The sequence below is a fragment of the Ascidiella aspersa genome, chromosome 5, assembly GCF_963924565.1.
Source record: "Ascidiella aspersa chromosome 5, kaAscAspe10.2, whole genome shotgun sequence".
Classification (NCBI taxonomy): Eukaryota; Metazoa; Chordata; class Ascidiacea; order Phlebobranchia; family Ascidiidae; genus Ascidiella; species Ascidiella aspersa.
In genome coordinates, this window is record NC_139451.1 from 32674391 (window position 1) to 32742259 (window position 67869).

Consider the following 67869-nt stretch of genomic DNA (forward strand, 5'->3'; position numbering starts at 1 on the left):
TGTCTTTAAAATCCACAAATCGTTTATTACATTTCTGTTATGTTTGCGTTTTGAGGGAAACTCCCCAACACAAAGGCGCCAGTCATACCGTGGAGCCCTCAATAATATAGGTTTCGTTAACGCACAGGCCATAGGGCCTATAACTGTAATGTATGGCGTCACTTAAATATGACATATACCCGAGAGTCTACCGGCCCTGTTTGAATAACAAGGAAAACTAGATAAACAGTTAGTGTAGGTCTATGTCGCTGTCTGTAAGCTTCTATGTCTTTATAACCTTAATTTCTGCACAAAAAAATAATTTAATGCCATTTTAAGTTTTTAACTATTTACCCGTATGACCATTATAACTTAAGTAACACCTTTCCAACTATCTTAAAGGCACTGTTTAAATGCCTAACGTCAACATTTACTGGGTTTCCGTGCTGCCATGGATCTGTGGGGACATTTCACTTCAAATGTTTTGCCTAAATCGTCCTGATAAATGCTGTTTTATCAAGTAAAAAGCGTCTGATTTCAGCTCAATGTGTCACGCCTCCTTTCAAATTAAAGGTTTTTCTAATTAAATGTAAAAAATACATATCAGTGGTCCCACGAACACTTTGCCCCTGCTTCTTAATTAGAATAACTTTTCAACCCGTCCCTGATAAAATAATTTAATTAATTGCTTAAAAAGCACATTGTTATAAAAACATTGTAAGTGGAAAGGTATGTATCATTGCTAAAACATAAGGTGAACTATTTCACTCTGAAATGTTTACAGCCAGTTGAGAACGACCACCAGTTGATAACGCGGTTGTAAACGTTTTGTGTTTGCTGGCGGTCTTAACAAACTGCTTGCTGAGTCAATCCAATTTTTTCAGGGAACAAGCAGCCCTCAAACAAACCAATACCCGGACACGATTTAAAAAAAAAATGCAACAGGAGCTATTTGTTATGGTAATTGTAATTTGTAATCTAGCAATCTTATTGTTAGTAATGATTTGGAATAATAAAAAATAACTACTTAAAAAAGTTTATTATTTTAATATTTTACAACTTTATATTTGATAGGTTCCATTATTATCGCTAATTTAACTCCAATAATTTTACAGTATGCATGTTTTCTTATGTATTACTACAAAATAAAAATTAACTACAATTCATATTTTTTAGTTTATATTATTAACTTGTCAGCAGGTAACGCGGAAACATCAAGTAAGAACTGTTATATGGTTCATGTACTCCTGTTATTTATTTTTTGTCAATTTAATCCAATACAACAGTGATACTCGATAGTAGTAAGCTCCACAAAGACGATTTAGTGTTTAGGGCTCGTGGGAGAACCTGTCCCTTCTTCATTTCTCCGAAAACTTCACCTAATCGAAACAAGAAGTAGTTAATCATTTGTTAGTAAACTAGAGGCATTTGTTGAGCTCCACATTCAGCTCTTTCAAGGTCCGCGGCAGTTGAGCAAACCTGCAATAATCGCCATCTCTTAGAATGTTTTTAACCTATAAGATTTCAGTTGCGTATTTGCTCATGGAATCGACCGTATTCGTAAACGCACCAAGCACCGTTTCGATCATCACTGCTCCGTATTACGAAAAGATCTTGCTTTGCAACAACTTCTTGTGCGTTACAGTTTTACAATATAACCACGGGCGTTTAGTTTTGACAGGAGTCAGAATGAAAAATGTTTTTAAGTCGAAATAAAGACCCGAAACACCTATAACATGAATTGTGACATTGTTGTAGTTGTACTTTAAATAACAATGCGTCGACAAGCTGAAAAGACGCGACAAAAATAAGGTTGTAATATTAGTCCATACGTTTAACTTATTGAAGTTTATATTGTAAAATCAGCACGAAAAACGTAAAAATATCTTTTGACCTGAAAAAATATTTATAAAAAAATAAGCGCAGGCTGGATTAAATTGTTTGGCGTTTGTATACTGGAAACCGATTGTTAAAACTCATGTTTACTAGTTTACACAACTACTGTTAAGTTTAACGAGGCCTTTACCATGGCAGGCAATGGAAAATGTCAAAGGATTGCACCAATCTGCGTCTTATTTCCAAAACGCCTTATAGTCAAATATTTAAACAGCGCTTTTTACACCACTTTCACGTCACAGGGATTCTTGCGCCATCGTTAAAATTAAAAGGGAAGTCCCAATGGGTCCTCGCTGCGAAAGTTATTTTTTCTGTACTGTATAAAAAGGCAATAGGCCTACTTTGTTCATCCAAAATTAGGTGCTTTACAAATTAACTTAAGTCGACGTCTTTGTGTCACGTTATAGTTTTACACTCTTGTGTTAATTTAGTATTTTTTGTTATTAAATCTGCAATAAAATAAGCTAGTGTGTTTGTTTATACAGTATCATTATATTCTAACCGCTAAATTAGTGCAGCTTCTCAACTAGTTGGCTGTCCACCTTCTTCTGGACTATTTCATTGTTGGTTGGCCGTAAATAGAAGCCACAATCTGTTGGAATATATTGTTTAATCGCCGATTTAATCATACCAGAAATACTGTTAGTGTAAATCAAGTACTAGTTTCGTATACTTGAGGCATTTTTTTGTTTTTTTTAGTTTTATTTTCTGTTTTGATGCTTTAGCAGGGAAAGTTGTTACGAATTAATTTTGTTGCAAACCAATTTCCAAACAATTAGCGCGTCAAATCTATAGAGGCTACTTGGTTTTAAACATTTAAACTAACGCCATAAACATCATTATCTTTGTGATTGCTGGGGTTTAACCAACATGCTAAATGGCCGTGGACATACAAAACAAAACTTAAAGGGATAGAAAATGTCAATTATCTGGGACCATTTAACAATGAGATAGGTTTAGTCTCTCGCAATTGTTTTGACCTAAATAGTGTGCCGCGGAGCACTGCCTTAAACTACATCACCTCAAAAAAATAAAACACACTTCGGAAAAAAATTAGTGTGCAATTTATAGATTTAAATTTTTCTCTAGCTCTCATTACAAAAATGTGTTTTCTAGTTTTAGATATAAGTTTTTTAAAAAACTTTTTTTTGACGTTTTAACCTGAAGCGGATCTCGCGTACAATGGCAAAGGTCAGTAAATCTTTTCTATCACTTTTTAAGTCATACTAAATTAAACTTTACATTTAGATCAATCTGTTCTGTCTCTGGTTTCATTAAAAGTAAAACCCACACTTGACCATATCTTGGGTATTATTAACCGCTCCTTTTAACTATCGCTTTGATAAATTATTGGATTTTACGAAACAAACGGTAGACCTATGTGGCGAAATCACCTCTAACCGAGCTTTTCGTTGTATAACTCCTGAGTATGACAAAAACTGAATCGGCTGAAAAGCCTTTTTCGACAAAACAAAGGTTGCATATTTTTTCGCCAAAGCCTTTGTAAAATTAATTGCTTGTACTGATTATTGTAATTTTCCAACTTGCGGGAATTTTAATAAATTCACATGACGACATTTTAGGATTTTTTTACAGAATTATACAAGTTTACCTATTTGACTTTGCCGATTCCGAATTTGCAGTCAGAATTTACTCAAAACACACCTTTTTGCAAAATTCGATATAAATTTAGTCAAAAACGCCTTTATTAAGCTTAATAATCACATGTCTATGTTTGCTCAACAAAATCGTGGACAAACTTTTTTTGTCACGCCAGTGCTATTACAGTCGCGTTTTGGGCATCAATAGTAGTCCGCCATCTTGGTTGCACCCCATCGCCCCTTGGTGTCTTTCATTATTCTTATGTTTTGGTTAAAGCGTTCACCATGCTCTTCCCAATCGCCCGAATTTAAACAATGGACGTAATCGTTGGTCATAAAGCAGCGTCCGGGGGGCTAAATCAGTGATCCGCAACCGGTGTGCCGCGAATTAACACGAAAACCGTTTTACATCAAGGCAGGCATTTTGACCTTATGCAATATTCCATCATATCTGAAGCAGAATAATCTAAAGTGCCATAGATTTAAGACAACCAAACTTCGGAAACCAAATGCGCTGTAATATCATCGACAGAATAATATAAGATCTAATGAAAATCGAAAATAAGTCATACATGGACAAAATAACGCCTGAAACTGAAGGAAAAAAGTGATGGACGATCGAGGGCAATCGGATGTTTTAGTGGCCACGTTTCGGCACTTTAGTTTGAACACCGGTTATGGCGCCGTTGAGCCCGCTGTTTTTTACATTTGGTTGTTTGCCCCTGTTAGGGCGTAGTGGCGAGTAATATGTAGGATTAAAACAGATATTAGTGGTATAATTATTAGGGGAGTTAGTGATAAACTTAGGTTGGGACGACGGGTAAGTACTTTTGATTAAGACGTTATTACGACTAAGTGGTATTCGTGCTGTTTTGGTCTTATTCCGAACAGTGTTTTATTTCTACTTTGATGTTATTCTAATTTCGGTCTTATGGCTGTAGTCCCTTTGGCTGTCTTAATTTAGGGAAACCTAAAACCGCAAAATCTGAAGATAAAAGAATGTAAAACGTCAAATTTTCGGTTGGCGCGTTTTTTACAATTCGAACTTTGGCGCGTTTTTTACAATTCGAACCTTTGTGTTCTGGGCAGCCCAGGACATTTGCTTTTGTTGTTTATTGTCAAACGACAGATATTTCGTAGGGGTGTCGCCAAATATTTTTATCTCGGTTGGTGTGCCGCAAGTGAAAAAATGTTGCGGAGCACTGGGCTAGATCACAGTTGTTATTAGAACACATATATGTGTGTGTGTCTTTCATTGTAAACAATGGAATTTCAAACTCATTTGACATCCCAGGGCTTGGAAACAAACAATCAAGTTTTCACAATGTTTTGATAGTAAGGATCTTTAACATTGCCTAGAACAGTGGTTCTCAAACTTTTTTTTTTAAATTACGCAACGGTCCCCCAAGAACTGTTATATGGTTCATGTACTCCTGTTATTTATTTTTTGTCAATTTAATCCAATACAACAGTGATACTCGATAGTAGTAAGCTCCACAAAGACGATTTAGTGTTTAGGGCTCGTGGGAGAACCTGTCCCTTCTTCATTTCTCCGAAAACTTCACCTAAACGAAACAAGAAGTAGTTAATCATTTGTTAGTAAACTAGAGGCATTTGTTGAGCTCCACATTCAGCTCTTTCAAGGTCCGCGGCAGTTGAGCAAACCTGCAATAATCGCCATCTCTTAGAATGTTTTTAACCTATAAGATTTCAGTTGCGTATTTGCTCATGGAATCGACCGTATTCGTAAACGCACCAAGCACCGTTTCGATCATCACTGCTCCGTATTACGAAAAGATCTTGCTTTGCAACAACTTCTTGTGCGTTACAGTTTTACAATATAACCACGGGCGTTTAGTTTTGACAGGAGTCAGAATGAAAAATGTTTTTAAGTCGAAATAAAGACCCGAAACACCTATAACATGAATTGTGAATTGTGTTTTATTTCTACTTTGATGTTATTCTAATTTCGGTCTTATGGCTGTAGTCCCTTTGGCTGTCTTAATTTAGGGAAACCTAAAACCGCAAAATCTGAAGATAAAAGAATGTAAAACGTCAAATAAGGAAACTTCTCCCGAGTGCACTTAAAACAGGCGCCTTAGTTATTGAGAGCCTTCAAAAACTGTTTTTATGAGACCCAGATTAATATGTAGTGATGAAATGGAAGTCGAATGAGCTAAATGGATAGATGTATACTATTTCGGTTATACAATAAACAGCTTATGAGTTCGGTTTCAATGCATAAATAAAAAGGCGCCAGTCACTAGGTTCATAAAACATTTAAATTTTCTCGTAAGACCTTGGACGTTTACACAGCACACTAATACTAAACCACGAACCACAGTGAAAATAATAATATTCAAAAGTAATCCTGGTAAATAATGCTATCTATAACTGCCCACTATCACTTTAAATAAAACTAGACAGGGTGTGCGGTTTTTGTATATTTTGCTAGGGGGATATAGCGCGGTTCTACTATATTATACCAGGGGGGGTATAGCGCTGTTCCACTATACTTTACCAGGGTGTTATTCCTTAGTTGTTCTATATTCTTTCAACGGGTCTTATTTGTCAGCAGTGTCCATATACTCCCAATGTTGTGCTTCCAGTTTCGGTGCTTTAGCAGGCAAAAGCGGATGTGGCCCGAAGTTGCGTGTTATAGGTTGGACATGGTGCACTTTTACAAGATTGATTACCAGTGGTCTTTATATAAATTTTGCTGCGAAGCAAACCTGTAACTTGTCTTTATAATTAAACAATATTTGACATTTTTGTCTTGCACCCCTATACGTCTCTAATTGGGGACAAAAGTCAATGGTGTGACGTAATCGATTTAGTTCTTAACAGCTATCTACTCCAATCTAGCGGCAGAAAATCTTTAATACAGAATTTGTTCACATCGCTTGCTTTATTCTGGCCGCGCGCGGCTGGCTCCCTGCTGTGCTTATTTTGTCCAGCGCGTGCAACATTCATCGTGCAAAGTGTCTCGTCTGAGTGAAACTAAGCGCGTGCGACTTGCCTTTTAGAAAGAGGCTTCTCTTAGTAAATTAACTTATTGCTTTTACAAAACAACATATTTTACCGACGCAAGTTTAAATGAAAAATCTACCAGGCACTGTACACCACTTTGTTTGCAATTTTTATTCCATCAAAAAATCACTTTAATTTCTATATTTTTGGTTAAATATTTTCCTCCATGGGTTAATTATTTAGAGTTGAAGGTCAAAATTTTGCTGTGAAGCAACATATAATTTGTCTTTATAATTGAAAACTGTTTTACAATGTTTTCTTTAGTTTTTTAGACACCTCTAAACACAAAAACGGCCGAATTTTAATTTTACCCCCCTAAATTACTCCCCCTTTTTCAAGAGGTAAAATAGTTATTTTAACATCAGCTTTAAATGGTTCTCTAACATTTGTGAAATTTTCAGATTTTAATTTCATTTCCTTCTAGTGTAAATATATCATTGAAATTTCCTAAAGTGTTGTGCATTTTGACCCCCCGGATAAACAGTTCAGGGGTAAGGTTTAAAATTTTGTTACTTAGCATTGTATATGTCATGTATCCATCATCCATAAATATATCAGATTTTTTTACATTTTTTTATCTCTGAAAAGTGCCTAAAACCAAAATTAACAAAAAATGACAGTTTTGCCCCCCTAAAAACCACCCCTTGGAACCTAGGTAAATTTTTTTTATATTAGAAACAACTTTGGGAGGGTATTTAACAGTTGTGAAAATTTCATGTTCCAACTATGTTTTTTTCCTTGTCAAAAGTGAGCCACAAAAAAATTGACTGAAAAAAAAAAAAAAAACTAGACAGGGTGTGCGGTTTTTGTATATTTTGCTAGGGGGTTATAGCGCGGTTCTACTATATTATACCAGGGGGGTATAGCGCAGTTCCACTATACTTTACCAGGGTGTTATACCTTAGTTATTCTATATTCTTTCAACGGGTCTTATTTGTCAGTGTCCATATACTCCCAATGTTGTGCTTCCAGTTTCGGTGCTTTAGCAGGCAAAAGCGGATGTGGCCCGAAGTTGCGTGTTATAGGTTGGACATGGTGCACTTTTACAAGATTGATTGCCAGTGGTCTTTATATAAATTTTGGTGCGAAGCAAACCTATAACTTGTCTTTATAATTAAAAAATATTTGACAATTTTTCCTTGCACCCCTGTACGCCTCTCATTGGGAACAAAAGTCAATAGTGTGACGATTCGATTTAGTTCTTTACAGCTATCTACTCCAATCTAGCGGCAGAAAACCTTCAATACAGAATTCGTTCATATCTGGCTGCCTACTGTGCTTTTTTTGTCCAGCGCGTGCAACATTCATTGTGCGAAGTGGCTTGTCTCAGTGAAACTAAGCGCGTGCGACTTGCCTTTTAAAAAAGGCTTGTAGCCCCTGCAGCATGTTAAGCGAAGCGTGTCTTATGCCTTTTTATGTACGTGTTCGCATTTGCCTTTTTCGTGTGTTTTGTGTTTGCGTGTCGCGCACGTGGCAACTACTTACATTCATCAGAACACGCTGACCGAATACAAGCTTGCCACTACATTTGGTGACCCCGGTCCAAGAAACGAAATTTCTTGGCTATAGACGAGTTTAATGGTTGAAAATCAAGATTCAAGCATGCAAAGCGCCGTTTCTCTGAAGCTTCCGACGTTTTGGGTCGAGCAACCTCGAGTATGGTTTCAACAGTCTGAAGCGCAATTTCACTTAAGAAAAATTACGTGCGATGAAACTAAGTACTTCCACGTCATATCTGCCTTGGACCAGCATACCGCAAGTAGACTGATCGATTTATTGGAAGATCCACCAGAAAGGAACAAGTACAACGCAATAAAGGAGCGATTACTGAGCACATTCAGCCTCTCCGAGTATGAACGAGCAGCAAAGCTTTTGCACATAACTGAGCTTGGAGATCGCAAGCCGTCGCAGCTTATGGACGAAATGCTCTCGCTTATGGCTGGACATGTGCCATGCTTTCTTTTCCGATACCTCTTTCTGCAAACTATGCCAGAAGACATTCGTGTTGTTTTGGTAAAAGAAAGTTTCGAAGATCCTCGCTTTCTGGCTCAACGTGCTGACATGTTGTGGCAAGCGCGAAATGATGATCAGCAGTTTACTATCGCAAAAATCAAGAAGAAGACAAAAATACAAAGGAACGAATCCGTTGGTTTGTGTTTCTTCCACGAAAGGTTTAAAGACAAAGCGAGGAAATGTCAGCAACCTTGTTCGTTTCAGGGAAACGACACAGCCGGCCGCTACTAAATGCTTCAGCGGTCGGCAAAAGAGGGAATTTGTTTTACGTATGGGACAAAATATCCGCAAGAAACTTTTTGATCGACACAGGAGCGGAAATCAGCGTTTACCCTGCCTCATCTCTTCAAAAACGGAAGCAATCCAGCGGCCCCAAACTTATCGCAGCCAACGGAAGTAACATAAATACATATGGAACGAGAAACATATGTTTAGATCTGGCATCTGGTAAATTTTGCTGGCGCTTTACTGTAGCCGCTGTAGCAAAGCCTCTTTTAGGCGCAGATTTCTTGAGAGCGCATTCTCTCTTAGTAGACCTCCGGCACAATTGCCTGCTGAATGCTAAATCATTTGCCAGCATTCCAATCAGCAACGCAAAGCAAAGCGCGCCGCAGTTAAACACGCTGGTTTCGGGCAACAACGTGTACAGAAAGCTTTTGGAAAAGTTTCCAAACATCACAACGCCAACACTATTCAGCGTGGCTCCAAAGCACCAAGTGGAACACTTCATTCCAACAACAGGCCCGCCAGTGCACGCAAGAGCAAGACGGTTATCTCCGGAAAAGTTGCAAATAGCAAAGGACGAATTTCGGAAAATGATGGAATTAGGAATAATCAGGAGATCATCTAGTCCATGGTCGTCACCACTTCATATGGTTCCAAAGTCATCTGGCGACTGGAGACCTTGCGGCGATTACAGGCGATTGAATGCAGCTACCCAACCTGACAGGTATGCTATACCGCATATTCAGGATTTCTCCGCACGTTTAGCGGGAGCAAAAGTATTTTCTAAAATTGATTTGGTAAGAGGTTATCATCAAGTACCGGTTGCCAAAGCAGATATAGCAAAAACTGCGGTGATCACACCTTTTGGTTTGTTTGAATTTCTACGTATGCCGTTTGGGTTAAAAAACGCCGCACAAGCGTTCCAACGCCTTATGGATACAGTTTGTCAAACGCTTGATTTTGCATTCGTTTATCTAGACGACATTCTAGTTGCCAGTAAGTCAATAAAGCAGCACCTCGTACACCTCAAACAAATTTTTCAAAGACTTGCAGATAACGGACTTGTTATTAACCTAAACAAGTGCTCGTTTGGAAAGTCTACAATTGATTTCCTTGGTCATCGCGTCGACTGCAATGGAGCAAGACCACTTCCAGACAAAGTTTTAACAATCCGTCGCTTTCCAAAACCAACAACACTTAAAGCACTACAAGAATTTGCAGGTATGGTCAATTTTTACCACAGATTTATTCCAGCTGCCGCACGAATAATGTCCCCGATATACAAAGCATTGTCTACAAAAAGCAAGACACTAGTTTGGACTGATGAACTACAGAGTGCTTTCAACAAAGCAAAAGCAGCACTGGAGCATGCCACTACGCTGGTTCATCCGCAGCACCAGGCTCCAACCGCCTTGACAGTCGACGCATCCGAAACAGCTGTCGGGGCAGTTCTCGAACAATACATTCACAATACGTGGATGCCACTTGCATTTTTTAGCAGGCATTTACGACCAGCCGAAACTCGATTCAGTGCGTTCGATCGCGAACTCCTTGCGTTGCACCTGTCCGTCAGACATTTTCGCTACTTTCTCGAAGGAAGAGCATTTACAGCGTACACCGATCATAAGCCTCTCACCTTTGCTTTCAAAAAAGTTGCTGATCCTTGGTCTGCGAGACAACAACGCCACCTTACTGCGATCTCCGAATATACTACAGACGTCAGACATGTAGAAGGTAAGCAAAATGTGGTCGCAGATGCACTTTCTCGTGTATTTCTTAATTCGGTTCAGCAGGACCTAATTGACATTGATTACTTTCAGTTAGCAGCAGCACAGCAGGATCCGGAAGTGCAAGCCTACCGTACCGCTATTTCAAAATTAAAACTCGAAGATATTTGTATTGGATCGTCCAGTGTAACTATTTTGTGTGACATTTCAACAGGTAGTCCACGGCCTATTATACCAAAAACTTGGCGAAAAAAAGTTTTTGACGCAGTTCACGGTCTAGCCCATCCGTCTATTCGTGCAACTCAAAAGCTCATAGCATCTAAGTTTGTTTGGCATGGCTTAAACAAAGAAATACAGGAATGGAGCCGACAATGCATCAAGTGTCAAACAGCAAAAGTGCAACGCCATGTTCATTCACCATTGGAGACCTATCCCATTCCAACAGCTCGATTTCAACATATCAACGTGGATATCGTTGGACCTCTACCCACATCGAAAGGCAACAGGTATTTGCTAACAATTGTAGATCGATTTTCCAGGTGGCCGGAAGCAGTCCCAATGCCTGACGCTACAACAGAAACGTGTGCACGTGCATTTGCATTTCATTGGATTGCCCGCTTTGGCGTTCCTTCGGAAATGTCCTCCGATAGAGGGCCACAATTTACGTCGCAGCTGTGGGCTAAAGTCACTCAACTTATTGGAATTAAGCATAGATGCACTACAGCTTACCATCCCCAAGCCAACGGTCTTGTCGAACGCTTTCATCGGCATTTGAAAAGCGTTTTAATGGCACGAATGCAGGCAGCAAACTGGATAGACGAATTGCCCTGGGTTCTATTAGGAATTCGGGCTACGCCAAAAGAAGATTTAAAAGCATCAAGCGCGGAGTTGGTCTATGGAACAACTATTTCCCTGCCTGGGGATTTTATCCCTCACGCAACTAACTTGGGTGAGCCGACAGAGTTTCTTCAAACGCTTCGAAACTCAATTGGTAACTTTCTCCCCACGCCAATGTCAAAGCATCGTAATGTTATCATTGATGTTCCGCGTGTCTTGTTAAGTTGTGCATATGTTTTTGTTCGCAAAGATGGTTACCGCCCCCCTTTAAATCCTCCTTATGAGGGCCCTTATAAAGTTTTCGAACGCCACGCTAAGTATTTTGTTGTAGACATTGCGGGACAGCGACAAACTATCTCTGTTGATCGCCTTAAACCTGCTTATGTAGACCCAACGCAACCAGTGCAACTGCACGTTCCCAGAAGACGAGGTCGGCCACGTAAAAATTTTAACCCGCTTCTAGGGGGGAGTAATGTAGCCCCTGCAGCATGTTAAGCGAAGCGTGTCTTATGCCTTTTTATGTACGTGTTCGCATTTGCCTTTTTCGTGTGTTTTGTGTTTGCGTGTCGCGCACGTGGCAACTACTTACATTCATCAGAACACGCTGACCGAATACAAGCTTGCCACTACAGGCTTCTCTTAGTAAATTAACTTATTGCTTTTACAAAACAACATATTTTACCGCCGCAAGTTTAAATGAAAAAATCTGCCAGGCAGTGTACACCACTCTGCTTCCAGTTTTTATTCTATAAATGAAATCACTTTAATTTCTATATTTTTGTTTAGTTATTTTCCCCCATAGGTTAATTATTTTAAATTGAAGTTCAAAATTTGCCTGAGGAGCAATCTATAATTTGTCTTTATAATTGAAAACTATTTAACAATGTTTTCTTTAGTTTTTTAGACACCTCTAAACACAAAAACGGCCGAATTTTAATTTTGTCCCCCTAAATTACTCCCCTTTTTTTCTAGAGGTAAAATTTTTATTTTAACATCAGCTTCAAATGGTTCTCTAACATTTGTGAAGTTTTAAGATGTTTTTCTAGTGTAAATATATCATTGAAATTTCCTAAAGTGTTTTACATTTTGACACCCCGCATGATCAGTTCAGGGGTAAAGTTTAAAATTTTGTTATTTAGCATTGTATATGTAATGTATCCATCATCCATAAATATATCAGATTTTTTTTGCATTTTTTTATCTCTGAAAAATGCTCAAAACCAAAATTAACAAAAAATGAAAGTTTTGCCCCCCTAAAAACCACCCCTTATAACCTGGGCAAATTTTTTTTATATTAGAAACAACTTTGGGATGGTATTTAACAGTTGTGAAATTTTCATGTTCTAGCTATGTTTTTTTCCTTGTCAAAAGTGTGCCACAAAAAAATTGACTGAAAAAAAAAATAAATAATTCAGACAAAAACAACATGTGTCCAAAAAAAAATTTTTTTTTTGGGCCACATAAAAAAAAAAAAAACTAGACAGGGTGTGCGGTTTTTGTATATTTTGCTAGGGGGTTATAGCGCGGTTCTACTATATTATACCAGGGGGGGTATAGCGCAGTTCCACTATACTTTACCAGGGTGTTATTCCTTGGTTATTCTATATTCTTTCAACGGGTCTTATTTGTCAGTGTCCATATACTCCCAATGTTGTACTTCCAGTTTCGGTGCTTTAGCAGGCAAAGCGGATGTGGCCCGAAGTTGCGTGTTATAGGTTGGACATGGTGCACTTTTACAAGATTGATTGCCAGTGGTCTTAATATAAATTTGGCTGCGAAGCAAACCTATAACTTGTCTTTATAATTGAAAAATATTTGACAATTTTTTCTTGCACCCCTATACGTCTCTAATTGGGGACAAAAATCAATAGTGTGATGTGTTCGATTTAGTTCTTTACAGCTATCTACTCTAATCTAGCGGCAGAAAACCTTCAATACAGAATTTGTTCATATCGCTTGCCTTATTCTGGCCGCGAAGCGGCTGGCTCCCTGCTGTGCTTTTTTTGTCCAGCGCGTGCAACATCCATTGTGCAAAGTGTCTCGTCTTAGTGAATTAACTTATTGCTCTTACAAAACAACATATTTTACCGGCGCAAGTTTAAATAAAAAATCTGCCAGGCAGTGTACACCACTTTGTTTGCAATTTTTTTTCCATCAAAAAATCACTTTAATTTCTATATTTTTGGTTAATTATTTTCCCCCATGGGTTAATTATTTTGAGTTGAAGGTCAAAATTTTGCTGTGAAGCAACCTATAATTTGTCTTTATAATTGAAAACTATTTAACAATGTTTTCTTTAGTTTTTTAGACACCTCTAAACACAAAAATGGCCGAATTTCAATTTTGCCCCCCTAAAATACTCCCCTATTTTCAAGAGGTAAAATGTTTATTTTAACATCAGCTTTAAATGGTTCTCTAACATTTGTGAAATTTTCAGATTTTTATGTCGTTTCCCTCTAGTGTAAATATATCATTGAAATTTATCATTGAAAAAGTGTTGTGCATTTTGACCCCCCGGATAAACAGTTCAGGGCTAATGTTTAAAATTTTGTTACTTAGCATTGTATATGTCATGTATCCATCATCCATAAATATATCACATTTTTTTTACATTTTTTCTTCTCTGAAAAGTGCCGAAAACCAAAATTACCAAAAAGTGGCAGTTTTACCCCCCTAAAAACCACCCCTTAGAACCTAGGCAATTTTTTTTTATATTAGAAACAACTTTGGGAGGGTATTTAACAGTTGTGAAAATTTCATGTTCCAACTATGTTTTTTTCCTTGTCAAAAGTGAGCCATAGTGCCGAAAACCAAAATTAACAAAAAATGACAGTTTTACCCCCCTAAAAACCACCCCTTAGAACCTAGGCAATTTTTTTTTATATTAGAAACAACTTTGGGAGGGTATTTAACAGTTGTGAAAATTTCATGTTCCAACTATGTTTTTTTCCTTGTCAAAAGTGAGCCATAAAAAAAAAAAAAATTAATTCGGACAAAAACAACATGTGTCCAAAAAAAAATTTTTTTTTTCGGGCCACATAACTAGACAGGGTGTGCGGTTTTTGTATATTTTGCTAGGGGGTTATAGCGCGGTTCTACTATATTATACCAGGAGGGTATAGCGCAGTTCCACTATACTTTACCAGGGTGTTATTCCTTGGTTATTCTATATTCTTTCAACGGGTCTTATTTGTCAGTGTCCATATACTCCCAATGTTGTGCTTCCAGTTTCGGTGCTTTAGCAGGCAAAAGCGGATGTGGCCCGAAGTTGCGTGGTATAGGTTGGACAGGGTGCACTTTTACAAGAATGATTGCCAGTGGTCTTAATATAAATTTGGCTGCGAAGCAAACCTATAACTTGTCTTTATAATTGAAAAATATTTGACAATTTTTTCTTGCACCCATGTACGCCTCTCATTGGGGACAAAAGTCAATAGTGTGACGTAATCGATTTAGTTCTTTACAGCTATATACTCTAACCTAGCGGCAGAAAACCATCATTGCTGAATTTGTTCATATCGCTTGCTTTATTCTGGCCGCGAAGCGTCTGGCTGCCTACTGTGCTTTTTTTGTCCAGCGCGTGCAACATTCATTGTGCGAAGTGGCTTGTCTCAGGGAAACTAAGCGCGTGCGACTTGCCTTTTAAAAAGAGGCTTCTCTTAGTAAATTAACTTATTGCTTTTACAAAACAACATATTTTACCGCCGCAGATTGAAATGAAAAATTGTGGAGGCAGTGTACACCACTCTGTTTCCAGTTTTTATTCTATGAATGAAATCACTTTAATTTCTATATTTTTGTTTAGTTGTTTTCCCCCATAGGTTAATTATTTTAAATTGAAGTTCAAAATTGGCCTGAGAAGCAATCTATAATTTGTCTTTATAATTGAAAACTATTTAACAATGTTTTCTTTAGTTTTTTAGACACCTCTAAACACAAAAACGGCCGAATTTTAATTTTACCCCCCTAAATTACTCCCCTTTTTTTCAAGAGGTAAAATGTTTATTTTAACATCAGCTTTAAATGGTTCTCTAACATTTGTGAAATTTTCAGATGTTTATGTCATTTCCTTCTAGTGTAAATATATCATTGAAATTTCCTAAAGTGTTGTGCATTTTGACCCCCCGGATGAAAAGTTCAGGGGTAAGGTGTAAAATTTTGTTACTTAGCATTGTATATGTCATGTATCCATCATCCATAAATATATCAGATTTTTTTTACATTTTTTTATCTCTGAAAAGTGCTTAAAACCAAAATTAGTAAAAAATGACAGTTTTGCCCTCCTAAAAACCTCCCCTTAGATCTTGTGCACAAAAATTTTATATTAGAAACAACTTTGGGAGGGTATTTACCAGTTGTGAAAATTTCATGTTCCAACTATGTTTTTTTCCTTGTCAAAAGTGAACAACAAAAAAATTGACTGAAAAAAAAAAAAATAAAAAAATAACTAGACAGGGTGTGCGGTTTTTGTATATTTTGCTAGGGGGTTATAGCGCGGTTCTACTATATTATACCAGGGGGGGTATAGCGCAGTTCCACTATACTTTACCAAGGTGTTATTCCTTGGTTATTCTATATTCTTTCGACGGGTCTTATTTGTCAGTGTCCATATACTCCCAATGTTGTGCTTCCAGTTTCGGTGCTTTAGCAGGCAAAAGCGGATGTGGCCCGAAGTTGCGTGTTATAGGTTGGACATGGTGCACTTTTACAAGATTGATTGCCAGTGGTCTTAATATAAATTTGGCTGCGAAGCAAACCTATAACTTGACTTTATAATTGAAAAATATTTGATAATTTTTTCTTGCACCCCTATACGCCTCTAATTGGGGACAAAAATCAATAGTGTGATGTGTTCGATTTAGTTCTTTACAGCTATCTACTCTAATCTAGCGGCAGAAAACCTTCAATACAGAATTTGTTCATATCGCTAGCCTTATTCTGGCTGCGAAGCGGCTGGCTCCCTGCTGTGCTTTTTTTGTCCAGCGCGTGCAACATCCATTGTGCAAAGTGTCTCGTCTTAGTGAATTAACTTATTGCTCTTACAAAACAACATATTTTACCGCCGCAAGTCTAAATAAAAAATCTGCCAGGCAGTGTACACCACTTTGTTTGCAATTTTTTTTCCATCAAAAAATCACTTTAATTTCTATATTTTTGGTTAATTATTTTCCCCCCATGGGTTAATTATTTTGAGTTGAAGGTCAAAATTTTGCTGTGAAGCAACCTATAATTTGTCTTTATAATTGAAAACTATTTAACAATGTTTTCTTTAGTTTTTTAGACACCTCTAAACACAAAAATGGCCGAATTTTAATTTTGCCCCCCTAAAATACTCTATTTTCAAGAGGTAAAATGTTTATTTTAACATCAGCTTTAAATGGTTCTCTAACATTTGTGAAATTTTCAGATTTTTATGTCGTTTCCTTCTAGTGCAAATATATCATTGAAATTTCCTAAAGTGTTGTGCATTTTGACCCCCCGGATAAACAGTTCAGGGCTAATGTTTAAAATTTTGTTACTTAGCATTGTATATGTCATGTATCCATCATCCATAAATATATCAGATTTTTTTTACATTTTTTCATCTCTGAAAAGTGCCGAAAACCAAAATTAACAAAAAATGACAGTTTTACCCCCCTAAAAACCACCCCTTAGAACCTAGGCAATTTTTTTTTTATATTAGAAACAACTTTGGGAGGGTATTTAACAGTTGTGAAAATTTCATATTCCAACTATGTTTCTTTCCTCGTCAAAAGTGAGCCATAAAAAATTGACTGAAAAAAAAAAAAAAAAAAAAAACTAGACTGGGTGTGCGGTTTTTGTATATTTTGCTAAGGTGTTATAGCGCGGTTCTACTATATTATACCAGGGGGGGGGGGGGTATAGCGCAGTTCCACTATACTTTACCAGGGTGTTATTCCTTGGTTATTCTATATTCTTTCAACGGGTCTTATTTGTCAGTGTCCATATACTCCCAATGTTGTGCTTCCAGTTTCGGTGCTTTAGCAGGCAAAAGCGGATGTGGCCCGAAGTTGCGTGTTATAGGTTGGACATGGTGCACTTTTACAAGATGGACTGCCAGTGGTCTTAATATAAATTTGGCTGCGAAGCAAACCAATAACTTGTCTTTATAATTGAAAAATATTTGACAATTTTTTCTTGCACCCCTATACGCCTATAATTGGGGACAAAAATCAATAGTGTGATGTGTTCGATTTAGTTCTTTACAGCTATCTACTTTAATCTAGCGGCAGAAAACCTTCAATACAGAATTTGTTTATATCGCTTGCCTTATTCTGGCCGCGAAGCGGCTGGCTCCCTGCTGTGCTTTTTTTGTCCAGCGCGTGCAACATCCATTGTGCAAAATGTCTCGTCTTAGTGAATTAACTTATTGCTCTTACAAAACAACATATTTTACCGCCGCAAGTCTAAATAAAAAATCTGCCAGGCAGTGTACACCACTTTATTTGCAATTTTTTTTCCATCAAAAATCACTTTAATTTCTATATTTTTGGTTAATTATTTTCCCCCATGGGTTAATTATTTTGAGTTGAAGGTCAAAATTTTGCTGTGAAGCAACCTATAATTTGTCTTTATAATTGAAAACTATTTAACAATGTTTTCTTTAGTTTTTTAGACACCTCTAAACACAAAAATGGACGAATTTTAAATTTGCCCCCCTAAAATACTCCCCTATTTTCAAGAGGTAAAATGTTTATTTTAACATCAGCTTTAAATGGTTCTCTAACATTTGTGAAATTTTCAGATTTTTATGTCATTTCCTTCTAGTGTAAATATATCATTGAAATTTCCTAAAGTAAGTGTTTTACATTTTGACCCCCCGGATGAAAAGTTCAGGGGTAAAGTTTAAAATTTTGTTACTTAGCATTGTATATGTAATGTATTCATCATCCATATATATATCAGATTTTTTTTGCATTTTTTCATCTCTGAAAAGTGCCGAAAACCAAAATTAACAAAAAATGACAGTTTTACCCCCCTAAAAACCACCCCTTACAACCTAGGCAATTTTTTTTTATATTAGAAACAACTTTGGGAGGGTATTTAACAGTTGTGAAAATTTCATGTTCCAGCTATGATTTTTTCCTTTTCAAAAGTGAGCCATAAAAAATTGACTGAAAAAAAAAAAATAAAAAATAAAAATAAAAAATTTTTTTTTTCGGGCCACATAATTCGGACAAAAACAACATGTGTCCAAAAAAAAATTTTTTTTTTCGGGCCACATAATAATTCGGACAAAAACAACATGTGTCCAAAAAAAAATTTTTTTTTTCGGGCCACATAATAATTCGGACAAAAACAACATGTGTCCAAAAAAAAATTTTTTTTTTCGGGCCACATAATAATTCGGATAAAAACAACATGTGTCCAAAAAAAAATTTTTTTTTTTTCGGGCCACATAATAATTCGGATAAAAACAACATGTGTCCAAAAAAAATTTTTTTTTTTCGGGCCACGTAATGAATGTGAAATAAAATAAAGTGAATAAAATAAACACTTAACCCTGAAAATATATCCCCGACAAAATATACAACAACCGCACCCCCGTCTAGTTTAAATTATTCTTATCCTTTTTTCTTTCTCAAGGACACCGATTTTCATTCCATTTCATAATTACCTTTCTTTTTATGTTGGCCTGCGTAATTAGTACCTCTCAAAGAACCAGGCTCCTTTAAATTTATAATAATTAACCTATCAGTCACATCTAACAACACATGGTTTGTCTTATTTTTGTGATTTGTTTAATTTTGCCAGAAAAAAAATTGTCTCAGTGCAAAGTTGAACAAGATATTTTCATAAACATGTTGTTTCAACGAAATGCGTTAAAGTTACACGTTGCAATGAAAACAAGGTTGTGCATAGTTCTTCAATTTTTCACTTCATAAACTAATGGAATCCTAAATTACTTGGCCTTGTGGCTTAGATTAAATTCAAACCATTCCATTGAATTAAAGCTGAAAGTAAATACGTTTTGTTTTGTTACCTCTTCAGCGTTGCTGTGCCATCAAACGAAATAATGTACTAAATTGAAATTAATTTTTAGCATTAGAAGTCCTTATTTAGTATAAAAATACGAATAAATAATTTATTATAGCGGCTTGCAAGGAATTCGTCTGCGTATTATAGTTCCAAGAGGTTCTGGTATTTTTATTAATTTGCAGAAAATTTTGAATACTTATTATTGCGGCATAAACGCGCGATCAGTTGAAAAACCTTAAACGATGATTCTTTAGCGACATCTGGTGGAAAACATTAATAGCTTTTGAGTGTCGTCATTTGACAGCTAAGTGTTATTTCAACGAAATAATAATATTTTATACTTTTTAATTAAACAACTTTGTCATGGACGGCGTTTTTCATTGATCACTTTAGCATTGTCCATTATAGCCGCAGTATAAATTGTTCGGCTTAAATTAATGAAAATCGTCTTAAAATGTTCTAGAAATTATTACGCCATACATTAACGTTGTGTTGAGCAAATAATATTCATAACCGATTTTGACCAACTTTTGAGAATAACAGTCTACTTCTCGGTTAAACTTAGTTTTTTGCTCTAAATATTGGCAAATAAGGGAATTTGTCTTAATATTTTATTAAAATGATTGCACCATAACTTAAAGTTGTGTTTTCCAAATAACATTCATATTTTGATAAACCAGTGATGTGTATATTTTATATTTTATAACACTCGCATTTTTTTCAGCCAATACTGGAGTTGATATAAAATTAAAGCTTTAAACAAGTAAGTGACGTCACTATTTGTAAATAAGGCTAATTATCTTATTGAAACCTCAAAGTGGCCTTTGGATTTCGTGGTTTGAATGTATCTACTACAGTTTGTTGTATTGATAGTTTTTTACACATTTAACTTAAATAAAATTTAGTTGTTAATCTACTTCTAAAACAGTACAATTCTTATGAACTATAATAATAATTACATTTAATATTCGCACAAAGTTTATAAAAACACGCTTCCTAAATCAAAAGAGACTAGTAAATGAATTAGACCTAAAAAAAACCTTGGTGTATCATTTTATTTATTTGTAAAATCTTTGATTTTATTAAAAGGTTAAATTAAACTTAGGCCTGAATTGATCACATCAATATTGTAAAATAAGCCCTCTCATTTTTCCGGTAGGCGTGCTAGAATTCACAACATACATAATCATACCGTTTAGTTACGTTGGTGTGATTCACGTAAGAAATGCGCTAAATTGAAATTAGAAATTTTGTTGCAATTTAAGTCCTTATTCGATATTATTCAGGAATAATCTGTACTAGACTGTATGGTAAATATCAACTGAATAAGAATTCTAGCGGCTTTTAGGCAATCATCTCAATCTTGTAGTTGCAAGAGGTTCTGATATTTTTATTCCTTTTAAGAAAATTCTTAATATTTATTATTGCAACATAAATGCGCGATAAGTTAAAAAACCTTAAGCGGTAACCCTTTGGCGACATCACATATAACTTTTTGCTTGCACAAGGTTTATAACCATACGCTGTGATTTTAGAAACGTGTAAATCAAACTTATACCTCATATGGTCGGCTGGTCGCAAACCAACAATATTCCAAAATAAACCCGCTCTATAGCGGTAGGCTCGTTAAAATACACTGTAGACCTAATCAAATCTATTGTTACGTTATCCTTGTTGTAGTAAAAATGGACTGGATACAAGAAAATAAAAAGGTTGTAAAGGTTAAACGAAATCATTATTCAGACTTGCTAATTTGCAAGTGAAAAAATAGGGGAAAGCTTATTGCGTCTTAGGGCGAAATTGTTTCTTTTTTTTTTTTTTCCTTCTTGGTGATTTGCATTCTAAATATACCTGGTAAATAAACCTTCTTAGCTGTCGGAGATTTAACTGGTTTACTACTTTTTTCGTGATGATGTCAAAAAGTGATGTCAAAGTCTGTGAGTAAGTTAACATTGCATTAAAATTTGGAGAATTTTTTTGCTTTCAGGTTAATTTAACATAATACCAAATTGTTTTTGCCAAAACCCCGTATTATAAGCCAAAATCCACCATTTAAACGTGACCAAAATATAAATTTCTCTTGAAAAGACCTCACTAAAAACTATTTACAAAGAATGTGATAAATTAAAATTAATTTTAAGCACTAGATCTCTTTATTTGATATTATTTGAAATAAATTGTATTACACTGCATGGTTAATATCAGTTAAATACGAATTCTAGCGAATTGAAAAAATTCATCTTAATATTGTAGTTACAAGAACACCTGGTATTTTTTTTCCTTTGCAGAAAATTCCTAATACTTATTATTGCGACATAAACGCGCGAGTGAAAACACTTTGGCGACATCTGGCGGAAAACATTAGTAGGCTTGACAGATTGACGTAATTTTACAACTGGCGGTTCTTGTTTCAACAATTAAATAACTTGCTTTTATACTTTTTTAATTAAGCAACTTTGTCATGACGGCGTTTTCCATTAAACACTTTAACAAAGTCTGCATTATTAACTTTTCAGTTGGAAATAACAAAATTCGTCTTAAAATGTTCTAGAAATTATTGCACCATACTTTAACGTTGTGTTGACACAAAAAAAAAAAAAAAAAAAAAAAAAAAAAAAAAAATGAAATTCATAACCGATTAAAAATAATTCATAAAAACGAAATCATAATTTGATTGTTGATAAACTAAAAATACTTTCTTATCAGTTAAATGACTCGAAATAACTTAAAGTTGTGATAATGGCAGTTCTATATTTGAACGCCAAACACATTTGGTTATAAGTAGGACCTTTACCACATAGAGTTATTAGGATAACCAGTGATCTGTAATACTATTTATATTTGAACACTTATTATACGTTTTGTTTAATTGTATTTGACTTAACAATAAAATTGATTGTTATTTACAACATCGTACTGCTTACGAACTATACTTAGTTTTCACTTTTGGTTGCACAAGGTTTTCAACAATACGCTTTCATAGACTTTCTTTCATATTTAGCCAAAAGAGAATAGAATATTTAAATGAGATAAAGCTAAATCATCATTTGGACTTGGGCAAGTTTACAAATGAAAAATACGGATCTCCTAAAGATACTTCGTTATTGTAGATTAAATCTAAGCAACGAGTGTTGAATATAAAAAGGTTTAGATATAAAACAATATATAGAAATAATAAAAAAAATATATAAATATAAAAAATAACCCTTTTATATTTTTTCGGAGATTTAACGTTTTTCGCGTGATGTCAAAGCGTGTGAGTAAGTTCATTATTGCATTAAAACTTTTAGGCATTTATCGGCTTTCAGTTGAATTCAACATAATACCAGACTGTTTTCACAAACCCCGTGTTATATAAGCCAAAACCCACTTAAACGTGACGCAAAAAATGAATTTCTCTTGAAAAGACCCCGCTAACAAACTATTTCCAAAGAATGTCCTAAATTAAAATTCATTTTTAGCACTAGAACTCTTTATTTTATATTATTAGAAATAAATTGTATCACACTGTATATTTAAATGCAAATCACCTTAATTATAAATAGAAGGTTTGTAACTTTAAATAAAGCCCTTGTATATAATAAGACGAGCCGGCCAATATGCTTCCCTGAGGTAAGTGAATTCCGATAATCGCATTCAAACCTCCGAATGACGCTTTTGGTTTCCAGAGTTTGAATAAATCCACCAGTTTGTTAAAAAGGTAGACTTCAAATAATGATGTTTGACTTTTACATTTAAAGTTTGCACCCTTGTATATTTAGTAATACCCTTTTATCCTTATATATTTTTGCAGGTCATTTAAAAGATTCATTTGGTTTTGGTTCTTGCAAAACCCAGCTGATATACCTTTTTGACTGGCACCAGGTATTTAACAATATTCCTTAAATATTCCGGGAGGCCAGAACAAAAGTAAAAAAAAATTTACAAAAACGCGTGGTATCATTTTATTTATTTGTAAAACCTGTGATGATAAGAAACGTGTAAATTAGACGTTTATCCGACATGGTCGCACACCAACAATATGCCAAAATAAACCCTCGCTATATACCGGTAGGCGTGTTCGAATCATTACAGACTTAATTGCATAATTTTGTTACGTTATCCATGTTGTAGTAAATGAGCTGGACACAAGAGAATAGATAAGAAAGGTTTAATTTGAGATTTAAAATATTGTTTAAACTTTAAACAGTCATAATTACATAAATCGTGCAGTATAAGCCCTTAATTTAATATCTACGAATAAATTGTATTACACTGTATGGGAAATATCAACTAAATAATTCTAGCGACTTAAAAAGAATTCATCTCTAAATTGTAATTTCAAAAAAAATATTTTTATTTATTTTAGAAAATTCATAATACTTATTATTTCGACATAAACGGAAATTATTGCACCATACTTTAACGTTGTGTTGACCAAATAACATTCATAACCGATTAAAAATAATTCATAAAAACGAAATCATAATTTGATTGTTGATATACTAAAAATACTTTCTTTTCAGTTAAATGACTCGAAATAACTTAAAGTTGTAATAATGGCAGTTCTATATTTGAACGCCAAACACATTTGTTAAAAGTGGGACCTTTACCACATAGAGTTATTAGGATAACCAGTGATCTGTAATACTATTTATATTTGAACACTTATATTATTTCCCAGAGTGAGGAGGAGATTTTGGAACATCAAGAAATTGTAAGTGACGTTATAATCTGTAAATAATTACACATCCAAACCTCAAAGTAAGCTAATTGGCTTTCGTGGTTTGATCAAATCTTCTACATTTTGCTATATTGAAAGTTTTAACAATAAAATTTTACACTGACAAAATTAATTTTACAATGACAAATTGTGTTAGACTTTATTGTAAATATCAACTAAATAAGAATTCTAGCGACTTGAAAAGAATTCATCTCACTATTGTACTTACAAGAGGTTCTGGTATTTTTATTAATTTGGACAAAATATATATATTATTTCGACATAAATACGCGATCGGTTAAAAAAACCTTAATCGGTAACCCTTTGGCGACACCGGGTGGAAAACATTAATAGCTTTTAGTGAGTGACGTAATTTTACAGCCGAATGTTATTTTAATGAAATTATAATATTTTATACTTTATTAGTTAAACAACTTTGTCATATACGGCGTTTTTTATTGACCACTTTAGCATTGTCCATCATAGCCGCATTATTAATTATCCAGCTTGTCATTGTTGGGCGTTGTAAAAACTGCCTATCGAGTATTTTTTTCTAAAAATTGAAGTGTCATCCCGAATTGTTTGAACTCGAAGGATTATTTTTAAAATAAGTAGTTTGTTCAAGCTTATGACAGCGAAGTATGTAAACGATTTTGATTAACTTTTCAAAATGGTACTTTTGTCGATTATACTTAGTTTTTTGTTTTAAATATTGGTAAATATGGGAATTTGTCTTAATATTTCATCAAAATGATTGCACCATAACTTAAAGTTCTGTTGGCCAAATAACATTCATATTCTGATAAATCTTAATTATCATTTGATTGTTGATCGACTAGTTTATACAATATTATCTTTCAGATAAACGACTTCAACACAAAGGAAATTAAGTCAAGCTGTGCACTCAAAATGGACAACTCTTTAAGTTGGGTAATCTATTTTAATTTCTAATATCATTCCGCAAAGCGAACACAACAAACAAACATGAAGCAACGAAATTATTTTTATGTATACAAAGTCTACCGAAATCTGAACTTACCAAAATATTTTTAATCAAAGAAATCAGGTTATTTGGCTAAGCAAGTTAAGTTAAATCAATTATTTTTACTCTAAAGCCTTTAAGCCACAGTAACTAAAGGTTACTTAAATCATGCTTGTTGATGCAGGTACCGTTCGGCTCAAAGAATAACGAACAACAACAAGTGGCCAGGTTCATTGAAAAGTCACGCAAGTTTCAAGTCAATATGAAGGTATCTGCAGCAAAACAGTTACAATTAAAAAAATAAAATAAAACCCAAAGTTATGCGTAAATCAGATCGAAGCAAGCTGACTCGAAAAAGTACACCTGGGTCAAGTCGGAGATGTGTTGCAGATTTAAAATTATATTTATATTGATTGTGGTTAACGGACTCAAAATAGCGCCGTATATATAGGGTTACCTGATTAGGGCGATTATTTTTTTTAATTTAAAAAAATTTAAGAAAAACCTAAAATGTTAAACAAAATAGGAAATGAGATAATTAATGTAAAACAAAATAGGAAATGAGATAATTGGAAATCACAATCGAAAAAATACAATTTACTGTTTAACGTATTTGTTACTGTTTAACGTATTTGTCAAAATCAGAGACACACAACTTTATAAGGCAAAAACAAAGCTCAACCTGAACCTAATGCGATAAACTCGGCCTGGGTGGTTATTCATGCCGGCTCGTGTCTACCGTATTTTGCTTCAAAGAAGATATAATACAGTTAAAATGTCGTTGAATTTAATTCAAAACTAAGTTTTGTGATAAAATTTTAATTAAAAGACAATTTCAAAAAGCTAACTATAGTTTATATTGTTAACGATTTATGTGCATTTTTATTCAATTTTGATTTGACAAAATTTTGACTTTTTTTAACAAGTCAAAAAATAATCGCTCTACTTATGAGTAGTCTAAACCAGTAATTTTGCTGCAATCCTTGCATTTGAAAATTTAATAGAACGCGTCAAACATGAATGGTCGTCCTTGCGAGTTCTTCATTTGGATTTTAATCAAAGAAGGTCAAACTTTCTGTGAAATAAAAGTGATGAGCCAAAATACAATTCATTCAAATACAAAAGAGATATTTAAAACAAGAATTGGGAAAGGGTAAGTTTTTTTAGTTATGCCGAAGAACATTTCAAGGTCATATGTTGTGTTCGGAAAATTCTAACGTCATATGTAGTGTTTAGGTTTGTTTCTAGGTCATATATTATGCTAAGATAGGGTCATGTATTTTGTTGTGATAAGTTTCAAGGTCATATATTTTGTTAGGATATGTTTAAAGGTCATATTATGTGCCTTCAAACACAACCCTGCTTGGTTAGCAAACCCATTCATTAAGTGATACATTATTATTGAAAATGCAATACCTCATCAACTTGTATTTATCCATTTAGACGTGGGTTAGAGCAAGAGCTGGATGTTGATCTGTGGAGCGATGAGGTTGATCTTTGCATCCTGGAGGACGGGAGGGCTGTCGCTCGTGCAAAAAACGGGGACTCTGTCCTCCACAAGAAGATATGGATTAGTGTGCATGTCAACGGGAAGCTGGAAATAAATCCGGCTATCTATCTATTCTGATTTTTATGATATTTTTTAAAGAAATTTAAAAGAAATATTTCATTTATGACCAATATTGACTTACAAAAAATGCAACTTAACTGTCACGATTTTTCTTCGTAAACTTAATTATTTTAAATAGAAAAAGTTGCTTATCATTCTGCAGAACCACGGCATATGAAGATTTTCGACATTCATAAAGACTCAGATATTCATAAACACTGAGATATTTGTTTCTAACTTTAAAATAGCCTGTTCACAGTCCAATGTATATTTTTGGTGTTCAAGCTTACATTCGCGTAGTTATGTCTAAAGGAATGTGTTACTTTTCAAACCCAACAACTTTGTGATCATAAATTTATATTTACTTCTATAAAGCGCATACCTTTGAAAAATGTATTTTATTTAACCATCATGTCATGGTAGTCCAGCTTAATGTAAAGTATGTGAAAGAAACGAAAATGTATTTTTAACCGCCTATTTTATTGATAAAAAAATCTCACATATTAGTCACCAAACAATATCAGTACTAATTTAAATAGCTTATCTTGTCTCCCTTTAGTTTCCGGTGTGCTACCCTTTAGTTTTCCGGTGTGTTAAGCTGATTATTTGTTGTACCGTCAATTGTTTCTTTGTATATACTGTAAACAAACGTACCCAATTTTGCCCCCAAATATGTCTTGCGTTAGTGTTAACCCCATTCGTACTTCTCCATAACAAAAAAAGTTAATTTTCAAAGATTTTCTTGTCATATGTTGTTTAACTAATTTATCATGTGTTTACAAGTACTTTTTTTTGGACGTCATGCTTTAAACAAATTTTCAAAAGTAATCCTATATAGCCGATTTTTGGTTATATGTGTTTTTTTGTTTTGCTAGAATGTATTATAAAAATATTACTATGTAGACTTTGTGTACGCGTAATAACTTTGGTGTTTTTCTCCCTGTATATAGATATATTGTATAGGTTTAGTAACCTTCAACTGGCTCTTGCAAACCAAGCATGAACTCGTTAAACTGGTATGATTGAATTTTGACAAATACATTTTTGTGCTACACCAGGGGTTACCAAACTACGGCCAACCGCGGCAGTTTTTTTTAATAAAGATAAATTACAGTTAAAATGTGGGCGGATGCAATTTAAAACAAAAATTTCACGAAATTTTAAACTGCACGACAGTTTGTTAAAGCTCACCACAGTTTTTGGCCTTGAATCTATCTGGCCCTTATTTCATGAAAAGTTTGGTAACCCCTGTGCTACACGATTCCTAATACACAAATGTGATTGAAAACTGCTTTGTTTCTTATGACATTTGTGTATTTTTATTCATGGTTATGGATTTAACAATGCCTCGCGATTTTAATTGTAAAATAATTGTTACTTGATTCCACCATCTATACTGTTGTACTGTTATAAACCAGTATTTTTTATAAATATGTTTAAAAGGTCCCAACTGGAAGTGGACATCGCCAGTTCGGATCAGGTGACAGAAACCTCCCTGTTACGGTTGATTGTTGATCAGAAGAGCAGCAAGAATGGTGTATTCGTGAAAACCTTTAAATACGGGTTGGTTTTGTTTAATAAAAATATGTTTTGTCTAAGTAGACCTATTTGGATAATAAAGAGTACTAATGGAATTCATTGTCAGAATTATAGATGTCCGAATTTGGTGTTTCTTCCAAAGCTTGAATACGCCGATCTCATTGATGTCAATTGTAGTAAATCCGACAACGACTTACTTGAAAGTGTTCAATATGATTAAGCTAACCTAATTCTAGGGTGTATGAGAACCACATCACACAGTACATTCCTACTTGACCTTGATCCAACTCTTTATTTAAGACGAAATGTTCACACTTTGTCACTATTCTTTAAGTTAATTCATCACATTGGACCATCGTACTGAAAACCCAAATGATGCATAACTCGTTTGTTTGCAAGACAATACGACTCTGGAATAGTCTCCCGATGAAATGCTGCATCCACTGTTTTATTATTTCCAAATAATATTAAAACCACTTTCTTCTATAAATCAGTCAATACGTACCACTTATACGGAAAGAATTCTAAAATAACTTTTGTTCTTTGTATGTTGAGACTCAGTCACAGTCCTTTGTTCCTTATCTAACACTTTATTTGTTTTTGCGGAGCTACTGAGACTCCGTTGCATTTTTTTTTTGAGTGTCCACTTTCAATTACCAAAAGTTCGATTTTGATTTGCTCAATTTGTAATCTGTTGGTGAAAACTTTAATAATGTTGCCATCTCAGCTGTTTTTGTCGCATTGATCTCTGTTGAATTATATTTTGTTTTGACACCCAGATTTAAATTTCTCCTAATCCATCATTTTGTTTACCGCTATGCGCCGCAGGTTTTAATGTCAAATTATTCATTTTATACATCATTAGTTATTGAACGTGTTGTTCTTGAAAACTGATTTAGTAAATGGTGTCACTACATAAGGTAGTCGGCTGTCATAAGACTGTCACCGGATTGTCGTTGAATAAAATAAAATAAATCCTTGCAAAACATATCGCCATCCATTCCAATACTGGAGGCTAAATGACGTCATGACTACAGTTAAATAAGCAAAATGATAAGTCCAATAGAGAAGATTTTTAGGCTCTGCTGAAATTTGCTTTTCTTTTGAGGAACCTGTTGATCTTTTTGCAATATTTTCTCAGAAACTTGCCGTTCAAGGTAACAAACACTATATTCGGTCTTAAAACATGACAGTAATGTACAAATTATATTTGCTACCACCCTAGTATCGACCGAACCCGATACTACCGATTGGTATCAGGTATCGGCTCCGATCCGATATTATTGGACATTCCTAATCTAAATTGATTCCACTATTAATTTTACAAGAATTAATTCAAGGAAAATATTTTTCTTTTAAAGGAAGAAATGGATCATGAAAATGATTTTAACTAGCGACGTGGTGGAGGTTGTTGAACCTTTCCTATGGAGATTTAAAGGAAAAGATTTGGCCCTCGGGCACCAAGAAATGCACGTTATGGTGAAGAACATCGACTCATCAACAGGCGGGAGTAGAATCAATATTCGCTTCGAGGCACCTGATCCAAAATATTCATGGGATGCTTTCTTCCTTTTGCCTCCAATCCGCGGTGAGTTGACTTTTATTCTTTAAGTAGGGGGTTTTTATTTTTGAGTGAATCGATATTAAATGGAACACCTCTCCAGCCAAAAACCAACAAGATAAATAAACTGTGTGGTGTTTTAAAGGTTACATTTTTGTGACGCCACGTTTAGATGTAAATTTGTGACGTCATGTTATGACGTAACTTTGAAATGTCATCTCTGACAAAAATTGTCATGATACTAAACAAAAATACTAGTTCTCGCTGAGTGTCTTATAACAGAGTGATCTGTGTGGAGAAAAACTATTGTTTTGCTGATTATGTGACAAGCTCGGCCGGAAAAAAAGGATTTGGGAATTCTCAGCTTTCTACTAATAACTTTTTATGTTCAGAGCAAAAGGTTGAGTCTGCTGCCAATCGTTACGACATCAACACACAGACGTGTATGGTGGGCAGCTCTGTTGGCATGGAATAGAGAAGAAGTGCGAGAAGATTGGGTTGAGGGGGGGATTTTTCATATCTGCTTTTTCTTATACCACTTTTTCTTATACCATTAAATTAAAAATTACTTAAAGCCGTTATATTCGAAGAAATCGACATTTTGTTGTCTACAAACGTTTAGGAGTTACCTCATGCCATCATTAGTGTAACAACATTTGTACCAGCAAATTGTCGATTTTAACAAATGCAATGGCTTTAATATTTTTATTGAGCTTTGGTCCTGTTTAGTACATTTATAGTGCGAAATGTAACTTTGTGTACATTATAATTCGAAATGTAAATATTTAAATTGGTCCAACATCAGTTCAAAACATTTCATGTTAATATCAGTTTTAGCGATATTAGAGTAAAACTTTTTGGTCCACTGGTATATTTTCAATGTATTTCGCTCTTTAGCTTTCGTATGCAATATGCATTTTCACAAACATGTTGTGGAACTGTAAATTGTGTTTTTTTTTTAACCAGAATTAGTTCTGCGTTTTTGAATTTTCTTGTGACCCGTCTTTAAAACCTAATTTATATGTTTTGCATTTTAGAGACACAATGTAAAAAAGAAGGATTCATATATACCCTTTTTTTTAATTGTTTAATTTTGCTAATAACACTTCAATAATCTTGTTACGTCATATGTTAATATTCATGTATACGCGTGATAACTTTGGTGTTTTCCTTCTTGTATAGGTATAATTATAGTAACGTTTCCTGATTCTTACAACCTTTCTTACAACGTATTAAAACATTTAAGTGTTTTAATTTTGATAAACAGAAGTAAACCTAAGAAACATTTTTGAAACCAGTAAATGTGCAATTTATACGAAAAGCCTATTGGTTACATGCCAGGAAATCGAGAACCACTGTTAAAAACTACCACAGATTGCACATAAATTATTTAGATAGTTGGAAAACATTGTTCATTTTTTTTATGTCTTTATTATTACATCGGTATTATTGAATCTTTCTCTGGATATTTTTTTTGTGTTCCGGAGTGTTCCTATAAATACATATTGGTAATAATAGTTGGGTATGTGACTGTAACAATTATTTAAAAAATTTAGTATAACATTCGATTGAATTCAGTAAAAAAACAATACACTGTATTTGCATCGAAATTCTGTAGATTCTACAACATTATTCACGCATTTTCCACAAAATACACCGTGAACTTTTGGAATAAAGCTTAACCTAATTCACTCAGCTTTGTAGGAATTTTGTAAATAAATTCAAGACTTGACTGAGAGCGTGATGGATAAGGCGCGATGAAAAAGCAATTTCCAAGGTTTTCGAGGAATTTTGTAACTAATGTTCAATCTAATAGGAAAAAGCAAACATTTAAGTAGTTAAATCCCGTACAACGAACCACCAAGAACTACGTTGTGAATTTTGAAACACCATTTTTACAAGTCAAACTCATATCAAACCAACCTTTATTGCTGCAAAAACAACACAATACAGAAATATACAAAAGAAACACTTCGATAGAACTTAAATGCCAGTGACATGAGGCTAAGCGAAACGTAAAAAAGCAACTGCCATTTTCTCTGCTTCAAACTCTACCATTTTTGCCCAAGCGTTTCATTTTATGGTGTTTCACTTTAACAGCAAATAGTAAATTTTACACCCTTAGGGCACAAAAAATAATTTTAAAATACCGGTACCCCTAAAATTAGTATTTTTACTGTAGCGTCGCGTTTAAATTGGTTGACACTAAGTTTTTATTAAATGTGATTTAACGTAAAGCATGATTTTAAAATATGTTTGCCCTTTTTTACGCTTTTATTAAATGTTTTTTTGTATTCTTTTAAACAAAAAAGAACAAAAATAGCGAAATGTAAATCAAAATGTTGCAATTATCAGAGGCAGAAATAAAAAATGTCTTTAAATTTAAAACATTTAACTGGTGTACATCGACATCAGTAGGAAGGTTGAAAGAAAGCAGAAGAACGCAGTAAAAGTTAGTTCTCGCACTTCTAGTAAAATTTCACTTTCAAAATTGTGCGCTATCAGACCACAAAAAATCTCCAAATGAGTTAATTTTGAAGAAAACGCTTTCTGCTAATTTGCTAAACCATCTTTCGCAGTAAAATTAATAAATAAATTGGCGAAAGCGTTGAATAAAAATCAGCACGAAAAGCAAAAAATGATTTTAAATGTATGTTGTAAAACTGATATCCAGAGATTATCGCATCAAAGTAAAGATTAAGCATTTTATGAGAGAAACATATCTGGCTTTAAAATTACATTAGTTTACGTTCCTATTCGAACAGTTTCGTTTTTGATTCTTTCATGGTTGTATTTCAGGTACAGGGTATTATTTTTAGGGTCTGAAAATACTATTAACATTTTGAAAGATATTTAGTGCTAAAAAAAGGTAACAAAAATTGATTTTAAATGGCTTTAAATGAGTTTATTTTTAACTGTGAAAATAGTAATGTTTCACGCTTAAACCGAAAAATGCGTACACTATGTTAAACAATTTTATAGAAACTTGTTTCTCAAATGTGTTAACTGACGTTTTACAAAGTTGACAGTAAATTAACGCAATTTTTATCCGTTTTCTATATTGAGAAAAACTTCGTTGCTTTAATGTTAGCACGACCAACATTCTGAATTTTACAATAGTGTCGTTTTTTAATTAAAAAAATTATTATAGATGTTTGTTTAAAAATATTTTAAATTTTTTATCTGTTTTTTTTCTTTTGTTTTAACGCTAAAATATGTTGCATCCGGTTAGAATGTACAAAGTGTGCCAAATAATAAAGTGTTAGAAGTACAAACATTTCAGTTGATGCTTTTAAACGAAAAGAAAGTGCCACAAAAGATAGAAAAGAACATTTTGTCAGAATGCATTCTCTGTGCTGATTGTCGCTTCGCATAAGTACAAAATTATTAAAATATAAAAAAGGAAACAAAACAAGATTTTTTACACATTACTAAACGACATCTTCTTGTTGCTTCTTCATAAAAGATTCGTTTTCTTTGGAACCAGGTTTCTGTAAAAATTGTACAATTTTTAATTAATTTACCCCGATCAGTATTACAACATTTGTATGTTAACAATGCAAAATAATGTCGCTAATGAAAAAAAATCAAAGAATACCAAAACATTAAGACATAGATTTGAATTACAATAATGTCGACTGGAGAAAAATTAAGTATTTAAAAGGACAACTTTTTAATTTTTAATTTACTTTTATTTCAATGATCCTTAAACTATGAATTTATCGCAACATTACATAAAGATTAAATATCTGAGTTTACCAAAAAATACACAATTTCGTTAAATTTGTTTAAAAATAAATCACATTTTATCTTAAGATAATGTTTAAAAAGACACCAAAAAACACGAAGTAATGTTCCAACCCCGATTTACAACAACCCCCCCATAATTCATACCTCCTTTACTTCGTCATAATCGTTCATAATGGGATTAGAATTTCCGCTTCCGCTGCTTGAATCATTCTTCATCGGCATCGCAGCCGAAGTTTCTAAAATAAAATGACGGATTTTATTTGAAAGTACGTCATTTTAAGTTTTTTGCGTTTTGGGAAATATTTCCTAACAATGAACAAATCCTTGACAAAATTACCGCTTTCCACAGAGTAAAGAACAAACACAAATTAAAATCGAATAAAAAAAATCTAAGAAAACTACAAAAAATTAATAACGAATATAAAGAAAGGATTTTAAACTTTGTTTGGGTTAGGTTTTGAGTTAGCCTTTGGGTTGGGGTGGGTCAAATATTATTATGTTTACGCTTTTAATTTTGACGACTTGTTTCGTTACAGTATTTCGTTTCGATAAAAAAGGTGATGCCCAGCGCCAAATATCAAAATTTAAGTCGAAAGCATACATCAAAATACCAAAACCTCAAAAAATTTGAAACAAAATCCACAGAAAAACACACAATTGCAAAAAAATAAAAAATCACAGAAGGTACTCAAACAACTTGCAGGCCAACTCACTTTTATTGTTCTTGTTTCTCACAACCGCAGCAACAACAGCAATGATGATTGAAACTCCAGCCATCACACAAACACAAATAACAGCAATCTCCCAGTCCTTAAGCCCGCTAGGTGTCGCTTTGGTGGAGGGAGCAGCAGCTGTGGTCGTTGCCGAACTGACTGTCAAAAGAAAGAGCAATATTAAGCTACAATTCCAGCTAAAATTCATTTAAAAGTAAATCACTTCCGCTTCGATCCTCATATAAAAAAACGGGTTAATTTCTAAAAATAAACTTGTGTTTATTTCTTATTTTCTTAAATCCAAAAAAAAGTGTTGCCTATGAGTAGGCACCTTCCTATGTTTTATGACAAAACAAATATGTGGCAAAATGTACCACATGGATATGTGTAATGCTTCGTATAGTAATCCCGGTTGAAAAGAACTTATAGTTCTTTAAAAACATAGAGCAAATCTGTTTGGTAGTGCGAGTAAAATTCGAGTTACTCGTAAATTTACTATTAGTGCAAGTAAAAAAATCCTGTTTCACACTAATTAAGAGTTAAAAGTAAAAATTGTATTTTCCTAAACTAACAGAACAAGTGGTAAACTTAAGAAAAAGAGCAGAAATTGGCCTTAGGAGGCGTGCAAAATATCGAGTTCAAAAACTGACGTTACGAGTCGATTAAAGTGCTCACCGGCAGCTAGCGATAGAGAGTCGACTCTTGACGAGTTGTCCCCAGTGAGGTAACCTCCGTTAGAGGTCACGACCTCGTTGAGAGCACGGTCGAGGTTTGTCTGCAAAAGAAACGGAGGTGAGAAATTTAAAGTAAGTTTTTATTGAACATTAACGTCACCAGTTTTAAGATGGCTATGTAATCAAATCGTACTGATACTGAAGTTTTGAGGTGACTTTGTAGTCGGTCCTTGGTTAACTAAATCAGTTAATAATGATTTAGTTAGCCAAGTTTAAAGGTCATGTGTGTGTCGTGAGTTCGGGACGTTTTAAGGTGTTTATCTGACCAGCTGTTACTTAGACTCATAATTAATTAGGTTTAAAGCATCAAGTGGTGAGTTTGTTAAAGTTTTAGATGACATATCACTAGAAGTTTTGCTCAGTGAGGTTAACAGACAACTATGTGGCCACATTGCTTACCGACAGTGGCAGGTCAGTTGTTAGAGTAATATTTGTATTTCTTACCGACAGTTGTTGGTCAGTGAGGTTGGGGTCAGAGTGTGTGACCCTGAGGATATATTCCACCACAACACTTCCTGCGCTGAACCCAGTAACAGTACACGAGACGTTGGACACCGACTCCTGGACGTATGTGGAAGCCTTGTACGAATCGCAGATCTGAAAACAACAAAAAAATAAAGGGCTAAATGGACGTTAGAAGGAGTTGGATTTAGATTTGGTGTTTAAATCTATCATTAAAAGGTTTGTAGTGACAACAAATGTTTTGAAAAATTTTGAATTTTGTACAAATTGTTTGTTTGAGATTTTCGCCAAGAACGTTTGTATTTGAATCAAAAGCAACAAATCTGTAATTAAAGATTAAAAAAAAATAGAAAAAATGTGTTGTTATTCAAAATATAGGCTATATATGATTTCATTGGGACCTGAACCCGGATTTACAAAAAAGCCCCATTTTATAAACATTAGGATTTCCATGCCAGGCACAGCAGAAATATACCGCTATTGACTTTGTAACGAAGTACCACTGTATGCAAACTATTCAAACGCACATTTAATCACCTCGTAGGTTATCAAAAAAATCGCAAGTTTCTGTAAAAAAATGTCAAAGTCCCGTGCCGGGATTCGAACCCAGTTCACTTACGATCTTCTCGGAATCCGCCTTGAGGTTCATGTAGTCAGCAGATGTTTCGTCGTTTAGTGACTCAGTGAAGGTTGCCTCTGTGAACTTGAGTGAACCGGTCAACGAAGCAAGGTAAGATTCAACAGGGGCTGATCCACAGGGGCGGATGCAGATCTGGGAACAAATATAAGGATAAGCGATGCGTAAGGTAAGGTACAAAATGATTTTATGGATACAGATCTACGATGAAAAGCTTTTTTCATTTATGTTGTTTTTGACATTGAAGAAATTGTTAAACAAGGTTGGGTACAGAACTGGTAAAAAGCGGATATGATACAGATTTAAGATAAAGTGCGTTCAAAATGTTTTACTGTTTATGTTCCTTATTAGACTAAAAAAACGATAAACAACGGTTACTCTTCAGAAAAATTTGATTATGTTGTACAAGTACGACCTTGCAATTTGAATTGCGCAATAATACAAAGTTAAACTGATTTTGCTGTTTTCAACCCAAAGAATTAGTTTGATTCTCAAGCAGAAAAGCCAGTAAATACGCACTCAGCAAACACAGCATTCGTTCTGTTACCTGCGTGAGCAGACAAATTGACTGAAGCCCTTTGTTTTCTCGTGAGCTTGTTAAACCAATATTGATGCTGGGGTTGGCTCATTGTCAGTAGCGGGAAACGTCTCTTAAGAATTTTACTTTAAATTTGATGATTTTTTACTTATTACGCACGGAAAGTGTTTTTTTTTAATCGCAGCACACAAGTCGCATGTCGCGTGTCGCAATACGGACATTGCATAACAAGAAAGTTAGGTACAATGATGCATTAGGGGGTAAGTTTACGAAATATTTCACATGAAAACACTATTTGTGTTAATTAATTAGGTAATATTATATGATGAAATAGTTATTATCATCAGTGTAAAAATAAGTCAAAGGTACTAATTTACAAAAACACACAAGAAATGACTGACAACGTCGAGATAAAAATCGACGTTTCGCGTGTCGCCTGTCGCTAAGAAAAAGTGCCGGTCGTCTCAAAACTCATCCAAAACCAATTGTTTTGTCTTTGCGGTAAACAATGCCGCGTGTCACTTGTAGCGTGTCGCGAACAAAAGTTTCGCGTGTAGCCATCAAACCTGTCGCGTGTTGCTTATGCAAAGTGGTGTCTTACCTTTGTGCTGCTGACGATCTTCGTGGAGTGGTAGTCGATGTTGTTGTTGGTGACTGGGCCGATCGCGTAGAAGAGATAACGACAAGACTGGTCGGTGAAGGAAATGTCCTGCGAATCACCAGTGTCCCTCGCCCTCGAGAACTAAAGAGGAAAAAATCACATCTAAATCGCGATTTTCACTATTTACCATCACCGGTAGAATGCTAAATTCGGTAGCCGTTTGACTTTGATGGTTTGCCGACTGCAGTAGTTTACGTAATAAAAATAAAAGATAAAATTCTATCGTAATCACTTTCGGTAATTTGTTTTTTCTTTTTTCTTTTAAAAAAATAATTTCAAGAAACAAAATACAATTTATTTTTCCAGCCTAGCAACTTTTTAATGTTGAAATATATCAAAAGTTTTATATTCTTCTGTTGTATTCGCTTTTCATTATTTTTTCCAAGTTTTATCGTTTTACCGAAATGTGCACAGAAGCGATTTCACTTTTCCTGCCAAAGTAAAAGAAATAACCCACAAACACATTAATGTCGACAAGAGCCAACTCACAGTGAAGGTAGCGACCCCATTGTTGTAATTTGACGAAGTCTGCGTCAAACTGTCCACACTGTCCACTGGGGGGAGCGCTCGAGCAGTTATCCACCTGAAAAAAGAAATCGAAAATAAAATAGCGGTCAGTTCACAAAAATTACACAAAAGCTACAAAAAGACGCACAACTAGGGATAGTAAATTATCATCAAACTGTGACATTAAGATTTTTACAGTTTTATAATCACCGCTAACTTTAACAAAGATTTGACTTGGAATGGAAGTACTTTCAAAGCGACCTAACTTAGACCCTAATTTTAAAATATCTCGACTTGAAACTGAATTTTAACGAGAAATTATTTCACAAATCATTTATGAAATGCCGTTCCAGGATTATTACAGTTTCAGCGGAATGATGTTGCAAAAGTTTACAAGGAATTCTTTATTACATTGGTCATCGTAGAGGGCTTTCGTACACATACTGGATGACCGGAGCGTCCTCAAGGACACTTGAAGGTTGTAAATACGCGCACGTGTTGCTACAACAGCCGGAGTGCCGAAGAAGTAGCAAGAAACGGCCTTGATTAAACCAACAACCTTACAGCGGTGGAAACGCAGAAAGCTCAAGGGTTGTTTCTCCAAACAAGACTCAATGGAAGTTCATCCTTCATTTGTCAGATTTAAGTTCCATAAAGTTCATAAACAGCGACTTTTTCTTATTATTTCTTGGTTTGAGTAATTTTAAAGTTCTAAAACTAAATTTTCATTTAAAAAAGAAAAACATAAGATCGGATTCATTTTGCACAAAGCATCAGTGTGCGTGTCAAGCATGTGTTTCTTAATTATTGCTGGCCACCTATAAATCCCCACACGGGATTTTAAAAATGCCTTCACGTGACAATCAATCGTGACGTCATCAAATGACGTCATACGAAAACTGTGCAAGACTTTCCTCAAAAAAAAAGAAAATTGATGCGTTTTGACGTAGCGACAGGTGACCTCACAAAGTTACAACATACCAGAATTTGGAAAGCATTTTGACCACAATGATGCCATAAACGCATCTGAAAGCAAATTATTTGTGAATTTTAAACAAATTGGCAATGAAGCAAAAATATAAGGACCACAATACTTAAGCATACTGCATATTTTTGTGGCCTTTATAAACAAGAGCATTATTGTCAACCATAGAGTTTATGCGTAGGTGGTTTCAAGGCAGCTGTTTAGAATAAGGCTTAGTCAGTGAAGCCTTTACTTTGTTTGCTTTGACTCGCTACGCTTGGCTAGCTCTTAATGAACTGTGCCACCTGTGATGAGGCAACAATTACAGCGACTGTGACATCATAAGGAGGCCAGCGTGCTTTGAATTTGGACAGTTTCACTTTGCAATCAATTGGCTGTTTAAAGCACTTGCAACGCATTAGATGTGAAATGAACAAAAACGTACAAACCAACTGCAAAAACTTCATAAGTGCAAAAGTAAACTTAGTTTTGTTTATGAAAATACGGACTGGTTCTGCCATTACCTTTAAAAACGATTTAATTCTCTTAACTAAAATACAATTTAAAACACTTGTCTGTTTACAAGTTTAAAACCACAAAAGAGATCAAAATATATTGAAAACAGTCACGAGGGTATGTAAGGCTGACAAAATGATTGATATATTCCTTCCTAGATTGTTTTTAAAGCTTTCTGAAATTAAATATCTTGCATTTAACTGCATTGTGTTGCTCCTTCTCTCAAAATATCGCACAGACAGTATAATTGTAAGGATAGACGCGCTTTTATTAACTATTTGTTCCTATAATTTCGTTTTGAACATGGAATAATTCGCTTTAACGCAACTAAGGATGTTAGGATTTTTTCTTCCCACCTGTCGTTGATGATCCCTGTTCCAGCGGAGTCAAAGAAGCCTATTATTGCGTCACTTTGGGGCATCAGCTGATCGTCGCTGATTCCGAGTCCCAGCCACGTGTTCTGGTTCTGAACTCCCTGTACACAAACAAACCACACATTGGGAAACTTTCAAGATTTCTAGCCCTTTCTTTTAATTGGTCTATCTTGGCATTTTGGGTTGTTAATCTTATCAGCTGTTGTATAGTGCTTCGGTGAAAAACGATTTTTAGCTTTAAATTCCATTTTTGCTAAAAGCGAATCAAAAAAACACCCTAGAAGAGCTTTTTTGCTTAGGTTTTTAGCCATTTATTAATTTAAAAATATAAGTCAGGTTTTTCAAATAGTTTAAAAAATTTTAAACATATATTTTTATAACGGTAAGTTCAGTTTAGCTTTTCGTTTTTTTAGCTTTTTTTAACCATGTTTTGTCAAAACCAACACTTTAATGCGCTTTTTAGATTTGTCCTTTTCAGGATGTTTTGTCAGAAATAACATTTCACTTTTTAATGCATTGACCTTTTGCGATAATTATACTTTTAGTAATATTTCAAAAATATTCTAAAGTTTTCGGAGCAGGTAATTGTAGGCGGTTACGTCACTATTGTTAGAAATTACGTCACTGTTTGCAATAATTACGCCACTTGGGGGATAAAACACATAAAAATTATTTATTGGATAACAAAAAAATACAATAACGAAAGTATTAAACGTATTTCCTGTTTACAGTAAACCAGCCCAAAACCCCAAATCACCTTGACGACGAAATCGATGACGTCAGTTTGTGTGTTTAGCGTCCATGACGCGTAGTACTCGCAGTTGAATCCAGCGTCGGACGAGTCGCAGCTACTCGGCAATTTGTACTCACTCGACTCACTCGTGCAACCCTCACCAACTACTGGGTTCGGGTTCTCTGTGGAAAACACAAAAATATAAATTTAAATTTTTAATTTTAGAGCATAATGGCTGGAGGTTGTAGTAGGACGGTGTAAGAATATCAAAGCCCGTACCAGGGGCGGATTAAGGCGGGGGCTGAGGGGGCTGCAGCCCCAGGCCCACCACAAAAATAGGCCTACCGCAACAACTTAAGTTATCTTTTTGAAATAAACTGCCATGTTATAATATAACCTCTGATACCAGTGGTTAGAGTAAATATTCATCATGTTTATTTTTATATTTTCGACCATTAGCTTGTGACGTCAGTGCGTGTTGTTACTTCACAACATGAAGCTACTATGCGAAGACAAGCTTTGCCTTGTCTAAATTCTAAAGGTATAAAACATATTAATTGAATCTGGTTCATAAGAGAATATATCAATGTTATTGCAAGTAATTGTGGTTGGAACAATAAACAGAATGTAAGTAGTCCAATAGGCCTCTGACTAGCATACAGCCCCAGGTCCATGAAAACCTTAGTCCCTCCCTGGCCCATACAGAAGTATAGGTAGCATTTTGTGAACGTTTCGAAAAAATCTTTATTTATTTTCAACATGTTGGAAATCAACGTACAGCAGTTATATCGATGAGCGGTAAAGTTTGTCGGTAAATGTAAAATTTACGCGGCGTTTTGTTTGTCATCAGTATCACAAGATGCAGTTAAAAGCTACTAAAAGGCGGGTTGCTGGACAGATTTACTATGACAAGCAATGATATCGACTGTTTTAAAAACAAACACATAAAAGACATAATCCCGAAACTACTCTAGAAGCAACTGTTTACCGAAGAAGTTGATGGTTGTGGTCGATCTCTGGTTGGCTGAAGTTCCGTGATACTTGATTTCATCGTGGCGGTAGAATCTGGTAAGAGGTACAAATATAAATTTAAGAATTTGGCGAATGGCGCTAAAAACTGCAAAAAAGTATGAGATTTTTTTATGACCTGCAGTGCTTTTTTAATTAACAAATAAAACTTAATTATTTCTCAATATATATATATAAACTATCCAGTGTTTTTTCTGAATTAAATATCGGTAAACTCAAAATAAAAAAGTTCACCGAATAAGTTTATAAATGTTGCAAAGTCATGAAGTTGTATTTATTACAAAAAATAATCTTAATTTGATCTAACTAAAGTACAATTTTACTGGAAACTATACACTGCAATTCGACGGGGCGCTAGATACCTTCTGTGAGCCCCTGACATTATGACACCCCTTGAAATTGCTGCAGAAGCATCGAATGTCGCAATAAATAATCGAAAAAAAACACTACCGGCTTAAACGGAAAATTTGTTATATTTGCAAAATTTAAACCAAAAGTGTAATATTGAGTGAAAGTTTTTAAAACACTGTTTTTTGAGTAACAGTTTTGAAAAGTCACATGTTTTGCAAAAGGCGAATTATTAAAAAAAAACTATAAAAGCCATAAATTTTGATGTAGGCCTAATTGACATTTTTTGTGTATTTTTAAACCTTTTGGCAATAACGCATCTCATCCCCGAGTTTTTTCCACTTCAAATTGTCAATTTTTTTAACAAAATTTTGTTTTTATAGATCGTCATATTGTTATCATGGGCGCCCGCTGTAAAAGTAATATCAGTAATTTTTGTGCCCTCTTTAAAGGAGCCATTTCACAGGCTTGCCACCACCCGAGGCAATAAAAGTAAATTAAGGGCAATTTGTCGTTGCTTTGTTGGAAACGAGATGCGATCTTATCTCTAAATATCTCGCTTATCTCACTTATCCGGTGAATCTAGGTTGGTCTGTGTTATATTTCCACACGTTTGTTGCGCTCGTTTTAACACATGTAGGCTACAATAGCGTCACTACTGAATGTTCCACATACAGCAAAACATAAAAGACAACAAAATTAGAAATCTTAAGAAATTATTTCTGTTTTTCATCATATTTTTATTAAAGATTTATATAAATTAGTTTTCCATTTCCAGTTCACGCGTTTAAACACATTTTAAAGGCCATGATTTAGGTACTTTATGCGCAAAAAATAGGATTTCGGAGTACAAATGTTTTGACAAAAGCTTGAGGAAACAGCAGTTGGGTCAAAATGCACGCCTTATCAGGTAAAATCAAACTCATTCATAACAGTGCTTCATATCTTTGTACAGGTATGAGCTTATGTAGCGCGGATTCTACGTAAAATGAGAAAATATATGGTATGCTAAACTGCCGTTCCGAGTTTTTCTAACCTGCCTTGTATTAACTCATAGAAAAAGTTTTTCGGTGCAAAACAAATGTCATTTTGGATTATACTGAGGTTACTTAAATTTCTTTGCATATTATTAATACCTGTGTACTAGTAAAGTTTAAAATCAATGATTCAAGCCATTTATTGAATAAGGTTTGTAATATGAGAACTTGCGTATAAGCTGTAATATTTATTCTACAGCTAAACTACAATCTCAAAATACAATGTTCTGTAAAGCAACCATATGTAAGTTTCATATAAAGAAGATTGCTGGTTATGTTTGTATTTTACAAGGATAGTAAGAATAAAACAACCATTCTCTTACAATCCATTATATTTAAGAGATCCTCTATTTAAAAAACTCTTACTATATTTGAAACCCAACTTTATATATTTTGGATATAGGGCTACGTTACAATGTTGGATAGATGTTAGGTACGGTTGCTCCCAAAACAAGCCAATGTTGTGCAAATACACCCTTATGGTGAGAATAAATACGATTTGAAACACTTAAAACGCCAACGATAAATTGTCAGGAAATTAGGGTTGTGAGTTCGCGCAATAACGACAGGACAGTTTGTTTGTTCAGCAAGGCGATTGCCAAGGCGGAACTCAGGGTTCCTTGCCTTTACAAGTTCAGAGGACGAAAAAGCAAACACACCTGTTAGAAAATACTGAAACGCTATTTTGCGCTGCGTTTATGTGGCGCAGACAGACGGAAGAACAAATAACCAAAAAAACAACCAGTAAAATCGATTTCAGGTGAAATTATACAAGTCGTTAGACGGAGACTGATATTTGTTGATCTACCTTCAATATCATGTTGGTTTAACGACGATGTGAACTAAATTTATGCACGGCCGGGCCAGTGTGTTTTGTGTTTATATCGTCGTTACTTCTGACGCCGTCGTTTTGCCGTGAAGTTAAGATTAAATGGAAATTGGTTACATAACACCCAACATCCGCTAAGTAAGGAAACCAAAAATGGTCATCAAACGGCCAATTTTTCTGCTCGGTTGCGTAAATAGTAAAACGTAAACAACTTGGCGGATCAGGGCACCATATGTAGCTATCTTCGCCAAACAGGAATATTTTTATTGATACCAGGAAATCATTCTGTAATCACTTTTCCCTTTACATTGACTTGCAAAAATAATATGATAAACCCACATCTTAGCTGGCATATAGCTGTGGTTTAAAAGGTAACAAGCTAATCTACAACTATATCTACTGCAGTGAAAGAAAGAAACGCCTTTTTTCTTAAAGACTTTACAAAAGGAATTTACTGATCTTTGGAAGATTAGGCGTTAAATTGTTAAATGATAGCTTTTGGAGACTCCAAACATACCACTACCCCGTATTAAAATAGAAAAAACTTATATATAAATATATATATATGCCTATTTAATCCAGTTATTAAAGCCAGTGTTCAACATGGCGTATAAACAACCTTTTAAAAGCTAATAACCTACACCCAATCGTCAAATCGTGGCGATTTTAGGGCCACCTGTATTCGCTACTCCGGTGTGCTATAACACCTCCACCCACCTGTAATCTCCAACAGTGCATGATTCAAGTCCGGACCCAGGTCTATGGACGTACTGGTCGATGTTCTGGCCCAGTGCCCAGATCACGTGGGTGAGGGCGTTGTCGAGGGTGTGGTCAGATGGACCATCGGCTGAAATACACCAACACGTGTGAAATTAACTGCATAAAGCAGCTCATTTAAGTTCCAATGAGCGATTTTTATGCTTAACAACCCGCATTTTTTTTAATTGTGATTTTTTGTCTATATAAGGAAAAGCATCTTGAAATTTATCCAACTGATTTTAAAAATATTTATACGTAATTAAAGACCCGCTTTTAAACATTATATATGCTTTTGCACCCGTTGCTCGGTAAAATAATAATAAAAAAAAAACTGTCGGGGTTTTGTGTAAACAGTGTTGTTATATTTTAAGCTATAATTTAAAGTACACACATCTTGTGCATCAACATTCCCATGCCTTTTAAAACGACTTATTTTACTTAATCCCTATTACAAAACATTTCTTTTAATTACAGGCAACAGTATGTTCACTTTATAATTAAACCGATGTACGTATTTTGCTTTAATTACAAAAACAATTTTCTACCTTGAATCCTCTTCCTGAAAGCAATAGTCGTGAACCCATCGACCTGTGACCCCGCTGACCCCGTGATGTCATCAACACCCCCGTAGAAGCTGTCCGAACGGGGAGTGGAGCGATCACGTGTGTACATGTCCTGGACGCGGTGGAGGTCGTCTGAAGGTCAAATAGTTTTTACAGCATACGCGAAGAACAGTGGAAGTTAAAGCGAAAATTTAACTACGAAGTTGTTTATTTATCTTACAGCATGGTTTTCATAATGCTCGTTAGGCAAAAACGCAACAAAACAACCAGAATATTAACACAAGCAAAGTAAAAGGGGTATAAACCACAATAAGCACCAGAATTTACCTTTAACGGAACCAATAACCACATCGACGCAATCCATCGCGTGAAATTCACCAGTATTTCCACCAGCACCTGGTTCGCCAGTTGGTTCTGGTTCGTTTGTTGGTTCTGGTTCGTTGGTTGGTTCTGGTTCATTTGTTGGTTCTGGTTCGTTGGTTGGTTCTGGTTCATTGGTTGGTTGTGGTTCATGAACCGGTTCTGGTTCACTAGTTGGTTCTGGTTCACTACTTGGTTCTGGTTCATAATTTGGCTCTGGCTCATGGGTAGGTTCTGGTTCCCCTGTTACCTCTGGTTCTGGTTCTCCTGTTACCTCTGGTTCTGGTTCACCGGTTGGTTCTGGTCCACCAGTGACCACCGACCCAGAGTTGCAATTAGCTTCGATTTGACTCACCAGGGCTTGCTCAATTTCGATTTCTGGATCCAACTCTGGTACTCTCTGCAAACCAACACACAGATATAAATTAGTTTTGGGTTTGTGATTTATTTATGTGAGATAAACCTTTTGCTTGTTAATTCCATAAATCTTACTTTTTTAGTTCAGGGGCACGCTATTACTTGTATAAAAGAATGCCTGCCTTGTCTGTACTAATTGTGCCTTTTCAGTCACTTCCCTTGGGTTAAATATACCGCTCGTAAAAGTATGAGTTTTATGCTTTAATGTGAACTATTTTGCATAAGAGGAATGTGCTGATAACAGGGTAAAATAATGGAAAAATAACTTTTAACCTTGCATAAGATTTTGTTATTCATTTGAAGCACACTTTTAAATTGGGTCTTTATCACAATAAACTTGGCTAAAAAAAAGATGTGACACAAAATTTCACCAACAACTCTCATATTAAAAAGCAAAATACAACAACAACTCACTTGTCCAGCGTCTTGCGTTTTCAGCTGCTCGATCCAAGCTGCTCTTGCCGAGTCAATACTCGGTCTACTCGCAAGAGTTGGGAACTGGTTTCTGCAAGCGTTGGTCAGGCTCCTGGGTCTCCATCCAAGTCCGACCCAGCTCTGGGTCTTCGCCCGGATCGCAACTTCGATTTCCTGACCGAGTAACTTCCAATGGAGGTAAACTCGCCCCGGGCTGAGTTCGCGAGTCCAGTAACTCGAGTAGTTCGACTGGATCGTGACGTTCGACTCTGGAAAGTAATACAAATATGCTTGAATTTCTTCTCGGTCGTATTCACCACAGATGATACAAGTGCATATCGAAACGTCTTTATCAAAATGATGTCGACCTGCTCAATTTTTTTGGCTTTGGAATTCATTATCAATCTAATATAAATATAATTTACAATTGGTTGTCAATACTCAGTTAAGTGGTAGGCTCTTTTAACGGCAAAATGCCCCGGCACGATAAGCCCATAATGCCTACAATGGTTGGTCAAGTATCAGCAGGCCGCTAATCCCATTGCTGGCTATAGGCGGGCCTTGATGTGTCAAGCGGCCCCTGTACAAGCCAATACATGCAAGTATTTCGAGGAACGCAGGTCGAATAGCACGTAAGGACATTAGAGGTATATCATGGCGGAATCACAGTTGGACACTGGAAATAAAAAGCAAAGCGTCACGTGTTTTGGAATTCTCTTGTACCGCCACGTTTGTGCGTTTCCTGCAAGTTAAACGTTACGTAATGAGAAGCTTACAAACTAAATTCCACATCACTTTGCTTGTCTACAGAGAGTAATTTACCCAGAAGCATCAATGTACTGGAAGAATCCGATTGCATTGCTCAAAACAATGTCTCATAGCACGGAACTCGTTTTACATATTCTACTTAAGTTTTTACATATTCTACTTAATTCTTACTTTTTCTCTACTTAATTATTAAAGAGCACTCAAGTTAGTGTTTTTAAACTTGGCTTGACCAGAGTCTTTTAGTCACTTTTACAAACCACCTGTTCAAAAGTAGCCCCGATGAACAATTAAAAGAAGTACTCACCAATATTACACTTCTCGCCATGCCAACCTCCCTGGCAGTAGCAGAGCAGTCTCGGGTAGCTGGTGCTTCTTGTGTCGATGCACTTGCCGTGGTTGCTGCAGTCTGCGGTGCTCCAACACTCGTCTATAGAAAAAGTTGGCAAGATTCGAGTAAAATAGTAGACCTTATCAAACTACTGAGCTTGAATAAATCTTAAAAGTGCTGTTTGTCTTAAAATTTATCTGTAATTTTTTATATCATTGCTTTCACAATTATCATAAAAGAATAAGTTATAGTAGCTCTGCTCAAACCCTTAACATCAGTTAATAGGGCATTAGTTAATAATAGGGGTTAGTTGGCTTGGTAGTAAGTTAGTCTGTTTTAAAATTTAATGACTATAAAGTTTTAATGTTTTTAGAAATTACAACGTTCTTCAAAGGGTCACAAAAGGCAACATGCAGAGTTATTTAAAAAAAAAAGCGTTTCCTGATTATGGCATGAGGTATGTCCGAGACGTTTATAAACAGCGAAATGTCGATTTAATCGAGTAAAAATCGTTTACAATATCAAACAAATCTCACCGTAATTCTGGCATCGATCTCCCGAGAAGAGCTTAACACAGGAGCAGCTTCCATCAGAGTTACACGTTCCTCCGTTCAAGCACTTGCCGTTGTAACAGTTGGGAGACTCAAGGGGAATGGTTGGGAAGCAAACGGAACCAGCAGCACCACCAGCACCAGGTTCGACACCAGGCTCTGGTTCAACACCAGGCTCTGGTTCGCCCGTTGGTTCTGGTTCGCCGGTCGGTTCTGGTTCGCCGGTCGGTTCTGGTTCATTGGTTGGTTCTGGTTCATTGGTTGGTTCTGGTTCATTGGTTGGTTCTGGTTCATTGGTTGGTTCTGGTTCATGGGTTGGTTCTGGTTCATTGGTTGGTTCTGGTTCATGGGTTGGTTCTGGTTCTGCTGTTACCTCTGGTTCTGCTGTTACCTCTGGTTCTGGTTCTCCTGTTACCTCTGGTTCTGGTTCCCCTGTTACCTCTGGTTCTGGTTCCCCTGTTACCTCTGGTTCTGGTTCTCCTGTTACCTCTGGTTCTCCTGTTGGTTCTGGTCCACCAGTGGCTGGTTGTACAGTGGGGGGGACCGCACACACCACTGATGACGTATTAGGGTGGCTGATTATGGTGACGTCAGCGCAACTCCAGAAGCGGTAAGCTCCCCCCCACTCGGACGCCTGACGTAACAATCGGATCGAGCAGTTGGAACACGTGACGTTGACCGGAAGGACCACGTCGGCGTATTGGCGCCTTCACAAAAACATGGGTTTTTGAAAAGAGTTTTAGTGTTTTTATAAAGCAGTAGGATCTAAAAATAAAGCAATAGCTTTTGGTGTAAAACGGGAGCATTTTGGAACGGGAGCATAAACGAGAGCATTTTGGTGTTTTTTTTTAAACACTGGCGTTTTGGTGTTTTTTTTAAACACTGGCGTTTTGGTGTTTTTTTTAAACACTGGCGTTTTGGTGTTTTTTTTAAACACTGGCGTTTTGGTGTTTTTTTTTAAACACTGGCGTTTTGGTATTTTTTTTTAAACACTGGCGTTTTGGTGTTTTTTAAAACTGTGACATTTTGGTGTTTCTTTAAACGTGAGCATTTTTTTGTTTGTTTTACAAAACGTATTTTTTTGTTATCAAATCAATAAACTTCGGCGGCGATAGTGTCCTTTATTTATTTCGAGTTTCTATTTTAGTCAGTGAAACACAAAACAACTTCCGGTTTTACAAAATGAGTTTGATAGTGATTTCTTCGCAGGAACCCAGGCGAATCTGATGAACTTACGTTGAGTCGTTTTGGAAGATGAATTGTCCGTGGGTGAGACTGGCCAGGACCCTGGTGGGGTTCTCCTCGATAATTTGCAGCTCCGCGCCCCCCTGGAACCAAACAATAGATCGATTGTTACGAGACAAACGACACAAAGTAACGGAACAAACGATTAGCTCATTTAACCCAGAAATAACAAGCTAGGAGATAAAGGTTGAAGTAACTATTAAATATTGTCAGTTATTTATTATCTATAAATTTACATTGTAGAGATATTCTTAAATATAATTAAATAATTTTTTTTTAATTTTTACAAAGTTCTTTTATCTTTCTAAAATGTATCCATATATTAGATTTCTCGCTAGTAAAAGGTTAAAATAGTCCCAATATTTTGCTTACCCTGTGCGAGTAAGCAAGATGCCATTCCACTCTCAAAGCAGTTCCCTCAATCAAAGTGGTTCTCGGAGATCCTAAAAATATAAAATAAAATAAATAAACATATGGAAAAGTCGCAAAAAATATTGGGAAAAAAGGAAAATATTGAAAAACAAACATTCAGTATTGAGTTATTGAGGAAAACTTTAAATTTAAAAAGGTATTAAATATAAATTTAAACAAAGTTTACGAAAAAAAAGTTAACGGAAATCTCTCTAACAAACAAACCTATGAAATTTGTAGAAAAATATATTAATTGGAGAACATACTAGTCGCTATTGAACGTTCCAAGGATGCATATAAAGTTGATCTAGAACTAATTTGTGGAGAAATAACACATAAAAGAAATAAATCCATAAAATATACGAAAAAAATGTTTAAAAATATTAACATAGGATTGCACTAGTGACGTGGTAATAATGCGACGCTGTTATGAATCGTTTACATAAAGGCTCCCTTGTATAGATTGCATACCATGACAAGCGACATGTTTCAACCAACGTGTTGATGGATTGGAAACAAAAACAAGCGCTGTGGTATTTCAATCTGCCGGAAGTGACGTAAATCGCGGTGGAATCGAGTTTGAAAGAAGACGGAAGCGGAAATGTTAAAAAAGCGTCTGTAAAAATATGTGCCCGCAAATTGTGGGTCGTTCTGTTTGTTTATTATTATAATTATTGCACGCCCTCTTTGGAAATAATTGTTCACTATAACTGGTCTTTTATTTAAGTGTCCAAATAACCGCTTTTTGAACAAATCGTTTTTTTTACGCGATGGATCAAACTTTTTTAAGTAATTTTTTAACAAATACGCAAAAGTTGGGGGAAATTTAATAAAACATCGTGAATATTGCGGATCTTTGCCTGAACGCCAGTGGACCAAGGTGTGATGATTGCTCACAACAAATATTAGGCGAAATATCATGTTTAAATAACTGCCGCTTTTTCATCCTTATGGACCAGACATAAAACAACCATTTTCTGTGTTTTAAAAGTGTTTACATTTTGTTTGTTTAACCAGAAAATTTGGTAGAATATTTCGGCTTTTGCAGCACTAAGGGCTTCACTTCGCTCAATAACGCCAGGATATGATTTTTAATAAAAAAATAGGGCGGAATAGTATAATGCAAGAAAATACCCTATTTAATCAGGGCAATATTTCGTTTCGTAAAATTAAAAAAAAATATTGTTTTGCTAATGGGCAAATTTGCACAATTGAAAGCCAAACAAATTTCATTTTTGAACATTTTTTCAGGCTCGTTTTTTATTTCAAACATTGTATAGCTCAAAAACACCATTTTTGGTTAACCTTCTATCTTGACTACGCACATAGCACAAAAACCGCTAATTCAGACAAAAAACATACATTAGATCAAAAACAACACGATTTCAAAATGTAAAAAAACTAAAGGCGTTATCATCGTGACTTGCACAACTAAGTTGGTTAGCGATGTGCCCAGTTAACCAAGCGTTAACTACCAGTTAAGCTACACAGATTTTTCAATGAAGCAGACCTGGTGATAAAGACGTCACAAAGGCCTCTGTTTCTTTCGAATTCCGGAGACAATGGCGATGGGTGCATAGCGAATTGACTTAACTAGGCGTATTTGGAATGCGATTTTGTTTTTCAGTTTAATCCCAGACAAACAGCATATCATGAAAAACTGATCTATATAGCCATAAAAGTTTAAAAAAAATCAAAAAACAATCTCATTTGAAAACAGTTTACGGCATTTACGCGAAAAATGAATGATTCATGCCGTTTACCAACAACGTGTATTTTGTTTATAAACATAGCTTTGTGCCCTTTAAAGATATTTGTGTTTTTGGATCGTATAATATAGCGAAAAGGCAACAACTAACCGGAAGCTGAGCCCACGACAAACAATATCAGTTGTACGCAGCTGTTTGTAAATGGCTCCTAGTGATTTGTATTATGTGCATATTTTCCATTTTCACAATACTGCTACGTTGAACCGTTACGAACAGGTTATTTTAAACTTTCAACTGTAATATAACACGCATAACTCGCGCGGCGCCGAATCACCGAAGCGCGCGCCATTGTCCTGTGACGTCACAGAGCTTGCAACGCGCGATGACTTGCAAATGTTTTTTGGGAGCAAGAAACCCGAGTATACCTTGCGGTTAAGCTTTGCTGGGCTGAGATATTTTAGGATCTTTCTCAAAAACACTTAGAAGCAAACTTGAAAGCTTAAACCGGGCTTACACAATTCAGAAGTAAAATGTATTGTGTTGCTTTATTAAATTCCCTGTTTATTTGATTTTATGACCCAATTAAACAACGTTGATTTTGGATTTCAAGGTAACAATTAAGGCGATATGTGCTTTACGAAACACCTAAAAAACGTTTTATATAAAGTTGTCGAAGAATAGTTTACAGTGTCGTTACAAGTTTACCAATTTTCGAGTAAATTGTTTTTTTGTTTTTTTGTAAGTTCGCGATAATTTGCACCACGTTGATTTTTTTTTTTTTTAAATTGAACGACCTTGTTTTATAATCCCTCCGATTCACACAAGAAACGAGATATGAGGTGGAAATAAAACCAATGGGACGAAAATTTCAAGCGCTGCTTTATATACAGGTATAGAACTCGGTAAGGTGTTCATAAATATGAACAATATCAGTCGCATTAGTGTGTTGGTGTGTTTAGCGAGAGTGTATTGCGCTACACACACAAATGTGAAGTGATGTACAATATAAAATCACTCGTGAATCACAGTCGTAAATAACAAAACTACGTCAGGGCAACCTTAAAAGACGGAAGTAGCATATTGATCATGTGAGCATTTTCCACCCAGCTTAATCACAGCAATATTTTCCACCCTGCTTAATCACGGCAATATTTTCCACCCTGCTTAATCACAGCAATATTTTCCACCCTGCTTAATCACAGCAATATTTTCCACCCTGCTTAATCACAGCAATATTTTCCACCCAGCTTAATCACAGCAATATTTTCCACCCAGCTTAATCACGGCAATATTTTCCACCCAGCTTAATCGCAGCAATATTTTCCACCCTGCTTAATCGCAGAAATATTTTCCACCCTGCTTAATCGCAGCAATATTTTCCACCCTGCTTAATCACAGCAATATTTTCCACCCTGTTTAGCGCGAAGACAGAATAAACATTAAGTGTTTCCTGTATGTTGTGTTTGGTTTCTCAGCCTTCAGAGCCACACAGCATAACATCCTATACGTTTCAGGTTGGAACGACAACCGTTGACGTTGTTTTGGAAAATCGTGATACAAATCGTTTAGTGTCTATCAACCTTTTTATCATTCAACATTCGTGTGTGTGATGGTCCGCTTAATTTAACATGTTTTTATAACAAATCTGAAATCGCTAGGATTTTCAATTTATAGAAAACCATTTTTTTCATAAGTGATTCCTTGGAAGAGATTTTTACAAATACACTAGTTTAGAAAACGTTTTTGTATGAATCCTCATAACAAAGTACGGTTCAGTCAACATAAACCGCCGATTTACCGACAAAAGCGCAACTTTCTGTTGTAGCCTCCCTTTTAAGATGTGCTCTTTGTGAAATTATTTGTATGTTACGAATGCTGAAATTTGTGTAAGATATATAATGGGTTATCAAACATTTAAATAGGTTTACAAAAATTTCAGTGAGAAAAATTTAAAAGCAGCCAGCAATACTTACACACAACCATTAAAACAACAATTAGCATTGTTTTTTAGTGACTTGTTCCAACACACAAACATTGACACGTCAAATAGCAATGATTACAAGTTACATGCTCGAAAATAAATAGTAAAATAGCAAGTATCATTTCTTACTAGTTATATGCTCTAACGTAATCATTGAAATAACAAGTAGCATTGCTTGCCTGCGTAGGGGGGAAAGCCACAAGGTCCACTTGTCCTCGCGTTGTCCAAGAAATCGAGCTGATAGGTTCGCGCTCGGGGGTACGACAACCTCACGTGACCCCAGGCGGTCTGTGACGTCACAAGCACCAGGAAGAGGCACGCGACAAAAGACGATGACGTCATAGCGACGTTTCAAGTTCTTGATTTTTAGTTCAACGTTGAAACGGATACAAGGCTATTAATGTTGCACTATAGAAATAAAATGGACGAATTAAGTGTAATTTTCTGTTTATATATAAGGAATAATTATGTCTGCTTTATAAAAGTCTCACATTATTTGATAACGGTTATCCTGAGAAGCAAACTAATGATAGATAAAGTTTGCACCAAATAAAACAAGTGTTTTATAAAACGTTCCACAGGGCGTTGAAAGCCAACCTGCCATTTTTAATTTGTTCTGAAAACTATAAATTTGACCCAAAAAATCTTGCTTGTCAGAATTAATTTCCTTTTATAAGCCTAAACCTACGAACGGTCCTGATTGATTTTTACGCGTCAGACAAACAGATAAGGTTTCAACCAAACCCACAGCTTACAAACCACTGCTTCAAACGACGGCATGTTTCCGCAGTTAAGAACCACCGACGCTTCAAGCTCAAGTTCACTCTAGAAATGCAGGAGCCACAATATAGCGACCTTGGTTTTGCACGCACCACTTCCACGCTTCTATCTATTCATGCTTGGTTAAGCAAGTCTTTCTACGCAACAAAATTCGATTTCCACTCCGACGAGTATAGCGGCTTAATAACAACAGCAAATATCCGTTGCCCTACTTTTTTATCAGCTTTTCCGGTTTTTGGTAAAAAACTTCCAGGCCATACTAACATAGAAATACCGAAAAATACTTTTCAACTTATTCACTGAAAAAGTTTTTTAATTGCAATTACTACTGACGTTTTGTGAATTCAACTGTACTCAAAATTACATTTTTTAATAAGTTAAAAACTTTTGAATGCACAAAAGTAATACAACACATATAATGACGAAGTATTTTTCACATTTGCTTTTAAGACAGCGAATCGTTTTTAACATTAAGCAGCTGATTTTACATTGCCCTATACGCCCAAGTGACATACATCAACCATTTGTAACTCTGGGCGTTCATAGGTTTTATTTTTTCTTGGAAAAAATCGCGCTACATTGTTATGTCATAACGTCGCGTCGTGGAAGGAAAACGTTTATTTTTATTTAAGATTCGTTGAAAGTGAGCAAATTCGACGAATCGAGTTCATTTAAATCGCGATTAAAGCACACGAGACGAATTAGCCGGCAAACGTTATCAGTCGTCCATGATTATGTAAAAAAGACTTGAGTTTATCGCAAACCAAATAAGTGCAGCAAATTTTGCGCTCTACTCTAAACTTAAAAAGGTCTGAGCAAACGAAATAACATGAACTTCATCAACGACTTTTTTTCATGCATTTAGTCTTAGTCCTTGCATCCGGTTACGTTTGTTCAAGTATTTTGATTTCTGGCATATTATGAGTGAAACTACACCAAAAGCAAAACGTAAAGCAGCCAATACCCATTTTGACATTTTGTCATGGTTGAACGAACTGGACAAACAGTAAAAATAAAAAGATGACCACTTAAATACAAAATGTTAGTAAAAACATTATGGCCGGTGCACTAAAATCAGTGTTGGTATAAAACGTGAATATAAAAGAAAATAATGCAGCCGCAAAATCTCCACTACGGGCTGAACAGCATGGGGATGGGCTCTGTAAGTGAATATAAAAACAAAATAATTCTCGGTTTTCAAAGTTGTTAAATTTCCTGCAAAATTAAATTACAAAGCAGTCGAACGTGCTTATTCTATCGGTTGAACTGCAGCGGGCGAACAGTAAAGAGAAAATTATTTGCTAACCAGCCGTAAGGTTAAAGCATCAAAGGCTTTACTGAGTTCTTGGTCGTCACAACAACAAATCGCGACGCAGCCCGCAATTTTAAAGTTGGTAATTGAAAGGAAAACCGGTATTTAGAATAATTATACTTTTTGTGGACAAACTTTTACGGACAAAGCCGAACGGTGGTTGGTGTTTGCTAATGGCTCGCTTGTTTGGATTCTAGCACAAGACGGTGGTTTGGCGTATTATCACTGCTGGTGCGCGGCAACATTGCAAGGTAAAATACATTTAACTAAATCAGGGGTGAGCAACTTACGGCCCGCGGGCCAGATCCAGCCCGCCAACACAAATAATCCGGCCCGCCACCTATTTTACAAACTAGGCACGAGGTCATTCTTCATATTTTTTAGCTATTTTAACTACGAAATAGCAAATAATTTTTGCGCTTTGCGTTAATCCTGTTCCTCCATCGAGTTTAAATTGCAAAACACCCTAGCTTTATCACTGATCGTTGCGGTGATAATAAGATGCGCAAAGTCTACAAAGTTGACATATTACGGCCCGCAAAGACCTTTTTTAGATTGGTTTTGGCCCGCGACAAGAAAAATTTGCCCACCCCTGAACTAAATGCTTGCATTGAGCGCTTCGGCGATATAACAGCCGCGCGTTTCGCACACACTTACAGATGAGCACAAAAACGCGCTTCCGCAAATCTGTACAGCCAATGAACGACCTGTTTGAAGTCTTTGCGGTAAACCCAACATTTTCATGACGTGCGAAAATTGATTTCTTGACATGTGAACTTGATGTGAAACGCGAAATACAATAATAAGCGAATTTGTTTCCTGGCTATATACTTAACAAACGTGGTATATAGGTGTAAGAAAGCAAATAAACTGCGCGTTTTGGATAATATATTACAAAGATATCCCATTATTTACCAAATATCGATTGGTAATTTCAAATTGTGGTATAAGAAAGCTCCACTAACCATTCGATGTGAAGTAACGTGTCCTAAGAAATAAAACGTATTTCAAATGCAACTTGAAAAACATAGCAACGGTTTGAAGATGGTTGTGTAAAATTTGAGGCAAAAACGGATCAAAAACATAAACGTCTGAGAATTGATAAGTGTGTCCAAAAAAATGCATTCCTTAAAAACATCGCATTACCCTAAAAAATGAATAACGGTCCCCACTTACATTGAAAGCTTTTGTGAGGTGAACTCACGTGACTATCCTTGTAAAACCAGGAGCGTCAGCGTTCAAACTACTGTTGGTCGGAAGTGTTGTGTGACTCACGCCCTGTATATTGTTTGAATGTATTCATAGAGTGACGTTTTATTGTGCTTTCGCATAGCACTCGTACATGTGGGATTCACTTGTTTGCAAGGCACATTACACATTGATGAGCCAATGTGTTGCAAGTTTGTAAAAAGTAAGGTTGACTTGCTTTTCAATACAACAACAGATTACAATCGGTTCGATTTAAATTACGACAAACATTTAACAAAATCATTTAAATGTTTGTGGGTTTTGTCGATAAATAAACTGCTAGTTTTAAAAACATCGATTGTTTTCAATTCCGTAATTTGCGACAAGCAATTAACAAAAATGTTTAACGTCATTAGCGCTCAGACATTGGAGTGAAATTATAAGTTAAACTTAACGGATTTCTTACTTACAAAACAAAAAACTAGCGCCGGAAATGTTGATAATTTTGGTAAACGCTTTAAATCTAACATCAAAATCGCTGACGATTTCTATCGGTGACGAATTTGGTCTGTCCGGCCATTTACTTTGTCGACCTCTGTTTATAAACGTAGGTTTCATCGTGGCTCACTTAACCCACAAATATTCGATCAGATTTGGCAATGCATAACACAATCCCCAAATAAGAGGTTCATTAAAATTTCGTGAGGAAAAAGACGACAATCAATGCTTTGATTAACTTTCAAACCTAAAGTGTCGCGAATCAGTTGTAATAGATTAAAAGGTTCGAAAGATATTATAAAGCCCCGATTTAATGCACGGCCTGAAGTAACAATACCAATTGGCAACTTCGAATAAAACAAAAACAGCCACTGCCAAAACTAAACTAGAAGAAAAACAACGAGAATAATATTAATTTGCTGAAGCCACTGATTCTACTAAATCCACAATACCACCGATATAAGAAAAAACTTGCACACATAAAACCCATCAAACATAGCAAACTATTTAATAAGTCGCCAAACTAAAGCAGAGTGAAATGTGCTGAAAACACTTTAGAAGATGAAGTATCAACTGCAGGGCAATAAAATTTAAAAAAGATTCATGCCTCAAAACAAATAATAGTTTGGTTGTTTATAAAGTTCATAAAAAGTATAAAACATGAAAAAAAATCTTAAAAAGATTCTATTTAAATAGGAAACTGGGTATGCCTATTCATACCGCGAAATATAATTTAATATACCTGATTTTATAAACTATAGATCAGCGCCAAAATCTTCCGAAACTCGCCCTAACTTAACAACCTAACCTATACGCGCAGTCAGCTAAACAAAGCACAAACACAGCATAGGTGCTACTACTTGTGCTTGCATTTCAGCTCTAGGACGAGCGGCAGTGATTTGCTTGAAGGTGGACAGCTCATGTTTACCTGACGCAGCAGCGACGTTGGCGACACGTAAGACTCTTGTATAAGTTGGTGCTGGTCAGACAACAACACCTGAGGACTGGGCATGTTACTGGGCGTATGCTGATACCAAGTGAAGTTTCAACGGATATATGGCAGACGAGGTGTAACTTAAGGGCAGAATATTTTGTCTCGTGCGTATTTTACATGATGGTCACTTAAAAACACCCTGGCTCTGTTTTTGAGGATATATGTGCGGTTGCTTTATTTAATTTTATTCATTTTTTACTGAGTGCCGCGGGGACAAGCGCCAATAGCCCATTTTGTTAAATTCGTTTTCGCCCAAAAACTTCGTGCGTGTTGTCGCATCCTCGAAAATAAAGGTGTTGGCAAACTTAAACGATCTGTACAATTGCAGTTTTTACGCTGCACGCGAGTGCTTTTGTCGTTAATACATAAAAAAAATTCCCATGACTTCATGACGTAACTTGCGACGTCACGTTTTGGAGTAAATAACTGAAATCATCCGTGAAAAGAATGTATGACCCCTAATTAAAACCGTAGATCCGCCAGGATATGCTTTAAGGAGTAAGACCCAAGGCAGCATACTTTGACATGCGGCGTTATGTGAACTCATAAGCTCTGCAAAGAGCAATTTTCAGCAAATTATGTTATAAAAACTGTTCTACAACTTTTAATTGAACATTTTGTCAATTTAAACCAAATAACGTAATTATTTCGTGTTTAACCTGGTACGTTTATAATAAAGACACTTTTGAATGGACTAAGGTCCAAAGCAGACAGTGTCTTGAATACTAATATTTCTTTTCGTATCATGTCGCCCTCTAAAGCACTGGCCTACTGGAACCTGCCCTCGCTGTAATAATTAGAAGCTCGCCACACGGATGCACGTTCTGTGCTAAATACCAGTCTCCGCATAATTCTTCCCCGGCCGTCATTAAAAACGTGTTCCAACGCCGCCCGGCAAAATAAAAACAGAGAGTTTACTAAAACATACAAAATAGGTCAAAATATTGTCCCAAACATCGCACGGAAACATTTCGTTTTTGTTTTCCAGGCGTATTCCTAAAATTTATTCCAATCAAGATCGTTAAGCGATGCAAAACGACCTATAGACAGACAAGACGAAAAACATTTATTTTAAACTTCAATAACACTGAAATATTATTTCGTAATGAACGACATTTAATCCACCAGCGTTAAAAATCAGTTTAAAGCTAATTAATTACCAAAAATAACCGTATATTTTGCTACCTTCTTTCTAAAACACAGGACAAAATATCCAACAGCATTAAAAATCATTGAAAGACCGGCAAAAACAAAAAATGTCCTGGTTTTGCTACAGATTCCACAAAACAGACGCTACTAAATCCACCAGCGCTATAAAACAATCAGTTAGTTAAAAAATTACAAAAAATTTATAAAAATTTTGCGGCAACCCTTTTCAAACCCAGGGTGCCTTTATCCACTAGCGTAAAAATAATTTGGAGGCAAAACTAAAACATGTCCCTATTTTCGCTGCCGTACCTTCAAAACCCAGGACAAGAACATTTCCATCTATGTTCACTCGCTGACCAACTACTTGGAGCGAATGAGCGCTTCAAATAAATCCTGACGCTACTACGTTGCGCCGCGCGCTTTTCGGGCTCCTGCGTCTATGACGTCACAATGACTGGCCAGAAAAAAGGCGCACCGATTGTAGCGAGCGCGAGCGTCGTGCAATTACAAGCGGCGAAAAAAAGCGCAACTAAACGATTGGGTTGTGGTTGTTTTAAGCGACCACAAGTACAGTTCCCTGTGTGTGTAAATCTTCCGACTTTTGCTACAGATTTCCGTTCATTTGAACTTTGTATTGAGTCCTAATTATTTATTCCAGCTTGAGTAGTAAACCTAAAATTAGGAATTGTGGGTTTTATTGGAAAAATAATTAAAGCATTTTTTTTCATTTGATTTTTCATCGTTAAAATAAGTAAAAGTGGAAAGTTTAAAAACCTAATAACATGGACGTTCCTAACAGTTTCCTTTAAAACAAGAGTCTTTTTAATTTTTGTTCACTTATTTCAAATTCAGCCAGCTTCTGTTACTCTTAACGACACGAAAACTAGCACAAAACTGTTTAGAACAAAAAAATATCTGCTTTTAATGTTAAATAAAGTGGTCTAAATGCAAAAAAATAACCAAAAGCGTAAAGTAAAAAGGGTAGGTTGCTGCTTATCATTCACATTTACAAAATAAATTTACTTTTATATCCGACTTTTGAGGTCAAAGAGTTATTTTTTTTAAAGAAAACGTTTCCACTTTGAGCTAATCAATGGTAAGTGATCAAGGCTGTGTTACAATTCATTAATTCAAGACAATTTACAAATTTTAACGACTATAAACGCAGGAAATGTTTGTAAAGACTTGTGTTAAGCAATAAAGAGATATTTGAGACGTTTACAATGATGCCTACTTCTATATAGACTTTGATATTCTTTTGATATTACGTCTCAATAAAATGACCAGCAATTATTTTAAGATTTATTTAAAACGAAATGCTTCACACTTCCATATTAGCTTTGATATAACAACAAATGTTCGCGAGTATGAACGCAAGGGACAGGTTTATAAAGCTTGGTGTTAAACAGTTAAGAGATATTCGAAACGTTCACATCATGCTACCTACTTCTGTATAGGCTTTTATATTCTTACTACGTCTAACTAATTATACAAAAGTAAAGCAGCAAATTGAAATTTACTTAAGTCCTTCACAAATTTTATGGATAGGCCTACTAACCAAAAGAAGCGCAAATCTTAATAAATACAAATCTGTCAGTTTAATCGGTCGACTTTTTTCTGATGCCTAACTGTAGTCAGTGTTTAAAAGCGCTTTCTCTTAAACTTCTGGAACGAACTGTCGCAGGGGTTCTTAAACTTAAACCTCGTGTAGCCCTTGGGGGGATGTGACATAACCTATTCGTTGCTGGATTCAAAGCAATATTTTGAATTTAATTGAAACTATCGACAGATGTTTTATTTCCAATATTTTTTTCAGCCTGTATTTATTAGATTTTAAACATTTATGACAATGAACTCGTGATATTTTACTGTTCAACGTGCTAAGTACATAGAAGCAAAGTATGGAGAAAAAAACAGGACAAAATGAAAAGTTAAAAATATCTGCGCACCATATCTGTCGTATATGTTCTTTATCATTTTCGCACGAAAAAGCTGGCGTCATAAAGTTTTAATTTCCGTTTCCTCTCCTACACAAATACGTAGTTCCCACGATTGCAGGGATCGAAATGCAAGTGGTCCACAAATTTCGAGCTTTGCTGTTGTTGTTAGTGTTAATATGCGTAAACGCAGGGCTCAAAATGCAAAACCAAAACACGTATCCTTCTTCGCATATTTCGATCCCTGCTCAAAATGAATTGTTTCCAAAAAACAAAGTTATCAAAGTATAAACAAGATAAAACATCAGGAAAATATACATCTAATGATTGTAAATGGTTTCGATCACTTTTCATTGCGCAAGCCCCAATAGCAAGCATTATAATGTTTTAGTTATCGACAACACAAAAATACTTATTTTCAGCCCTGCGGTTGACCTCCGCCCTCAGTTCCAAGTCTGTGGGACAAACCTCGTTAATATTTTGTGCGAATTCGCAGTAAATCATGTTTTTCACGTCGCGCCAGTTAAACTTGATTCCTCGTATCCGTCACATAAATGCAAACAGTACGCGGCGAACTCCCTGAAATCAATCGACACTTTGTTCTGTATTCAGCAACCAATAAAAAGTGGAAAGTATGTCTATTCTCCTTACCCAGTGTTTTTTAACCGTTGCCCTTTCACCCCCTAAACCCCCTCAGGGTTCGCGAATCCCTTCGGGGGGCAAGGGTGAATTACTTGTCAAACTTAAAATTGGTCGTGGCCCTCGGCTCCCCCCTGACGAACATGGGACAAGAGGGAGGGATAAAATATTTTAAGAACCCATGAAAGGTTGATATTTTGGCTAGACAAAGGATCACCAAACTACGGTCCGCAGTATTTTTACTTAGTGAAAATAAATTACAGTTGAAATTTTGTCGGAAAAAAATCTAAATTTCAAAAACATTTTGAACTGTACGCAAATTTGTTAATCCTACTATATTTTTATTGCACTGCCCTGTTCTACGCGTCGAAAGTTAGCTTACAGTTAGCTTACAGAGGAAAGAAACGTGGTTAAAAAGCGATAAGGTTGAAATTATAAAAGATAAATTACGGAAGTTTGGGTTGGAACAGGACATAAAGGGTGACTAAAAATGCAAACAACGGAGTGACCATGGTGACTGACTAATAAACATAAAGAAAAACCTTGGTTAAAAAAATGTCTTTTAACTTTTTAAAGTTTGGTGAAAACCAGAGTTATAACAGCGGATTGGCTATATATCAATAGCACATAAAATTGTCCAAAATCGGCTACTGTACATAACTAATGAAGGAGCAAAAAGTGGTAAAGGGTACACTTATAAAATACCAACTAATAAAAAAGGAAACGTTTTGTTTAAAAGTCTTTTAACGGTAACAATGTCCACTATTACTTATAGATATTTAACTTAACGAAGATCAAAATTAGTATAAAGTCAAAGAAATCAAACACGCGGTTATAAAAATAAAAAAGCCAGTCACGATTTGGTGAACGAAACACTCCTGTTCTTGGATTCTAGTTCCTCGTAACGAAAGGATTAAACGCCTCGTCCCAGGGTTCTCAGTACAACCATGACTGTATGGAAATAACGAGCTGGGCGTGCTTACATGAGGAAATATGTAAACAACTGCTGTACTTCGAACTGTATTGTTAAACTTTTTATCGCGACGAATACTAAAGCTCAGTTAGAACAGTAAAGCATTGGCGACCCAACTTTCTTCACTATTATTTTTCAAGCTTAAAGTGAAAAAACACACACGCCGAATTTAATGAATATAAGCCCAGTCTTTGTACTGCATATTCAATTTTCTTTATTTTAAAGAAATATTGCTTGAAACCAATCTTAATACATCTCACCATGTGAGCTACTGCGATCACCGACCACCTAAATTAAACCACCACAATGTTGAGTCACGGTGCGTGGTTTGCGAAACGCTGACATATAAATTTCCACATTTACGCGCGCTTTTTATTAGCCATGTTTTAAGAACGATCTGTTCAACTGCAAAAAATTATTCTATGCCTTATTAACAGGTTAAAATCTGTTTAACTCGAAACTTAACATTCCTAAAAATGTCGGTAAATATAGCTCAAAACATCAAATTAATTGCGTTAAATTTTAGATCAAAACTTCACCAACAAACTGAATTACCACTAATATATATAGATAAATTGCCCCCAATAAAATTAGTTAAACATAAATTTTGCAATTTAATTATTTTTTTTAAAGTTGGCATATAATTGAAAAACAGTTTTGTTTCAATCCCTTATAGGCAAAACATGCGTAACTCCTGGTATGGGAAATACAGTAGTAACATGGACATTTAAACAATTTGCAGCACTGTCGTAAATCAAACGCCTATCGAAGTGCGGTGACACACAATTTGTTTTTTATGTTAGATCTGAATGGCATAACTTGTGTTGGGCGTGTGCGATGTTTAGCTCGTTAAAATAACTCGTGGGGCAATTAAAACTTCAAAAGGCCTAAGTATCTCAAGGTAGTAATTACTATGTGCCTTATATCTGGGGTCTCAAACCTGCTACGACAGACTTTTGACATTTAATTAATCAAAACTTTTACATAATGTCGCTTATAACGTATGGTTTTTATTCCTTACTACAGCCTATACAACTTCTGATTTTTTTTTGGCTAAATAGTGAATTTGCCTACCTCAAATATAAACACACTTATAATGTAAAATGAAATGAGTAGATTATGCATGATATACCTACTTTAACAATGTTTTAATGATTGTAAATCAGTGGACTTGTGTTTTACGAACAAGTTACAAGCCAACCCTCAGATATCAGCAAAATCTCCACGGAGACATTTGTTGCCATAATTACATTAATTTACCCGCCTGACTGAATGCTAACAACACATGCCGGGATATTTGTATAAAAGCAACGGACCACTTGTTAAGAATGGATTCATAAGCGAATCCGAATTTGTTCATAGCATACCATTAAAACACTTGCCAAAAGTAAATGATTAAAATATTTAATTGTAACTTAAATCGTTTTAAAAAGGATTATTGTCGACTCGCTTTAAATTACCACATTTAAACTTCATAAAAACACCTGTTAAAACGTTTGCTAATAAAACATACAACAGTTGTATCTTTATGAATCCGGAACACAACAAGTAAAACCTCAAGTTGGAAAACCCAAATAAAACATCTTATGCTGTATTTTTGTTTAGTTTTTTTTTAATTTGTTAAATGAACATGTGTAAATTTGAATTTATCCAACTGCCATTGACGACAACTTTCTGTTCAATAACTGCTCAGCTGTTTATTGTTTCTATCAGGCTTATTAACTGGTTTTACATCTTATTATAAAAGGTGGTACAGATTTTAGTTTGGCAACAATACAGCGGGTACCCTCGGGTTTTCACCTCAATCAGCCGTCCTACCTTAAGATGCAAAGAGCAATTGTTTAAAATAAACTGAGGCTTTATATCTGTTTAATGTGGACGGAATTTAATAACAAACATGTTAATATAGCTTTTGAAGGAGAAAGCAAAAATTTGGGGGCAAAGCGAAATTCCCAGGGTGGTGGAGCGCAGTCGTTCCTCTACAGTAGGCGGGGTTTAGCGTATAGGGCTATTTTCAACAGTGCTACAGCCTCACACAAAGAAAACACGTAACCAATCGATTATATAAATAAAGCATGACTTATCATTAAACCTACAAAGGTCAAAGCATTAATTAAAAAATCACACAACGCTTGAATAACCGTGTGTTCAATAAATCAGCCTTAACAACGGCACATGGGTGCAATGAGGAAGCACTTTGACGTCTACAAGGGCCATTGTAGCAGGCAAAACAACTTTGTTGTGGGCTTATGTTGCAGGAGCGCATGGAAAAGATGTTACCCAACGATGTAGGGTTCTCCTGGTGGTGTGTACACTGAACTGGTAAAAACCACTAGGTTATACTATTAAAAAGCTTTACTTGCCATATTAAAACCCTCAAACAGGGGTTCTTAATGTTTTTACGCGAAAACCTTAATTTTTTTTCGATTTTACAATCGGCACTCGTTATAATTTTAAAATATTTAAACACGAATTAGTTCTTATTTTCAACAATTTTGTCGTATGGATTTTAGTAAACGTTACACAAAAGCTTCGATATAGTTCAAATAGTAGCCAAAACGAAATATTTGGGCTCATGTTATTCAACCAAAAATTAGTGCTAGAACATGACAAGTGTATTAACACAAGGACTTCGTATAATTTAACATCAAAGCAAAAAATGATATAACTCCACTTGAAACCATGCTTAGCGTTAGAATATAGCGCACACGACATAATGTCAATGCAATAGAACAAGGCGGTTGCTCGGCGAAACAAAGCCGTGCTATTTCGCGCTGCTAACAGCACACAGCAGAACACAACATGGTTTGCCGGTAGAATCAGGACGAAACGCCTTGTAAGAACACGAGCTGTTTCCGGCCAAACCGTTCATGCCCGCAACTGACTCCATTAAGCCGCTTCAGATCACGAAATGTGTCAATTTATAACACAGGCGCCGCTACAAGGGTTAGAGCGAAAAAATAAGACGCCCTTTTCACTCGCCGGTTGTGTTTTCACAATGCCACGTGGTATGACGTAACCATGGCCCGCGATGTCCCCAAAAACCGAATCCTAAGAAAAAACGTTTATTTGGCACAAAATTGTCTCCCATATTTTGAAAATTAAACCCCCAGACTTCTCCTAAAGTATTTTAGAAAGTGACTGGTCTTTATTCATTTCGATAAGGTGCAAGTAGGGGGTATTTTGCTCACCCAAAAAATTGCAAGGTAATGATTTAAAGGGGGACTTGAAACGAGAAGATAGTGAAACGCTAGGGAAAGGCGAGGTAATACATAATGACGTCACACTTTTGCTGTGCAACAATAAAGCAAAGCATTTATTTGGGTCTTTCATTTCACCAGGGAAATAAAACACATGCCCGCTATCGGTTCACAAAGCCTTGCAAAAAAGGTGGCGGAAACTGGATTATTTTTGTTTAAATTATATGGAAAATTTGTTAAAACACACCAACTCTATTATATCCTATTTTTTTTCGAAAGGTAGGCTTTGTTGAAATGCAATTTTAAAAAATATTGGTAAATACCCTGGTGATTCAAAAATTTGGCCCCAGTTGTTTTAGTGCTTTTACGCAGCGAGCCTTTGGCTCTTGAGAGAACATTTTGTCTCGACAAAAACCAACCACTGGTGTAACATCTCAATTACGATTTCTGTGGGTCAAGTGCAAGTAGTATATGTCTAATTTATAGGCTTATTCGGCCTTTTAACAATACACGAATAGACAGACTTGAACAAATTGAAAAATCTGCAAACTTTTTAATATTTTTTTCTAATAGTTTAATTATTAACCTTAAACTACATTCTCGACTTTTTCTATGAAGTTTAAGAGTCGATACAAAACTTTCGTTTTGTTCTTAATCATTATTACCAAGTCTATAATCAGAATTAACGCAGAAATGTGGCAACAATTACAACCAAGGCAAACACTGGACCACACCTCCGCCACACCTTGCTTTATTTACAAACGCGTTGTGATTGGTGGTTGCGTGTGGTGCGTCATCAAAGTTGAGCAATGACTCGGCAAAATATCAAACGATGACGCGAGCCCTAATCAACCAATTTGGTGGCGGCAATCACGAGTTATCGCCGGTTTAACTCCGGGTGGGTTTCGGAATTGTAAAAAGAACGAGCGACTTGACTTCAGGTTAATGGCGATATTTTGAGTTAATAGCTGCTTAATGACTAAGTTACAGTTTCGAAAAGGTAATCGGTTGATGGTAGTAACAATTGTCAATGAATTGCTACCTTTAAACGTCTAATTTTGCGCGTCCGATGTTAATTTTGTCAGGACGTTTCATGGCTTTAATCACGTTGGCTTATCGCTAATTTACAAATGCTGAAGAAGCAAATGCGTGTGTGTTGTTATTTGCTATTGTAAATCTGAGTAATGTCTTACTTTCTATTAACTAGATTTGATTTCTTTATAGCCGAAAAGCAGTTTTTGCTTTATTGCAAGATTTAACTCACCCGAGTGGAGGCATAGTTCATGTCACTACACAATTTACAAAAAAAATAGTATGGTTCAATGTCCATATATACACAAGGGTTATAAAAATTACAATTCCAGTTTTTCTCAGTATAATACTGCACCGTCGGGTCTTAAAACAAGTCACAAAAGACAAGCATCTCTGTACATAACGCGGTTTATCAAAACAAGCCTGACGCTTAACCATAGGCTCTTAACCGGGGACTATTGATCCCTAAGGCAGTGCTCTTTAACCTTTTTCGGTTTGGCGAACCCTTAAAGTTGTTGTGACGAACTCATGCACCCTGTTTACTTTGAAGGTAAACTAAGGTAAAAAGCGGTATAAAAAAATCATTATACATATGAATATCATCATGTCAATTAAACCGAGCGGAGCTGCCGAAGTTTCGATAAGAGTTTGATTTTGGCTGCAGGCTGCTTGTGAGTACTATTGCATGTCATAAAACAGCATTTAAACAAACGGTGCCCACTAGGGTGCACCATGTACACCGGCTGAAGAGCACTGCCCTAAGGTTCCTTTCTAACCTTGCGAAGGGATCCAAAAATGATTAAAAAAAACTTTTGTAGCCGAATTGCTCAAAATGTAATGAACCAATGTAAACAGTCACTATTCACTTTGTTGCAGTGCAATATAGAGCAAGCAGCATTTAAGGAAAGTTATCCTATTAACTAAGCTTAGCTCCAAGTATTGTCATTCGTGTTTCCACTATATTTTTGAGGTTTTCGTTCTAAATCGAACTACAAACCGTAAAAGATTGCTTTCCTAAATAAGTATAAAAAACATGTTAACCATTTCAACGAGTTAAAAAACTGTTTTGGAAATATTTTGGTAAACTTTACAAATGTTTAGTGGCGTTTTACTGGTTTAGCCCGAAC

At 35.5% G+C, this 67869-nt stretch overlaps 3 protein-coding genes across 3 annotated transcripts; 2 read left to right on the forward strand and 1 right to left on the reverse strand.

Annotated features, from left to right (window-relative positions):
* Window positions 1-7903: 7903 nt before the first annotated feature.
* Window positions 7904-9406, forward strand: LOC146146409 (uncharacterized). Its single transcript, XM_083390005.1, has one exon. It carries the CDS (start codon window positions 8085-8087, stop codon window positions 8748-8750), a length of 666 nt encoding a protein of 221 aa, XP_083246131.1. The 5' UTR covers window positions 7904-8084; the 3' UTR covers window positions 8751-9406.
* Window positions 9407-26006: 16600 nt separating this feature from the next.
* Window positions 26007-26620, forward strand: LOC146146410 (uncharacterized). The gene is made up of 2 exons (XM_083390434.1): window positions 26007-26146; window positions 26437-26620. The coding sequence occupies exons 1-2, from the start codon at window positions 26010-26012 to the stop codon at window positions 26618-26620; spliced, it is 321 nt and encodes a 106-aa protein (XP_083246560.1). The 5' UTR covers window positions 26007-26009.
* Window positions 26621-33133: 6513 nt separating this feature from the next.
* On the reverse strand, window positions 33134-53441 carry LOC146146411 (uncharacterized). The gene is made up of 20 exons (XM_083390754.1): window positions 53220-53441; window positions 49312-49382; window positions 48931-49022; window positions 47680-48401; window positions 47120-47242; window positions 46048-46316; window positions 45184-45616; window positions 44839-44988; window positions 44252-44381; window positions 41280-41356; window positions 40316-40473; window positions 39541-39659; window positions 37687-37780; window positions 37138-37278; window positions 35981-36133; window positions 35344-35496; window positions 34841-34940; window positions 34166-34324; window positions 33597-33688; window positions 33134-33193 (listed from the first exon to the last, which is right to left on the reverse strand). Exons 1-20 carry the CDS (start codon window positions 53380-53382, stop codon window positions 33134-33136), a joined length of 3459 nt encoding a protein of 1152 aa, XP_083246880.1. The 5' UTR covers window positions 53383-53441.
* Window positions 53442-67869: the final 14428 nt, after the last annotated feature.

What these genes read in the sequence shown, in the direction of transcription:
- LOC146146410 (XM_083390434.1), top strand. Translation starts at nt 26,010, where the DNA reads ATGAATGGTCGTCCTTGCGAGTTCTTCATTTGGATTTTAATCAAAGAA. An exon ending in AAAACAAGAATTGGGAAAGG is followed by an intron (nt 26,147 to 26,436) that starts GTAAGTTTTTTT and finishes TTATCCATTTAG; the next exon opens with ACGTGGGTTAGAGCAAGAGC.
- LOC146146411 (XM_083390754.1), bottom strand. Translation starts at nt 53,382, where the DNA reads ATGACGTCATCGTCTTTTGTCGCGTGCCTCTTCCTGGTGCTTGTGACG. An exon ending in TGGCTTTCCCCCCTACGCAG is followed by an intron (nt 49,383 to 53,219) that starts GCAAGCAATGCT and finishes TTATATTTTTAG; the next exon opens with GATCTCCGAGAACCACTTTG. An exon ending in TCACTGACCAACAACTGTCG is followed by an intron (nt 34,941 to 35,343) that starts GTAAGAAATACA and finishes TTTCTTTTGCAG; the next exon opens with ACAAACCTCGACCGTGCTCT.
- LOC146146409 (XM_083390005.1), top strand. Translation starts at nt 8,085, where the DNA reads ATGGTTGAAAATCAAGATTCAAGCATGCAAAGCGCCGTTTCTCTGAAG.